This window comes from Papaver somniferum, chromosome 9 (genome assembly GCF_003573695.1).
Source record: "Papaver somniferum cultivar HN1 chromosome 9, ASM357369v1, whole genome shotgun sequence".
Taxonomy (NCBI): Eukaryota; Viridiplantae; Streptophyta; class Magnoliopsida; order Ranunculales; family Papaveraceae; genus Papaver; species Papaver somniferum.
The window spans coordinates 26,923,251-26,995,339 of record NC_039366.1 but is presented as its reverse complement, the minus strand read 5'-3'; the positions used below and the strand labels follow the sequence as shown (position 1 = coordinate 26,995,339).

At 37.1% G+C, this 72,089-nt stretch overlaps 6 protein-coding genes and 1 long non-coding RNA gene across 9 annotated transcripts; all 7 read left to right on the top strand.

Annotated features, from left to right (window-relative positions):
• The first annotated feature begins 8,448 nt into the window (after positions 1–8,448).
• LOC113314004 (E3 SUMO-protein ligase SIZ1-like) lies at positions 8,449–17,247 on the top strand. Of its 3 annotated transcripts, none has more exons than XM_026562774.1 (17): positions 8,449–8,570; positions 8,843–8,894; positions 9,228–9,308; positions 9,413–9,455; positions 9,998–10,076; positions 10,434–10,596; positions 10,869–10,999; positions 11,624–11,692; positions 12,059–12,146; positions 12,234–12,309; positions 12,669–12,742; positions 12,911–13,018; positions 13,149–13,310; positions 14,085–14,189; positions 14,326–14,406; positions 14,488–15,682; positions 16,065–17,247. In XM_026562774.1, the coding sequence occupies exons 2-17, from the start codon at positions 8,871–8,873 to the stop codon at positions 16,205–16,207; spliced, it is 2,622 nt and encodes an 873-aa protein (XP_026418559.1). In that variant the 5' UTR covers positions 8,449–8,570; positions 8,843–8,870; the 3' UTR covers positions 16,208–17,247. The 3 variants fall into 3 exon arrangements, with proteins under 3 accessions (XP_026418559.1, XP_026418558.1, XP_026418557.1); XM_026562773.1 differs by having other exon boundaries at positions 8,451–8,570; positions 8,815–8,894; XM_026562772.1 differs by having other exon boundaries at positions 8,451–8,570; positions 8,815–8,900.
• Positions 17,248–32,619: 15,372 nt separating this feature from the next.
• On the top strand, positions 32,620–33,999 carry LOC113311632. Its single transcript, XM_026560445.1, has one exon. It carries the CDS (start codon positions 32,620–32,622, stop codon positions 33,997–33,999), a length of 1,380 nt encoding a protein of 459 aa, XP_026416230.1.
• Positions 34,000–36,232: 2,233 nt separating this feature from the next.
• On the top strand, positions 36,233–37,010 carry LOC113314347 (basic form of pathogenesis-related protein 1-like). The gene has a single exon (XM_026563143.1). The coding sequence runs from the start codon at positions 36,323–36,325 to the stop codon at positions 36,785–36,787; it is 465 nt and encodes a 154-aa protein (XP_026418928.1). The 5' UTR covers positions 36,233–36,322; the 3' UTR covers positions 36,788–37,010.
• Positions 37,011–39,700: 2,690 nt separating this feature from the next.
• LOC113313431 lies at positions 39,701–41,095 on the top strand. Its single transcript, XM_026562199.1, has one exon. The coding sequence runs from the start codon at positions 39,836–39,838 to the stop codon at positions 40,766–40,768; it is 933 nt and encodes a 310-aa protein (XP_026417984.1). The 5' UTR covers positions 39,701–39,835; the 3' UTR covers positions 40,769–41,095.
• A 2,263-nt stretch (positions 41,096–43,358) lies between these two features.
• LOC113310000 lies at positions 43,359–43,866 on the top strand. The gene is made up of 2 exons (XR_003340846.1): positions 43,359–43,461; positions 43,600–43,866. It is a non-coding gene; the product is annotated as an uncharacterized LOC113310000 (long non-coding RNA).
• A 6,650-nt stretch (positions 43,867–50,516) lies between these two features.
• Positions 50,517–51,251, top strand: LOC113313281 (17.8 kDa class I heat shock protein-like). Its single transcript, XM_026562032.1, has one exon. It carries the CDS (start codon positions 50,571–50,573, stop codon positions 51,042–51,044), a length of 474 nt encoding a protein of 157 aa, XP_026417817.1. The 5' UTR covers positions 50,517–50,570; the 3' UTR covers positions 51,045–51,251.
• A 338-nt stretch (positions 51,252–51,589) lies between these two features.
• LOC113309540 (MLP-like protein 28) lies at positions 51,590–52,491 on the top strand. The gene is made up of 2 exons (XM_026557972.1): positions 51,590–51,929; positions 52,015–52,491. Exons 1-2 carry the CDS (start codon positions 51,671–51,673, stop codon positions 52,299–52,301), a joined length of 546 nt encoding a protein of 181 aa, XP_026413757.1. The 5' UTR covers positions 51,590–51,670; the 3' UTR covers positions 52,302–52,491.
• Positions 52,492–72,089: the final 19,598 nt, after the last annotated feature.

Here is a 72,089-nt window from a genome sequence, read left to right as displayed (position 1 = left end):
GCATTAGTGGGCCATTTTTTTCACATTACAGCTACACCCACAACAAATGAAATACCCCCTGAAGTACTCCCTCTTCTTGATGAGTTCAAAGATGTATTTGCAGAACCAACCCAACTTCCACCTCAAAGAAGTTTGGATCACAAAATTCAGTTAAAACCCAGTGCTCCTCCTGTCTCTTTTAGGCCATATAAATGCCCTTATGTGCACAAATCAGTGGTGGAATCACTAGTGCAGAACATGTTACAAGATGACCTCCTTCAAGACAGTCAAAGTCCATTTGCTTCCCCAATATTGCTGGTAAAGAAAAAAGACAACACATGGAGATTCTGTGTTGACTATAGGAAGCTCAATGACATCACTGTCAAAGATAAGTTCCCAATTTCCATTATTGATGAGTTATTAGATGGATTACATGGTGCTGTCATCTTTACTAAATTGGATTTAAGATCTGGTTATTACCAAACTAGAATGCACATACCAGATATTCATAAAACCGCATTCAGAACTCATCATGGACACTACGAATTCAAAGTCATGTCATTTGGGTTAACAAATGCTCCTGCAACATTTCAAGCATTGATGAATTTAGTATTTGGTCCTTATTTCAGAAAATTTGTCAAGGAGCATCTTCATCACTTATCTATGGTTTTTGCATTACTTAGACAACATAGTCTATTTGCCAAGCTCTCCAAATACACATTTGCACAACCTTCATTACAATATTTGGGTCACATTATTACTGCTCAAGGAGTTGCTGCTGATCCAGACAAGATACAATGTATGCGATATTGGCATGTCCCAACCACCTTGAAGCAATTGAGAGGGTTTTTAGGCCTTACTGGCTACTACAGAAAATTCATTAGAGGCTATGGAACCATTTGCAAGCCCATTGCTGATATGCTGAAAAGAATTCATTCATTTGGTCTGATGCAGCATTGGATGCTTTTCACAACCTCAAAACTGCAATGTGCTCTACACCAGTGCTTGCTCTTCCTGACTTTAACAAACCATTTGTGGTTGAATCTGATGCTTGTACAACTGGAGTTGGAGCAGTACTAATGCAAGAAGGGAGAGCTATAACATTTTTAGCAAGCTTCTGGGTCAAAAAGCTCTTGGCCTAATGGAGACACTACCTAATGGGTCATCATTTTTCATCAACACAGATCAACAAAGTATTAAATACTTCATGGATCAAAAGCTCACCACAATCAGACAGTATAAATGGTTAGTCAAACTTTTGGGATTTGACTATACAATACAATACAAACAAGGTGTAGAGAATACAACTGCAAATGCTCTTTCAAGAATGCCAGGTAGCTGCAACTCTTTAGCATTGTCCACACCTATGTGGGCAAAAGAAGTGATTCATAGTTATGAAGATGATTCAGTTACCACTACCATTATTCCTCAACTCTTACTTAATGCCACTGCTGCCCCTAATTATTCTTATTCAGAAGGTGTTCTCAGATACAAAGGCAGACTGTATATCGGGGAGCACAATGCACTGAGGAAAAAACTTCTAGAATTTATACATTATTCTTCAATTGGTGGTCACTCAGGTGTGCAGGGCATCTATTAAAGGTCCAAGAGGTATTTCTACTGGAAAGGGTTGAAAAAAGACACCACCCTCTTTGTTAGTCATTATGATACTTGCCAAAGGAATAAAGGAGAAACTATTCACCCAGCTGGCTTACTTCAACCTCTTCCAATTCCTGGTCAAGATTGGCAACAAATTTCAATGGATTTTACAGAGGGCGTCCCTAAATCCAATAAGAAAGATGTCATTACGGCAGTAGTTGACAAACATACTAAGTATGCACATTTCATTGCTTTAACTCATCCATATACAGCTCTCACAGTGGCTCAAGAATTCTCACATCATATCTTCAAACTTCATGGTCTGCCATCTTTTATTGTCTCAGATAGAGACAAGATTTTCACCAGCACATTCTGGCAAGAACTCTTCAGATCCTTGGGTACAAGACTTCATATGAGCACTTCATACCATCCACAGACAGATGGTCAAACTGAAAGATTAAATGCATGCTTGGAGGGGTATTTAAGATGTATCACAGGGCATAAACTAAAACTATGGAGAAAGTGGCTTTCCTTGGCTGAATGGTGGTACAATACAAACTACCACTCAAGCTTAAAAATGACTCCATTTACTGCCTTATATGGATATAAACCTCCTCACATGGCCTTCCCAGTAGAAGTTACCACCTCAGTTGTTGTTGTTAAAGACTATCTGAAGGAGAGCAATGCTATGCTAGATATAGTCAAGGAATCCCTCACCAAGTCACATGAAAGAATGAAGATTTTTGCTGACAAAATGAGAACTGACAGATCATTTGAGGTAGGTGATCAAGTATTCCTTAAACTACAGCCTTATAGACAATCTTCTTTGGCCATAAGAAGCAACATGAAACTTTCAGCAAGATATTTTTGGACCTTATCAAGTCCTTCAAAAAGTTGGAGAAGTTGCTTATAAACTGGATCTTCCCAATACCTCCAAGATACACCCTGTCTTCCATGTTTCTCAATTAAAAAAGAAGATTGGAGCTACTGCAACTATCTCTACCACCCTACCACCCACTGACTCAGATGGTGAAATTGTTCTTCAACCTGTTGGGGATCTAGCTTTCAGACAAGATTTTCGTCAGGGACACCCTATATCGCAGGTATTAATTCAATGGTCTCATACATCTCATGCTGATGCAACTTGGGAAGACGTGGCCAATGTGGAATCTCACTTTCCTAAGTTCAATCTTTGTGGGCAAAGATTGTCTGAAGAGGAGGGTATTTGTTATGACCCTTCAGCTGCCCTTAGCATGACGGCGAGTGTATTAATCAGGCAATCATTAGTGAACCGTTAATATTTATTACTGTTTCTTCACAGTTATTTCTACTTTGTAAAACACGCGTACTTGACTACACGTGTTAGTTTCTCATTAGGTAGGGTTTTGATTTAGGGTTCACTCTTCAGTATTCAAGGAAAGCTGTATTGAGATTTATTCTTATCATGAATGAAAAAGAAAACTGAGGCTGCGCTATTTGAGTGTAGAGTTACCCAAGCTATCGTCCTTCTCTGTTACTAGTGCTTCAATTAGTCTTGTCAATATCAGTAGGTACTTAACATTATTGTCACTGGATGAAGATTCAAGATATGATCCTTGTTGTAGTTGAGCTAAAGATTCAGCCGCAACAATTCTCTCTTCACAATCATCCTCCATTTTCCCCCAAAAACAGTTCCCTCTCAAATATTTTTTCCCTCCTTCTACTCTCACCTCACTCACCCAAATACAAATAAAAACACACACTAATCTTTTATCAAAAATCTAAAGATTTTTTTTAATTATAATTAAACACTAATCCTGATTAGTGAGGGGTAGATTAGATATTACTTAAAATACTTAGATAAGGGGTGACCCTGATTTGATATTTGGATCCCGTTTTTGTCCTTTTCCTATATCCCCCAATCGCGCGTTCTATCTTTATGGTATATGGTTCTTTCTCTTCGCGGTTTACCTGTAATTGATATCTTCATTTGTATTAGGGTTCTTATTATCTTGTACTAGTGTCTTGCCCGTGCGTTGCACGAGATTAAGTTCATTAGACATGCTACATTTGATGTTACACTCATTACAATTTACATATGACAAATGTAGTTCCCTACTTAGCAGTCTTTTAGCTATTTTCTTTTGAAAAGTACTGAGAGGGGAAGCCATAGATGCACTTCAAAGTGCAGCACCGTATGAGAGGGGATGGGGCCCACTCATGCCTCACCCCTATCCCAATGCAGAGAGGGTGACATTTAGGCCGTCCATCCCCCTCTCGGTGCATTCCACAGTGCTGGGTCACGGTGTGTGTATCACTGCTGTTTTTAAAATATGAGAGAATCTTATGGTTTAGTCATTAATTCATCCAGAAAATGATATTAATAGAAGAAAAATAGTAATTAAGGAGCTTGAAAACAAAATTTAATCATATTATGATAATTTCCACCTTGGTATCGCAAATATAATACATGCCAAATGGTTTGATGTTTGAAAGGCCTAAATATATACACGCTACAGGTGGCGTCCTCTCCCATTGAATTCATAATCAAATAGAATTGGACCCCCAAAAAAAATAAATTGGACCAACACTAGTCTTTAATACCTGCATTATAAGTGACTCAACAGTCTACGAATCTGGAAAATTATAGCAGCAGAAAATGGTTGCTAATCATATCGGAGGTATCAGAGGTCGCACCATATATTCTTTTGGAGTAATAAACTCAAAAGTTCACTTCGAAAGCTTGACCCGATGTTCCCCATCAGCTCTTATTCAAAAGGCCGATATGCCATAATTGGGGTAATGAAATTGCACCTTCTCCACAAATTTAAATAAAAAAACTATCATATTTAAAACTATAAAATTAGGTGTGAAGCTCGCAATGTTCCCGTGCAAATAATCAATGTCATAATGCAAGTGGACCGGAAGAAGTACAACATCACATAACATAATCGATATTATTGAGATGAAATACGAACTGAACAGTGAAATAAGGTAGCATCAAAAATCAATTGATGGAATGGAGTTGGTATGTCCTACTACGATTAGAAGATGATCTACGCGGTTCCTTCTCTCCTGGTGTACATTATTCTTTTTTCTAAAAAAAATGAAATGGAAACCTCAACTTCTTAATGACTTTCAGAGTGAGAGATCTAGTTTTCAAAATGTACTTAAAAATAGAAGGTCTTAGTTAAAAACACACCTACGAAGTTAAAAGGAAAAAAGTTTAAATCTCCAAAACTTTCATGAAGAGTTGTTTACATAGTTGTTTATACATTATTTTCACCAAGGTGCATAAAGCATAACCATAATATTTTTTGTTTAATCTAAGGCACCTCACCATATTAGAATCCTCCGGCACCACCATATCGGAGGGAACAATTTCCATCTCGAAATAAATTTCGCAGTAACATTCAAAGAAATCAAAATTGCACTACCATGAAATGTTATCGTATTTTCTTAGCATGTGCATATGCAAGATATATACATGGAAAAGCACAACCATGTACGCCATTATCCCCCCTAAAATAAAAATGTTTATTCTCACAAGTTCAACTCGAGAATTGGCGCTTACAAACTATATTCACATGAAGAGATTCTTAGCCGTTGAATCATCAAATGGTCATTTAGTGTCTTAAACTGGTAAAATGAGTATTGTGGCTGTCATATATAATATTACCTTCTTCAGTGTTTACAAAATCAAGAAGAAATTCTACCATATCTTGCCCTGTATTCCTAACCATTTGACAAATAGCAATGATTGTAGAGATTAAAAATGAAGTTCATAAATTAATCGAAATACATAATGAAAAGGTTGAATTTTAGTTTTAGAACTGGAAAATGAACTTACTCTTTCTATTTCAAAAATATATTTTGATCCACTAATCTTTCTTAATCATTTCGGTGTTGGCCAAACAATAATCTCATACTTCATAGGAAATCATTGAAATGTTAAGAAACAATCAATAAAAATTTATATGAGTTGTAGTATATGTATATGGTAGAGATTAAATGTAGTATACCTTTCTGATGAAAACAGACCACCATTAAAAGTAATTGCAAAGAATCAATGATTTCAAGATCTCTGATATTTAGTGAAGTAGAACACATATTCCTGCAAGATGCAAACACAAAAAATTTACTCTTTGCCCTATAATTAGTAAGTTACCGTGTCACTATAAGCTTAAAGAAAAAAATTATGCATAAAGTAACATAAAACCTTACGAATCATGGTTACAGAAAAATAGCCACATACAACCAAGTGGCTCAATAGATTACTACATCATCAACAGCTGCTACATGGATGCATTTTCATTATACTACATTTAATTTCTACAGCATCCCTAACAGTTTTGGCTATGTAATGATATCGAATATATTTAACGCCCATGGATGCATTGTCATTATGCGTAAACAGTTTTGGCTATCATCTGAATTTGAGTGCCCATGGATGCCTAATTCTGCTACATGGATGCATTGTCAGCGGAGAAAACATCTGAAACTTACCATTGTACTGAATTTATCCGAAGAAAACCATAACATCGCATTTTGCTCTCTGAAGAAAAAAAAACAGACGATTAATTAGTAGGTTACCGTGTCATTACAAATCATAAAGAAAAATGTGCTGGATTCATAATTCACATGTAAACCTATGGATGCTGCAAATCTTACGGATTAGTCATACAATAATTAACTCAGGTGGACAGAAGGTATATGCCTACTGGGGAAGGAGGATCATGCCCTTTCAACTGCTATGCCCCTTTTCAGTCCATGACAGTCAAAATCCGCTAAAAGATGCACGATTGATTGAGTGACCCGCTACCATTTCTGACAGTCAATATAGGCTAAAAAGTAGTGGGCACGATCCTTTATTGGGGCTATATGTTATTTAGCAGAATACTTGTACTCTTGGCAAATGGTTGAACGACAAACTGATTTAAGGAGTGAAATCTTAGGTACACACTTAACTGATAAACTCCACAAAGATCAGAAGGTATATATACTCCACAATTTATATATAAGGAACCAATTAGACCTAGTTTGATCAGTCAGCCACGAATCTGACTCTCATTTTCCGAAACAGCAGATGGAGTCTCCACTATAAAGTTACTGTATGAGAGATTTATCGTTTCGCAACACTGGCATGAGACTGTCCGATACCTTAATCAAAATCTAGTCGCACAGTGAAGACCCGATTTAGATCGACCTATTTTTAAGGGCCGATTCTGAAATAAACAGAAGGAAGTGGAAAAGTTTCTTTAGCTGTTTAGGGTTTCTGATTAGGTTAATATTTAACAATGTGAGATGATCAAAGTTTAAAAAGAAAAAACATCAGGATTTATAAATATTCGCAAAAATAATACCTTGACTGATTAAAAGCACTACCTTGATTGATACACGATGGTTGTCTTGGTAGTGGATTTGATTTCTGATTTTTTTGTACGTGAACATCGATTATGTTGTGCTTCATCTGTCGTTAGGGATGGTGTGTAGCATCATGCTCAGGATTTCGCCGTTTTCTCCACCATGGTTTTTAGAGAATTAGGAGTGAAGAGAGGAGGGATCCGAGGGAAGATGAGAGAAGAGAATCAGGGTTTGGAGATTAGCTTTTAGACAGGGGAGCACTGGGTAATCCAGGTGTCTGACGTGTATCCAAAATTGCGAAATATAATGAAACCCTCAATTTCTATTGGTAGGGGGCCAGAAGCTCTAGAATTCAAGCTTTTGGCCTAACTTTCAATGTGAGGCCAGCAATTTGTACTCAAATTATATATACAAAAATATATTTCAAAAAATATATTTTGATCCACTAATCTTTCTTAATCATTTCTGTGATGGCCAAACAATAATCTCATACTTCATAGGAAATCATTGAAATGTTAAGAAACAATCAATAAAAATTTATATGAGTTGTAGTATATGTATATGGTAGAGATTAAATGTAGTATACCTTTTTAACGAAAACAGACCACCATTAAAAGTAATTGCAAAGAATCAATGATTTCAAGATCTCTGATATTTAGTGAAATAGAACACATATTTCTGCAAGATGCAAACACAAAAAAATTACTCTTTGCCATATAATTAGTAAGTTACTGTGTCACTATAAGCTTAAACAAAAAAATTATACATAAAATAACACAAAACCTTACGAATCATGGTTACAGAAAAATAGCCACATACAACCAAGTGACTCAATAAATTACTACATCATCGCCAGCTGCTTCATGGATGCGTTGTCATTATACTGCATTTAATTTCTACAGCATCCCTAACAGTTTTGGCTACATAATGATATCGAACGCCCATGGATGCATTGTCATAGACAAAATTAGTTTTTGCTTCTCCGTCCATTATTAGCAACTGGGCATCCGAAGAGCAATAAATTTTGAAAGGTTAGCACTGATTCCCATGGGAAAATCGCTTGGTATAAATTTATGCATAATTCAGCAGTTTTTAGGTTCTACAGTTCCAGGATCTTCCAGGTTGGTTGGTGCCTTCCCCAGCGTTACATGGAATACCGACGTAGGCCCTTTAGCAAAAGTCAATATCATGTTTTTGTCGGTTATAATCAGTAGTAGGTCCACGTCATAAGCAAGCACCAAATACGTCATAATCTTTACAGCCCATAAAATCAATAATCCTCCCTTTATCGAGGAGAAACTTAAGATAAACACAACCGCAAAATAAACGGTCAAAATAATCGTCTCTAATATATTAACGAGAAGCATAGAATCAATACCCGGACGCATGTGTGTTTATTTAACCAAAATCAATTCCTCGTTATACATCCGGTCTTTATTGGTGGTGGCGGGTTTTGGGTTGGGCTAGGCCCCCACTACGCGCAGTCAAAAAAGTCAAGAATTTATAAGAAAAAAAAAAAGAAAAGAGAAAAGAGATGAGAGAAAGAAGAATTTGGGGGCGTGAGTGAGGGGTAATCCAGTCTAAAATAATCTCTCCTCCTCGAAATTTCTTCCCCATCAACAAAATCTCTTATTTGATTCTTTTTTTTGGTACGAAATTTACGTACTGATTTTACTGTATTTATTTATTTATTTGGATGATGATGATGATGATAATTAAAGAGAAATTAATTTAAGTTTCTAGGGTTTGTAATTACAGTTTTGTAATTCAGTTACGTGTTTGATTTTGCTTCTTCTTGATCTGATCCTATCCTGATTAGATCAGTAGGATTTGGTGTGTTTGTTTCTTCTTCTTCGTGGTGTCCCAATTCTGTGTGTTATTGGAACTTCACAGCTGTGGTGGTGGTGGTGTTTTTATGTAGAGAAGAGGAATTTTTGGTTCTTTGAAAGATGGATTTAGCATCCACTTGCAAGGTAAAGGTACTTACTCTTTATTTTTTTTTTGTTTCCTAATCATTCATTTTGAGGTGAATTGTTTAGTTGTTTTGGTTGTTCCTATGGATAATTATGAAATTAGTACTAAGTTGTTTGGAAGTAAGCTGAAATTGTCACCGGAATTCAAAGTTATGATTAAGAAATTTTGAAGTTGATATTGTTTTTTGTTTGTTTGTTATTAGTTGAATCCAGTGACCTATTTGGTTAGTTCATTTCAGTAATAGAATTTTCGATGAGTGTTGTTGCTTTAGTTATGTAATTCAGTATGGATTAGTGTTTTTGCTGAGGCTTGTTGTTCTTATTACTTGGCAGGACAAGTTAACATATTTTAGAATTAAAGAGCTTAAAGATGTGCTGACTAAGTTAGGTGTTGCAAAGCAAGGGAAAAAACAGGTACGATTTTGGAGAACTGCTCACCTTGTTGTCTTTTGATTTAGCTTGTCATAGTTTTTTGTAAGATTGACTCTGAAATAAATCTTTATATGCATGCGGTGCAGGACCTTATTGACAGAATTTTAGGTTTGATTGCCGATGAGCAAGGTAACCTTGCCCGACTATTGTTCTTTCATCTTGGATGGTTGAAAATTTACTGTGTTATGTCAGTGTTAGTTATGTTTTAGATTATTGAATCAGAGTTGTAATGCATCAGTCTAATAATCTTTTATTTTTGGTGGTATTTATTAAAAAGTTGAAAGTTATTGTGTTAGAGTGTCGTAGTGATTGATCATAAGTTTGACAACCTTAGTTGATGTATGATACCATAGGTGGAGCTTATCAAATTATATCTCAGACTTAGCCTTAGCCTTAGGTTAGGTAGTGGAAGGATTCGTCAAGTCCAGAGGTTTTATTTGCTAACAGGTCTTTTGTTGAATGTGTACAGCATTTCACGATACTTGGTGCACCTAGTTAGTATTTTGCTAGTTCAGTAGTTCTGTAATTTGGGCATGAATATGTTACGTTGGGGTTCTACTAGCTAGAAGAGATTGGCAGATTGATTTTCTTTGCAGGATTAATCTTGATTTTATCTGTGGAAAATTAGGTGGACCATACTGATTGTGACCATATTGAATTTTTTCCTGCAGTATCAAAGCCACATGGTTGGCCAAAGAAACATTCTATCGGGAAAGAAGGGATTATAAAAATTATTGATGATACTTACAGGTTTCTCTTTTTATTTTCTTTTCTTTCTTACACGTCTGGTATTGTTGAGTGAGGATCGAGGAGGTTGAGTTTGTTGATTCCTACTTGATATTCCCCACAATTGTCGGATATTAATGTGTGAGGATTTAGGAGAACATAGTATGTCGTTTCTTACTTGATTTTTATTTCCTCCTTATGACTTGTAATCTTGATGTCCAAGCTGGAAATGGATAGATCTAGTATGTCGAATATCTATTCTCCATCCCGCTTTAATTTCCTTTCCGGCTGAAAATTTATTTTTCCTTGACTCCTCCTTGCTGGAAATTTACCCTTCTTCTCTCTTAATACTCATTGTATATACTGTTTTTGTCCTAGCAGAAAAATGCAGATTCCTGGGGCTACTGATTTAGCTTCAAAGGGGCATAGCGATGTGGATATCAACCATACAAAACTAAAGGAGGAAGGTGAGGATTCGATTCAATTGAACATGAAGGTTCAGTGCGTGTGTGGAAGTTCCTTGCCCAATGAGTCAATGATCCAGGTACGGAGTTTGCCCACATTTTACTTCCTCACCAGCTGTTTGTTTTCCTGGTGTTCCCATGTATTTCATTTTTAGGGAGTTTCATATTGTTGACAAGTTGTTGACTTCGTGTTCAGTTTTTCAAAATTTTGAAGGCAGCCTGTGGGTTTATGTAGTAGTACATTGGGATATTGTTTGATTGTTACCCTTTGGATTGCCCTCACCGAATTATGTTCATGTTATTATTTTCTTTTTGGGAAGGGTTTTTAGTTATCTCTTACTTTTATATGCAGTGTGAGCATCCAGGATGTCGTGTGTGGCAACACATTGGTTGTGTCATCATCCCGGAGAAACCAACAGAGGGTGTTCCACCAACTCCACCTCAGTTCTATTGTCAAATTTGCCGAATCAATCGTGCTGATCCGTATGTTCATCCATTTATTGCTATATCGAGTTTACTATGAAGACAGTGTGAAACTTTCATTTCATTGTGCAAATCTAATATATCATACTATTTATGGGAATTGCCTGCCAATAACTATCACACACATGACCCAGTCTATTGAATCTAATTTTATTTGTTCTCACCCCCTTTCCCGTGGTTGGATCTCTCAGAATTTATATTTTGTGTGCTCTTGTTGAATTTAAACTAAACCTCTGGCAAAAGTCAGGAAGTAGAAGGTTCTAATTTTGTACTAGGGCTACGCATATTTTGTACTAGAGGTGTTTTTTCATATACAAATTCGGAAGCTTATTTGCAGAGAATATAAAACCTACCCGAGCTTAAAACATGTCTTAGGATCAGTGAGGACGTTATGCCTTTTCAAGCAATGGATTATTTTCCTTATAAAGTTCAGGTCACCTTGCTAGAATTAAAATGGGTTTCTGTGTTCGGACAACTACCCATTACTTTTCACTTGTGCATTTTTAGTGTTCAATAGTATCTTCTGCAGTTTTAATTGCTCAGTAATATTGTTTGTGGCACCCCCTCAATTCTTGAACTCAACTCTTATACATTTTTCTTCTTCATCTGTGTGTGTTAATACAGCTTTTGGGTGACTGTGGCACAGCCATTACTTCCTGTGAAATTGACTGTCACTAGTCTTCCAGCAGATGGGTAAGTGTGTACCTTTATCTTTATTTACTTGGTTAATTGAAAGCAAAAAGTCTCAATAATTGCAAATTTTTTATACGTGCTCAGAGTAAGGTACAGATTCATTTGGAGTAGCTTATTTGCATAGCTAATTCTTGTAGATTATTGACGTGTCCGAAACATGTTTCACACTCTTAACAGACTGCAGTTTTCTAATAATTTAGTATCTTTCTTTCATAATGTAGCACATTTCATCTGGTCGGTTTTTTTGTTGTATCATATACTGATTGACCTTATCGGGAAGATTAATGCTATTCATATCATTTATTGATGCTGTAATTTACGTGTCTTTGGTTCTATTACGTAATAACTTCAGCTATTGTTTTGTAGAACAAATCCAGTGCAGACTGTGGAGAAAACATTTCAGCTAACAAGGGTAGATAGAGAGTTAGTACAGAAAGGAGAATATGATGTACAGGTTGGTTCTCGATTGCGTAATATATGTTTGTATATTGAGGAGTTCGACTGGATTTTAATCAGCCGGTTTTGGTGACACTTTTCTCAGGTTTGGTGTATGCTTCTCAATGATAAGGTTACATTTAGGATGCAATGGCCACAATATTCAGATCTCCAGGTTAATGGTATGCAGTCTCGTTAATTACAAATTTCCTGTGAATTTGGATATCTATTATTCAGCTGTGGCACTTCTGGAAAAAAAGCTCCGCAGGTTTTAAGTGTGTTTTCATGGTCTAGAAGCCTCAACGTAGTTGATTGTTGTTAGTAGAATTGAAACAAAGAAAACATTTTTTCTTGACTAATGAATTTCTTAATAGTATGTCTGTAGTTCACTTAAACTATTGTTGGACTTGGAACAATCTGCATAGAGTGGTTTCAAGAAGACCCCTATTTTGCTTAGGCAGTCAAAATCAGAATATTTTCCTTGAAAGTTGCTTCTACTTTATCTATTGAAGAGTCATGTTATATTTTCACGTGGCTGCAGGTATGGCAGTTAGGACTATTAATAGGCCTGGTCCTCAGCTGTTAGGAGCCAATGGTCGTGATGATGGCCCAGCTGTGAGTTTCCATCTCTTTCTATTCTTTCATCCTTCATATCAGTACATTTAGCACTATAAGTATCACTACATTCCAAAACATGTGACGCCTCATTGAACAAGTGCATTTACGACCTGCCCATGTATTTTTATCGGTAGTCGCTTTTAACATAGCTTATTTTCTTATCAGATAACAACTTGCACCAGGGAGGGGATGAATAAGATATTTCTTTCAGGGTGTGATGCCCGTGTTTTTTGTTTGGGTGTTAGAATTGCAAGGAGGCGTACAGTTCAACAAGTAGGTGTCTTGTTTCTTTATTATAAATGTCATTAATCTAATGGAAGATTCTTTTGGCTCGAACACCGTGCTATTTCTCTTGAAACTTGTCGCCCTTACTGTTTATATATCTTTTTGATTTGTCCTTTAGGTTCTAAGAATGATTCCTAAGGAATCAGAAGGCGAGCCTTTTGATGATGCACTTGCTCGTGTTTGCCGTTGCATTGGGGGTGGAAATGCTGCAGAAAATGCTGATAGTGATAGTGATTTGGAAGTTGTTGCGGATTCAGTTACCGTCAATCTTCGTTGTCCCGTAAGTGAAGCATATGTTATTAAAATAACAGTTAGTTTTGGAAGAATTAAGCTGTTGCATCTCATTTGGATCAGAAGTTGTTTCGGATCATCTTACAAGCCAGTTTAGTTGATAGTTAATTGCTCATTAGTATTATTCAGAACTTTCCCCTGATAACCTGCCTTGCACATGTTAAAAGTACAAATATGCTTGTATTGTTTTCCATTTGCATGTGCTGGTGTCATTTCACGATTAGCCCCTGTTTGATACCACAAGATTGTACAAGTGGGACATTATAAAGAATGGAACCCTTGCACAACAAGGGTTTTAAACATAGTTTTAGTGGAAATTGAGATTTTGTATGGCCCTCTTACCTTGAAAGTGATTAAGTTCACAGTTTTTGTGCTGTATAAAATATTCGTGGTAGTACGATAAAATACATCGATTATGACAGGCTAGGCAGTAGTTTGGTTGATGATCAACATAAAGTTTATATAAGAGAGATATCTGCGGCTTTTTAGCGTGAATTTCTTGGTTCTTGCTTTAATAAAAACATATCTGTTTGGTCTCTGATGCCACTGCGACAATTTTTAACCAACAGGTTTAGTTGGCTATTGATTTGCTGTTTAGTCGTCACAACCTAGCATACCAAGTATCTAATCGAAGTCCCATAATAACAGTACTATAATTTGTATACGTTAAATGTGCCTTAGTTTCAACTTCTGGTACAAGTTAACCAACAGAGTATTATGTACTTCCTCTTGACTTTATGCTGATGCATGTCTTGAATTGCAGATGAGTGGTTCTAGAATGAAGGTTGCTGGAAGGTTTAAACCTTGTGCTCACATGGGTTGTTTTGATCTTCATGTTTTTGTTGAACTTAACCAGCGGTCTAGGAAGGTAACCAATTTGATTTATTGCTGAAGTAACTTTTTGCATTCAAATGAACATTGTTGCATAAGTTTATTTTATTTGTGGTTTCTCTTTCCTCCAAGAAAGAAAATGGATAAGAGCAACTGTTTCGTGTTGTCTTCAGTGGCAGTGCCCCATTTGCCTTAAAAACTACTCGTTGGAGCATGTCATCATTGACCCGTATTTCAACCGTATCGCTACTCTGGTATAGCCACTGCACTTCAGGTCTCTCCTTGGCCTTAATAAACTTTTTTTCATCTCTTACTGATTCTTCTATTATAATTAGATGCGCGATTGTGGAGAAGATGTTACTGAGATTGATGTAAATCCTGATGGTTCGTGGCGTGCAAAGAATGAACATGAACGGAAGGATCTTGCTCAATGGCACTCTCCTAGTGGTTCTCTCCGTGGTCCTGTAGATGAAGCAGGAAAATCTGAGCTGGAAAACTCCAAGATCAAGCAAGAAGTACATTCTGAAGGACATAATGGTTTGAGAATTGGAATCAAGAAGAACCCGAATGGGAAATGGGAACTTAATAGACCAGAAGGGCAGACTGTATCTTCTGAAAACCGGTTACTAGTGAAACTGGAAAACCCAAAGGTAATACCTGGGACTAGCAGTGCTACTGGAAGTTGTAGGGATGGTGAAGATCCAAGTGTTAATCAGGATGGAGGGGGGCAATTTGATTTCTCTACTAACAATGGCAACGACCTCGATGCTATTTCTCTCAACTTCGACCCGACTTGTACAGTTGGGAACAGAATGCCATTTGAACCATTAGGTGGTGTCATTGTTCTCAGTGATTCAGAGGATGAAAATGAGAATGTGACTGGAACTGCGTATGAATCTCATTCGGCGAACACCGCTGGGATACCTTATTCTGCCCCACCTCTTGCAATGCCCGATTCATATCCAAATGATGCTGAACTAGGTACGAGTGGCGGTTGTCTAGGTCTTTTCAACAGTAATTGTGATGATTTTGAGATTCCCCTCTGGCAGTTGCCGTCTGGTACTCAAGCAGGTCCTGGATTCCAACTTTTTGGAACAGAAACAAATGTTTCAGATTCTTTTGTCGATGTGCAGCAGACCTCAGTTCCCAATATGAACGGATTTGCTCTGGGTTCTGACATGGCCATGGGATCTGATACACAAGCCCTAGATTCGAATTATGAGTTGAATGGTGGGCTGGTCGACAACCCCTTGACATTTGGTAGGGATGACCCGTCATTGCAAATTTTCCTTCCCTCCCATCCAGCAGACACGTCTGTACGGACAGATTATAGAGACCAACCTGAAACACCGAATGGCGCACTTAATGATGACTGGATTTCTCTTCGGCTTGGGGGTGGAGGCGGTGGAAGCGGTGGCAGTGGAAGCGCCGGCAGCATTGGTCGTAATGAATCAAGAACTACAAATGGTTTGAGTTCAAGACATCAGGTTGCATCCAAGGAGGGTGGAATTGAAAATTTAGCCAATACAGGTTTGTCCCTTATCTTTCGAGCTGTATGATTTGCTAGACATACCACCTTCATCTGACGAGTTTCAAGTTAGTCACTTTTATTTGACGAGTATCAAATCACTCACTTCCATTTGACTCTTTGAGGTGTCTCAAGTCACTTCCATTTGACGACTAATGCTAGACTTACCACTTTATTTGACCATGTTTACCTACCACCATGTGATGTTGTAGCTTGTGGATAGATTAATTGACTGTTGCATCTGACATTGTCACCTGCTGCATCATGTGATACAAAACTGGTTTGTTTATGAGTGTTAACTGGTCTGTTTATGCTTTTTGATTATCTGGACTGAAATTTAACTCATTGCTTCGTTTTACAATCTTCTTTCTTTCTTTCCTGCAGCATCTTTGAAACTAAGCATGAACAACGACAGAACTGACAAGACTGGTACAAAGAGACAATTATCTGATAGTCTGTTTTCACATCCTCGCCAACCAAGGTCTGCTAGGCCACGGATTCTTTCCATGGATTCCCCTTCTGAATAGAGAAATAATTGTCTGCAAGTAGATGAAAACCAGTGATCCAATATGAGTTGGGCTCCATTACAGGCTATAAGCTATAAGTGTATTGCCGCGTCATATGGGATTTAATGATTTCTTGTGATAAACGAGTTCAATCCTTGGTATCATATTCCACAGTGTTGGATTTATTAAGGACAAAGTGAGAGTTTCGGATGATCTCATCGTAAAACAGAGTTCGGCGATACACTTTGTAAGTTGAGACTTGAGATGGGGGACAAAGGAAATTGGAAGTGGAAGTTCAGGGAGCTATGCTTGGTCACGGTGCGAGGGTTAAGAATCATCTGCCATTGCTGGCGCTGTTGTCCTTCGCTGTTTATCAAATCTCCTGCAAACTTGCTGAGAGCAAGGTTTATAAGATTGGCATGTAGGGAAGCTGAGGGGCTGACTATTCTAGCTGATGATGCCTTCATCAATTTCAAAATTTCGTCAATGCAGCTTCTTATTCTAAATTGTTGTGAAGCACATTGTTGTGGTTAGTAGATCAGGGTGATGAATTGGTAGTAAGTGCGGATGACACACTTTGGGCCTGGGTGGTGGTATTTTTAGGAGGAATTTGAAGAGTTCTGAATAGAATGGACTGAGACTGTATCAAACTGTTGATTTTAGCAGATTTGGTGCGAGGTGGAAGAAGCAGTGGCAGGAAAAAGAGGAAGCAAATAATTTTTGTTTGGGAGAGTGGGTGCGCTTTAGGTTGTCTGCAAGAGGAGATTCTAAAGCTAGAGGAGGGTCTTCAATAACGTCATTGATTTTTTTTTTTTTGTAACATTATGGGTGTTCGTGTCTATCTTGACAACCATAGGAATAGTTGTAAATTCCTTTTTCTTCTTTTTGTCGCCCCATTTTTTCTCCTAACAACCGAGTGCTAAATATACTAACAACAGCCAACAGCGAAGGTAAAAAAAGTTCACATGGAAATCCGACATTCTTGAGTGACTCTAAGAGTCAGATATTGTTATGAAACTAAATTCTTAAGATTATTCGTCTGCATATTACCAAACACTGCATTTCCTTGGAAGTCTTCTAGGGAGCAAGTGCATTCTGTATAAATTTGTGACAGATAAAACAAAGAAAAATCTCGAAAGATCTGCCATAGACGAAAGATTGTCGTCTCCTTCTCCTATGGAGAGATACTGGTGGTATGTTTAGCGAAGCTGCTACATGCGGGTATTTCGTTATGTTTTTACAATGGTGACACATTAGCTGGTATTTCGTTATGTTTAGGGATTGGCCTATGCAGTGATAGACTAGTAGCTAGAGATCAAGAGAATCAGTCACATTGGACGTTTTATTCGCGTTAGATAGGCAACCAGATGCTCAAGGCTCGAGCACTGTATTTGTAAAATCAACATGGCTCAGTGCCTATTGCCTACTGACTTGTTTTGCCAAACATTGTGTCCCAAGTCCTGGCCATACTAGCTAAGGACAGCTGCCCAGCCGAAAACATTGTGTCCACTATTTTTGTTTCCTACTATTCGGTTTAGGGGTGCACATACCCTACCCATACCCGCCAACCCTACCCTACCCGCCAGTTTTTTAACCGTATCCTAACCCTATCCACTATTTGGCGGGTAGGGTGGCGGGTGAAGATTTTCTTAACCGCCAATAAACGGGTAGGGTGGCGGGTAAAGCTCGAAATTATCCTACCCTACTGATCTTCGAGCAATTCCTACTAGGAGTGCACATACCCTACCCATACCCGCCAACCCTACCCTACCCGCCAGTTTTTTAACCGTATCCTACCCTATCCACTATTTGGCGGGTAGGGTGACGGGTAAAGATTTTCTTAACCGCCAATAAACGGGTAAGGTGGCGGGTATAGGCCATATCCTACACACCCTATCCGTTGTGCAACCCTAATTCGGTTCTTTAGTGACCGACTGACCGGCCTCTGCGGATTTTTCTATATTCCCTATAAAGAAACACACCGGTTTCTTTCTCAATAAACCCCAGCCTAACTTTACTCTGTCTCAACTCTCAACCACAACCAAAATTCTTCCAAACCCTAAAATTTATTCCCTCTGTAAATTACCCCCTGGTAAGTTAAATGGGGAATTTCAATCATCTCCCAATAGACATTGCACTCGACATTATCACTCGTTTACCAACTAAATTCATTCTGGACTGCAAATTGGTTTGCAAACCATGGAGAAATCTCGTTTCTCATCGCCCATCATTCTATCAAGTGTATTTATCTCATCTTAATCACTCCACTGATTCTGGTAAGATGACGTTTCTTGTCTTAACTGAGAGTAAGCATTTTTACTACTTTGAGTATAAGGATAATAATGATGATACACCTATTGATAGTACTAAAAGGATCCATTTCACCCCTCCATTTGGTTATAGAGTTTTTGGTTCGTTTAATGGTTTGGTCTGTTTATTTGGAACTGCATTCCGAGATGATTCTGTTCGTATTTGTAACCCTATGACCAGAGAATATGTCAATCTACCAAAATTTAACAGAGACTCCGATCACTCTATTCGTTGGATGAGAGGGTTTGGTTACCTTCCTTTGACTAATGAGTATAAAGTTGTTGAAATTCATAGGTTAAGTACATACCTCAATATGGTTGAGGTTTTGGTGTTTACTGTTGGCAGTGGCAGTGGATAGGGAAATGTTGGAAGGATATTCAGTTTGGCAAAGCACGTGTTGAAAAAGATGGTGTCTTTGTGAATGGAGCACTGCATTGGGTGGAATTGAGAGACGGAAGGGTTTTTGTTTTTGATTTGACTGAGGAAAAGTTTCGTGAACATGTTTCACTGACCTCCTCGGCCACCAGGTTCTTTGTGGCCTGATTGTGGTTCTATAGCGGTTGTGGGCGGGGTTTTATATTATCTTATCAAATATTACAGTCAAATTATCAGAATGCATAGTTATGACATATGGCCACTGAAAGGGAAGAACGATATTAGTGACATGAAAGAGCAGGTGGTGCAAGAGCCATTGGGTTGGAGTGAAAAGTTCACTTTTTACACTAGAACACCATTAGCCTTTACCAAGAGTGGCGTTGTTTTATATTTCAATTCTAGGTCACTCGGCATTTACGATGCAATAGCTTCAACCTCGAAAGAGCTTGTACGTTTTAGACTTAGTGCAGTTAGGCAGATATTTCCTCACGAAAACACCTTAGTTTCGTCGAAAGAATTAGGAGAAGAAGATGCGAAAATAATGGGTTCAGGCATATTAACTGAAGAAGACATAAAGCTGTTTTTTCCGACAAAGGAGCAAGAATTTGTTAACCGGTAATCTTCGCTGCACCTCTGAAGTAATATTATAGATATTTTTACGGGTTTCAACTTGAGATTTAATGTTTTTTCTTTCTTTCTTTGGGGTACTTTTTCTGTACTCAAACCATGAACATTATGTAGTGCTTATTTAAATGATACCCAAGTCCATGGTTATCATTTTTGCACAGATTTCCCATGAATCCTGATTTTAGGCATACCAAAATCTTCCTAGGCATACAAAGCACTAGTCCTAACTTGGGTGACCTTATAAGGGGTATCCTATGGGGTGATTCAATTACCTATATGACCTTAAATCCTTTAAATTACTAATCTATCCCTAACCCCAATACAAAAACCTATAATCAATGAACCTAAAATCAGTTTCATAACCCCTTCTTCTTCCTCCTCCACAACAGCCGAACCCTTCTTCTTCTTCTTCCTTTTCTTTTTCATCGTATCATCGCGGAAATTTAATCGTCGATTCGTGAAAATTTAGTCGACGATTAAACTCATCTATATAATGGGTCGTCGTAAGCCAGTATCTCGTTCAAATTGATCGATTGAACAACCTATTGACGAAGAAGAAGATTTAGAGAGTAAAGAACAAACTCAAAATCAACCACAAAATCAACCGGAAGAAGAGATTGAAGAAGAACCAACTCCGGAAATGAGAATAAGAAGGTTAGTTCTACAAACCCATCTCGTATTTGATGTTTTAGATTGGTTTGGTCGATTTAATTCGTCAAAATCATGTTTCTGCGGCGGTGACAGTGTATAGTTCGACGCAAAACAAATCTTAGATGTGCGCCGAGCTGTTCTTGAAACTGAACCCTGAAAGTGCATATGAACGGCTCGGCGTAAATATGAAATCCGTTTTGAGCCGAACTTAATGACACAGAGACTTATATTTAGGATCGGCTTATTCGATGGTGTTAGTTTTGTGCCGAATATGTTTTGTGAATTTCAGAAATTTTGCATGTGCGTAGGATCGGCTTGTATGGTAGTATTAGTTTTGTGCCGAATAATTGTTGTTTGAATTTCAGAATTTTTGCATGTGCTTAGGATCAACTTGTATGGTTGTATTAGTTTTGCGCCGATTAATGTTGTTTGAAATTCATGATTCTTCATGTGTAGGATCGACCTATTTATAGTATTAGGGTTGCGCCCATTCATGTGTAGGATCGGCTTAAATGTTTCAATTCATAAGTCTAGATTCGGATTATTCGATAGTATTAGGGTTGCGCCGAATATCATTGTTAAAATTCCATAAATTTTACAAGTGTATAGGATCGGCTTATTTACATGATATCATGTTGCCCTGAATACATGTTTGAGTTCATAATCATAGGTTCGGCTTATTCGACAGTATCGGTTGTGAGCCGAATATATAGGATCGGCTTATAATTGTTTTGTGGTATGAGCCGATCCACTCTCTGTGTGAGCTAATAAAAATTTCAAGACATGATTCAGCTCATATGTGTTATTTCGGGTAAGCCGAGCCTTCTTATTTGTTGACAAGTTTTTGGCTTTTCAAATCTATATTTCATATAGTTTGTATCCCTTTGTTGTTCAAAGCATACTTCTAACTTTCATACTTGTGTCAGGCCTAATGCATCTAATAAGAGGAAGAAGATGGAGGTAACACCTTCTACTTCTAAAACTCCCGATCCTCGAGGAGGAGGTAAGAAAAGATTGGGAGCGGGAGATATAGGAGACATTTTAGAAGAAGAAGCTGAACAAGGAAGAGTTGGAAGACAAGAAGAAGTTGATGATAATCAAGAAGAATATGAAGAAGTTCATCAAGAAACACAACCCCAAGGAAAACCCAAGAAAGACAAGAAAGGTAAGAAGGTGGCAGAACCCGAGAAAGAGAAGGACGATGATGATCGACGGATCACTGGTTTACACATTCCTGATGAAGATGACGTAATTACACCTCGATCAGATGGTTTACCTCATGGTCTTCCGGAAGATGGAGGAAATGTATTGATTGGTTATGCCGATTCTTGGGCGAAAAAAATTTATGAGACTCCTGATCACAACCGTGCAGTCCGAGTATTGATACACCAGAGGGCAGCGGAATGGAGTCTTGATGAAGAGGTTCCCGAGGTGATTGCTTACGTACAACGCAGTGCTTTATGGCCTATCATCAATTATGAACATAAGGAATATGATAGTATGTCGGCCTCTTCCTTTACTGAGAGATTCTGTCCAGAACTTACACATTTCAATTACCTTTTGGAGAGATGACAATTACTCCTGATGAGGCTAGTAAGATTACAGGCCTTAAAGCAAGGGGTAGAAGTGTGGATGCTGATTTTTATGACATGAGTTAGGATGAACTCTACAATTTGTACCGGGATTTCCTTGGTTTGGGTTCATACAAAACTGAGTTGGAGTTTTGTCGATCAGTTAAAGATGTCGATACCGTTTGCATACCAGGTGGCAGAAATAAGAAGAATAAGAAGATCAAGTTGACTAACTTGAAAAAGGAGTTTGAGAACACAAAGGAAAGAGTAACACAAGGTTTGTTGATAATGGATCCCGTCAAAGTGAAGCAAACCAGAACTGCCTACTTGCTTTATACTCTTGGTAGAGACATCTTCCCGACACTACCGGAAACAAGGTAAATGCTAATTATCTCCAATTGGTAAAGAATCTTGAAACTTGTAACAAGTTTGCTTGGGGAACGGCTACACTCGCTTACCTGCTGGACCAACTTGCCACCGCGTCTAGGTTGACAATTACAAACATCGGAGGGAACTTCACTTTGCTCCAGGTAACTTTTGGGAGTTCAGAGTATGGTTCGGCTTATAACCATAAAATCATTTAAGCCGAACTTTTTACTTACTTGGTTCGGATTATAATACTTGCTCCATATAAGCCGAACAGTTCTCTGAGTTTGCAAACTTTATTTTTACTTTGATGTTTCCAAGTAAAACTTGTTTATATCAATTCAATTCCTTTGATTTTTTAATGTGGTTCTTTGGATGTAGGTGTGGATATATGACCATTTCCCAATTTTGAACTTGGCCAAAGTATTTGAGAAAGATGTCGAATATGTTGATACAGAGCCAACTGCAGCACGGTACGCGTACGAGGACTCCAAGAAAAGGAACAAAAAGAAGTTGGTGGCAAGTTTAAGAGAGACGTTAGACCGTCTTGGTGTTGATGATGTCACTTTTCAACCATATGAGAAGGAAGATGAAGAAGATTAAGTTGTTGAAGATGAGGATATGCCGGTAGGTATGTATCATGGGCCATTGTGGTATCCCGGTGGTTATGTTATATACAATCCTAGTCGAGTACTCTGTCAATTAGGATGCGTCCAAAAGGCTCCTTTGTTTGACGAGAAATTCAGGTTGTTACCAAAGAGTGGTAAGGGAACTAAAAGCACCACTTCATCTTGGGAACCAAAGTATGATCCTGATCCCACCGTTGAGTTTTGGAATAATTTAGACAATCACACGTTAGATGCGTCCAAGTTAACACCTTTACTTGATGATCCATGTGAAGAGGATCCGGGCTATATGGATTGGTATAACCAAATTTCTCATCCCTTCATTATCAATAAAAAAAGGCAAAAAATAGCTGATAAGGGGAAGGCGAGGCCAATCAAGATCACCAACAAGTCTACTTCCGAAGATGTAGTCAAGGCTTTCAAGATTATGGTAAGAATGACTTCACTTTATACTATTTTCATATATTAGTTATGGTAAAAATGTCTTCAACCTCACGGTTATAAGTTGTTGACAAATGAAAAAATAGGTTTCCGAGGGTAGGGAGATGTTGAAGAAAATGAAGGCCAAACTTGGTTGCAAAACACTAATTACCGTGGAATAACAAAAATACCTCATCAAGAAGTGGGATGCAATCATCAACAAAGGACAAGGACCCGAGGAACCCGAACAAAAGCCTACCACTAAGAGGTCTCGACAAGTTGGTGAAGGTACAAGCCAAGGTGGTGCTACCGGCCAACCCGGTAATGATGCGTCGGAAGATGAAAACCAAGGTGGAAGAAGAGGTGGTCGTGCAACTAAGAAGAGGGGTCGTGGTTAAATGCTCTTTTATGTTTCCAAGTTCCTTTTAATTTTTTTCTTAAGTTTTAAGTACACTTTTATGGTGTTGCAAACACCTTTGCTTTTAGGTGCTGAACTTTGTTTTTAATGGTGGTGGGATTGGGTTATGGACACCTTCAATTTCATGTTTTAATGAATAGCTTAACAATTAATTATCTACTTACTACCTGCAATTTAGAAAGTTCGACTTATCTTGAAATTTGAGTTATGCGCCGAATTTATAGAGTTCGATTTATCCTATAATGTTAGTTACGCGCCGAATCATTTGTCCTTCAGGTTCGGCATTTTCTATAATTTGAGTTATAATCCGAGCCTTAAAAATCATTATTGGTGTAATCCAGTATATAGTTCGGCTTAATTCTCACCAATATGGTGAGCCGAATCTGTAAAAATTTTCAAAATTTAAAAAAAAATAGCCGTTACTTATATAGGTTCGGCTTATGTTCTAAAATTTCTATAAGCCGAACTTTTACTTTTTTTTCACGAAAATCTAGGAACGACTCTTTTTTTTTGAAAGATATAGCCGTTGTAAAACTATATTCTATATATACCTACATGTTTTTTCATATTCTTAACCACATATGCTCAAAAAATGGCACCCCCAACTTCTAAGTTTACTCTAGAAGAAGATTTATCTTTTTGCACTAATTATGTAGCATACTATCCAAAGAAGGGTGAAGAACGACGAGTAAATGGTCTGATGAGTATGTACTACTTGGTTAGAATTCATGAAGCCTTCAGCACGGAAATAAGTAATCCTCACAACCGGGATAGTGCGTCCTTGTTTTGCCGAATTAAAAGTATTACGAAAAAAGTCACAGACTTCATAGCTTTAGTTCATTGTGAGTCGATATCGACTCAAAGGTGAAACAAACTCTGAGATTGAAGTTCGATATCTAGAGGAATGGCGACGATGGAAGGGAAAGAATTTCAAATACAAAGATCACTACCACATTCTTAGAAGGTTTCTCATTACCCGTTTAGGATATTAGAAATTAATTGCAAGCCTACTATGTAGCAGGGATGTAATCCACAATTTCTATGAATTTGAAAAGTCTATTTGGAATAATATAATAATTCTTGTGTTCATGAATCATGAAAGGTTTGGATTTATTTAAAAATATACTACAAGCCGAACCTAGCAAAGTAATTCTGATTTTTTAAAGTTTTTAGGTTCGACTTGCAGTGAAATAATATTATAATCCGAACCTGACAAAAAAGCTATGGTATTTTTTGTTGTCAGGTTCGGCTTGCAGTGAATTGTTATTATAAGCTGAACGTTTTCCCGTGTTCATGGTTCCAGTTTGCAGAAAACGACACGTTCCATAACTAAAAAGCAACTCATTCAAGTATTTCGTTTTGATGGGTACGTGTAACTGAAATTCTAGTCAAAATATCATCCTCATCTTACATGAAAATCAAAAGACACAAAATAAACGGATAAATCCATGAAACATTTTTTATGGAGATCCTAAACGAATCTCATCCTCTTCACTGACCTCTTTCTCATCATCTTCACTGACCTCATTCTCATCATCTTCACTGACCTCTTGCTTATCATCTTCATCCTCATCACTTGAAAACGTAATTACTTGTCCACTTGGAGGCTGCACATGCAAAGATTTCCAAAGATCCATTTCCGTCGCATAATTTGCACACCAATCCATCGCAAAATTATTTTCAAATCTAGGCCAAAAGGATGCACTCATCAAGGGTGGTAATGGGCAACCGGGTCTAAGTTTGAGGCCGATAAAATGACAATTTTGAACAAATCCAAGAACAAGTCTTCTATCCTTTACACCATCATTGCAAGGTTTTGTTGGAGGCGCGTAAGTAAAGCTACTACCCGTCCATGCGAAACAATGTACGATGCAATTGAATGTCTCCGCTATTAAAAACCCACAAATGGGCATTTCCATCCAATGTTCTTCTTCGATAATGATATAATCCCCATGCAAACGACGTTCGAATGCAACGTACTCTGCTGCCACCCCTGCATCTTTTCTTGGACCTTTTCTCATTATTGTCTTATAAAATTCTTTGTTTTTACGTAGGGTTTGTAACAATCGTTGCCGAATATAGTTCACTTCATTTTCAGGGGGCACCAGATTATTCCCTTCCATAAAAGGACCAAGTTGTTCCGCCGTGACGTAACAACCACAATTTCCATCACCTTGCACGTCGTCCATTGCTATAATATGCTCATGAATTATTGGCGATAGATCTTCCAAGTAGTTATCGTATATAAAATTGATAGGCCTCATATACTTACCGGACTTATCTCTTTTGGGTCCTCTCATCCTACCAATTTCATGTACGGTCCTTTTCTCCTTTATCTTAGTTTGTGAAGGATACATCTTATCCTTCCCCTTGACATCCTCTTTACTATCCTTAGCTTGTGACGGACAATCATTATCATTCACCTCTTTGTTACTTGTTTCCGATTTTTGAATACTCGGACGACCTCGTTTTTTTGGAACTTTGACTTCTTCCTCCTTCATCAACTTCTCAATTTCTTTCTTTGCCTTTTCAAACCTTGCATCATGGTAGTCAACGCCGTATGGATTCCTTTTATTATCCAATAGTTCCTTGTTGGCTTGTCTAGTTTGAAAATTATTCATTTTCTTACTCTTCCTACCTTTCAAGTCACTCTTCTCCGGTTCCAAAATATTTTCTTGGGTGAAAGGATACATAACCGGCATCATGTTGTCCCATAGGAATTTCTTTTGAGGTCGGGACATATTCCTATACATCTCCGCCAATTTTTTCCCATTTGTCGTGTCCCATATCTCTAGATCATCCTCGTCGTCTTCGGTTGGGAGAGGATCTAAGCTTAATTGTTTCCAAAAATGATCAATATCCTCAAATGGTATGATACCATCCTTATACCGAAGTAGGTCGTGGCGGCATGGAAGTCCCATAGATTTCTTAATTGTACAAACACACTCTTCCTCCAAGGTGGCGTCTAATGTCTTAATTAAATCCACTTCTTTCATCAACAAGTCGATGCATAGATGAGAGACCCTATAAGTTAATTCCCGTAGCCAATTAGTACCATAATTCTTGTGTCTAAACATAAGGTCATGCTCGAACGCGGCTTTAATTCTCACAACATCACTTTTGAAATATTCATCAATTGCATCAAAAACCGTGACAAAAGTGTCAACACAACCAAAAAGGTTCTTCTTCAACCGATAATGAGCCGACTCTTCCATACTTGTGGCTTGGTTGTCGAAGTGTTTGTGCCGATTTGTGAAACAACTCACGAACCTTTCTTTATTAGGTTCCAACACATCTTTCACCAAGTAAGTAATGACATCGGGGTAGGCGGTCTTCCAATGCTTAATAGGCATTTTAAAATTTTCTTCATAGACATCCTCGGTGATTGACCATATCAAAGCTTCCCATTCGCCTTGGAAATAAGCCCACAAAATCTCATTATGTTCATATGCTTTTAAGAATTCCTTCTTTTTCTTTTCTCGTGTCTCCAACGGTTGCTTAGCAATATTCTCTAATTCTTTCAACTTAAGTGGTTGAATTATCGGTTGACATTTTTCCTCACATTGCACCATATGTGAAACGTACAAAGAAAATTGAATGCATCCGGAAATATCTTCTTAATAGCATACATCAACGATGAATCTTGATAGGAAACGAACACTTTAAGAAGAGCACCCTCCCGGAAGATTAACTTCAATTGTTCTAACCTCCAAACATAACTCTCTTTCTTCTCGTTTTTCATGAAACAAAAAGCCACGGTGAACGGTGCCTTTGTCGAAGTATGCCCCACAATGTTCATCAATGACATCTCATATTTATTAGTCTTGTACATGCAATCCAATATAATAACTTGTGGGAAGCATAGAGCCAATTGGGCGCATTCCGGGTGGGCAAGGAAAAGGTGTGTGACTTGACCGAAGTCATCCAACTTCTTTTGGAAAGAGTAGTTATTCTTCACCCCTAACCACATTACTTTTTGCATCACCATCCTACCTTGCAAATTGAGTCTTCTAATCTTTTGTATTGCATTGTAGATAGTTTGCATAGTCGACTTGTTATTCTTGTTGTCCGCCTTCAATTTGCTAAGAATCCTAGAAGGTGGCAAACGTGCTCCTGTCATTTTATCCACTTCTAGCATCTCTTCGGGTTTGAGTTGCGCTACTTTCGCATGTCCATGAAGGTCTTTGGGACGTGGGTGGTTATGACGACAATCCATATGTTTATTCATTATCCAATATTGATCTTCTTTCTTCATGGTCTTATTCTTGAGGTTGAAAACGATCTTGAAAGGGCAATTTCTTTTCTTCGTCTTCGTCCTATTCTTTCTCCCGGTCTTCCAAACATATACGGTACCCTTTTTAACCTTGCTAGCGCCGGTTCCACTACGCTCACAAATCATTTCAAACCGATCCCATCGGCTTTGTTGTCCTTTAACTAGTACACAATTTACCTTCATCGCATGTTCCTCAAGCCAATCAAGACCTTCGGGTTTAGTTTTCCATGTCCACGTTCATTCCAAAACAAATAATTTGTAAGAAAAACTTTGGAATATTCCGACAACATTAAGGTGCTCAAAAAGTTCTTACATACCAAATCATTTTGGAAGTGATCCTTGGTATCCTCGTGAATCATGTCTACTGGATCAGGTTGATTTTCCATGGGTCCAACCACGATCTACAAAGAATATCACAAGGTTAAATACTAGAAAAGAATTATAATAGCAAGGTTCGGCTCATTCGACAATCATATTATGTGCCGAATCATGAACATTTACAGGTTTCAGCTTATACGATATTCTAAATATGTGCAGAACCACACTCAATATTTTAACTCAAAAATTTAAAAATTTATGTTCGACTCATACGTTAATGAAATTATGTGCCGAACCTTAAACATTTAGAGGTTTCGGCTTATACGCTATTATCAATATAAGCCGAACCATTAATTTTCTTATTCCGGGCTATGCAGGATGTTGTTCGGCTTACTATGAAACTTTCATATAAGCCGAACTAGTATGTAACAAAAGGGTGAGAATTGAAAATTATAGGTTCGGCTCATGCTGTAAACAGATTCAGTGAGCCGAACCGTTCATCATTTGGTTGATTCGGCTCATAGATGTCAGTCGAACCTAAACCTGGTTCTCTGAACCATGAAGCGAAAATCCAAACTTTTGATAATTTGTAGCTATAGAAGTGAGATTGAGCATGAGATAGAAGTGTACCTGTGTATTAGAAGCATTGGGTTCCTCATATATGTGCTCATCATCTGGATTTGGCTCATAAAAATCATCATCTTGAGTTTGTGTTTGAGTTTGAGCTTGAGTTTGAGTTTGTGTAAAATCATTCTCATAATCTAAGAAATCAACCATTTGGGAATCATTGTTGTAGTTGATATGTATTTTTCTAGGTTTTTTATATGAATTATGATCCTCCTCATCCTCCATTGAATCAAGAATAAAATTTTCTCACTTTCTCCTTCTCTTTCTCTCCTTCTTAACCAAAACTTTGATTTTTTTTCCCACAAATTTTTTCATCTAAACGACCTTTATGATTCTGAAAATATCTTAATCACTAATCAAAATATTTAATCACTAATCCAGATTACTAACACTAATACGTAAAGGATAGATTTTCCATTTAAAAGAATTTGGGTTAAGGGGATATCTGATTTTGCTACTTCACAACCCTTTTTGTCTTTATTGAGTATGCCTTGAAAGATTTTGGTATGCCCAAAATCAGCGTTCTTTCCCATTAAACATGCAATGTATAGATGGTAGCATTTTTCTCTTATTTGAATTTTGTTTTTAGTTTGTTTCTTTATAGATGACTTGTGTGAAATGAAATCGTTTCATCTTGATTCGCTATGTTGTTCCTCTGGCCTGATTCAATCTTTTCTTGTTTCTATCTTTGGATGCTTTGTTCACTCTTATTTGTTAAAAGGGACCTATATTGTGGCAGCCCATGGCAATAATGGTCTGCAGAGAATGAGCCAACTCTACTTGTTTTAGTTTAGATTGATATGAAACCGTACTTCAATTAAATTTACTTGTCAAATTAGAATGAGCCAACTCTACTCTAGCAATCTCTGGAACATTATCATATTCTTACAACATGGCTGACGTTCTTCTACTTGAGTTGGAGCGTGACAGAATTTCGCGATTCAGATATTCAGTAGGTACACCAGAGATTCAATTCACACAACTCTAGTTCCCCAACCATTCGTGGATACTGTAAGTTCTCTGCAGCAATCATTTAGCTACGATAGAAATAAAGCTCATAGTCCCAGCATTAATTCGGAATCTACCTTCATATAACTGCCTCAAACTTAATGCGGATGTTCCGTACGTACTTAAATGCTAATATTGCAGGCATGGGTTCTTCAAAATTCTGCAGGAGAATGGCTAACAAATCTGGAAATGTTAACAAGGACCAGGTTATGACTTACAATGCCGTTGGTAATAGATGGTGTCTCTAACGTTTCTTACCTGCTTCTGATGTTGCTCATAAACTCTGTAAGTTGACAATTCCGTTGCTGTTAATTTCTTACTGGCTGGTAAGTCTTGAACTACGAATATTTGGTTGATTTCTCAACTGCTGAGTGTTTGCGATTTCTTCTTATGCACACTCATTGAAACCCACACCAAAATCGACCTGATGGCCTGACTGCAGTTTCATGACTCATCTGTACAAAAATGACTTAACATTGTCTCTATAGGATTAGATATTGAGCTACAGGGGAGTTACCAGTATCAAACAAAAACAACCCATACCTGTAGCACTTCCGGCCACACTCATAACATCCCGGTGAGACTTTTGCTTCTACGATATTATTTAGAGAGAGACACACAGTCAAAGAGTGGCCTTATCTTTTTGTGCGATGTATTGGTGGTGTCCGTAGACTGCAGTGATAGAATTCCTGACCTTCTGCAGATTTGATTGATTTTGTGTGTGCATAAATTTCTTACGAATAAAACAAATCTCGAAAGACCCTACTAAGGCTTAGTCTTATGGGTGGCCAATCTAGCAGCTAGATTGGCCATCCAGCTCACCCAGGCAGAGCTACTAAGCCTTATGGCGCTGCTAGAACCGCAGCGGAACGCTGCTTGGTTCGGCGCTTGACTTGGTCAACCAGATTGACCGCGCCGAACGGTTCGGCGTTGGGAATTCGAGTTTTAATTCAGGAACCTCTCTTCCTCTTCTTCTTCACCAAACCTTTCACCTAAATCCGAAATTAGAAATTCTAGATCATAGATTCTACCCAAATTTTTTTCAATTCCTTGCGTGGGTTTATTCTCCATCGAATCCTTGATCGTTTGAGACTAATTTTATTCAATTCCGTCCACGAAATTGATTGAGGTAATGATTTTAAACTTTAGGGTTTCTTCTCTAATTTTTGATTATGATGAAAATTTGATGAAATTGATGATTGATGTTTGTTACAATACATGATTTAGATGAAATTGATGATTCATATGTGATTAAAATTGATTTTTACAATTTTTAGGGTTTAATTTGATAATTGTAGTACAAGATAATCCGGTAGCACAACAATTTTGTGATAATTGTGGATTTTCATCTGTTTTTGAGTTTGATTTCGCCAACGGCGATAGAGCCTTAGTTGAAGCCATAGCTGAGAGATGGTGGAAAACTACCAGGAGCTTTCATTTTCGAGATTTTGAGATTGGCCTCCTTCCTTTAGATTGGTACATGTTAACGGGAATTCCAACTGGTGACCCTTGTAAACAACCTGTAGTTATGCCGCAGTTGGGTAGTGATCTAACATATCCTGCTTTGGATGATTTGTATTTTTCGGATATCAAAAACCATGGTCCATGGGACTCCAAGACTAATTCATTTTCCTTAATAGTCTTGAAGAACTACATTCAAAGTAGAAGAGGGATGGATAATATTGAATGTGCAGTGACATTGACACGAGCATTCTTTATGTGGTGTTTTGGTCATTTTCTTCTTATGCATTCTAGTGGGAAAGTAGATAAGCGTTGGATTGTAGTCCCGACAAATCCTCCAGTTTTGGAAACAATTGATCCAGATGATATTATAGTAGAGGTCAATGACTATTATACAGTCTCTGAGGTTCAATATAACATTTGGTGGACGAAGAAAAGTGTTGGACCTTATGTCACTGACTCATACCATGCACAGAACGTAGATGAGATAGCAGTGGGTAGCTCAATTGTTCCTCGGCGTTTGTTTCCTAGTCATCCTCCTCCAGACATGATGTCTGAGACATACACCTATGCAACACAGAATGAGGCGTCATCACAACTCCCAGTGATAGATTGGAATATGGCATATTCCAATGAAGCCGGCGTAGAACGTCAAGTACCAGTTCCAAGGGTTGGTTGTCCTTATAACTTCCGGGAGATGAATTTGACATTGGTTAGTACATTGACATTGTGTACTCATTTTCATTTTATAAACACGTTAATATTTCACTAAATTCTCTAATTTATATACTTGTAGGATGATTGCATTAGTTATATGGAACAATCAACCGCATTCATACAAGGTGCTCGTCAACTCGCCTGGGAAGAATCATACAAATGGGCTACAACTTCATGTTCCTCATCTGGCAGATCTACATCTTCTTCCATACCATCCACTTCCGTTCCATCTTCTTCCGTACCAGAAAACGAAGCTTTTATAACACAAGACCTCACATTAGGCGGTTCATATGATTGGGATTCCGGTCAAGGATTTTATACTCCTAGGGTCGAAGATGGAGCTACTACATCACAACAAGGAAATGCACAAGGAGGAAACGATTTAACTGATGCGTTGTTGGGTGGAAGCGATCCTAACATTGTTTATGAAACTTAGTTTAGCCAACAACCCCATAATATTTTTGGACCTTAGCCAACGATTTTAAGTGTTTATTTTTATGATTGTTTTTTATGGAGTGTTTATAAGTTTTTTCATTTTTATGGAGTGTTTATAAGTGTTTATTTTTATGATTTATTTTTTATGGAGTGTTTATAAGTTTTTTCATTTTTATGGAGTGTTATACTTTATTTATTTTGTTGTATTTAGGTACATTACGCAGGGAGCTATGAGAACAGTTTTGTTGGGCCTACCGGATGATGAAGATGATATCGAGACGAATGTTATAGCAGCGGCTACACTTTTGGAGACTCGGAGTAGGCGAGGAATATATCAACCCTTCCCGAAAGAAGTCAAGACCCGTCAGAAAGTGTACAGAAAACGGGTAGATGCGGATGCTCGTATGATGCATCAATACTTCAACTTCAACTGTATGTATGGACCAAAGAAGTTCAAAGGTCGGTTTGCTTTGCCTCGTCCACTTTTTTTGAGAATTTTAGAGAAAGTTTGTGATTATGACCATGATTTTCTCCAAAAAACGGATGCTTGCGGTATTCTTGGTCATAGTTCATATATGAAAATGGTTGCCGTCATGAAACATTTTGCCAAAGGCATTGCACCGGATTCCTTAGATGATTACACACAAATGGGAGCCAGCACTATCTACCATTATGCTCTGAAGTTTATGGATGCAATTATTTGGATTTTTAATGGTCGATACATGCGTCAACCTACCGCTGAAGATACGAAAAGAATTTTAGCAGAAAATGAAGCTCGGGGATTTCCTGGTATGCTTGGTAGTGTCGATTGTTTTCACTGGGCATGGAGAGCATATCCAATGGATCAAGCAGGTTCCCACAGCGGCTATAAGCCATATCCCTCGGTTGTTTTGCAAGCGGTAGCAACATATGATAGATGGATATGGCATTCCTATTTTGGGTTGGGTGGGCAGAACAATGATCTTAATGTCTTGCATGCTTCTGGTTTGTTCGATAGACAGCTTAATGGTGCATCACCCACTTGTCATTATCAAATCAATAACAAGAATTACGAGCAGGGATACTACCTAGGAGATGGTGCGTATCCCATGTATGGTTGCATCGTGCAAGCATACAAACCCGTTTCAAACAATAGGGAATCTCTTTTCAATCATTACCAAGAAGCTAAAAGGAAGGACATAAAACGTGCATTTGGTGGTCTTAAAGGTAAGTTTGGAATTATATTGAAACCTTGTCGTTATTACAAAAAATCTGACATGAAGGCAATTATGAGGGGGTGCTTGATAATGCACAACATGTGTGTTGAGCTGGAATATCGGAATAAGGATTGGGGGAGGATCACGGGAGATGAACCTCAACCGCCAATTCAAGGAAATGTAAGGCTAGCTCCTCATGTATTGTACAACCCAGCGGTTTGGGGACAACTTCGATTGGAACTCACTACACACATATGGAACCGACATGGAGAAGGTTTGAGAGATGGTGATATTCCGAACATGGTTATGGATGATGCCTTGCCGGAAGTTGCTGAGGGTACGACCGACTTGGATACGGATGAAGACCAATACGAATCTCAATCAGATGGTGCATTTTATGAGAATGAAGAGTAGATTTCATATTATAAGTAGACATTTTAAATAGTTTTTGTAAACTCCATAAACTCCATTTTAATTAGACTCTAATACTATTTTTATCTTAGAGAATTAGGAAGTTTTTGTAGGATTTCAATTTAAATGTAATTTTTTATGTTTTAAGTTAGTCGGATTTTAATGTCAAAAAAAAATTGTAACATTGCAAAAGACTATTTTTACTTTCATAAATTTCCTAATTTTGAAACAAAATACGATTGAAACAAACCCAATTCTTTAAACAAAATACGATTGAAATAAATTGCAATGTACAAATCGAATTCTGGAAAACATAGGCGAAATTTTCAAATTTTGAAACAAAATACGATCGTAACATAACGTAAATAGAGTTCAGAAAGAGTTGGGAAAAAAAAAAGGTCAAGTGCTGGACGGTTCGGCGTTGGCTTCCCACGCCGTTCCATTCGGCGTTGGTGTCCAACGCCGAACCATTCGGCGTTAATTTTCAGAATTTTCCTTCAGCGCCGTTCCATTCGGCGTTTGGGGAACTTTTTGAGCGCCTAATGGTTCGGCGTTTCTATCTCGCAGCTACTTCACCTGCGAGCAATCGCTAGGAGAGAGAACTATCTATATTTTCCTTCAACACTTTCCCAACAACTTTATCAGAATTTGCAACACTTTTCACTCAATCTCTCCATCCAATCTATCCCATAAGACTAAGCCTAAGGAATTGTCTTCTCTCATCGAATGATACCACCACCGTAGTATATAGATTTATAGGTCAACTTCTTTGTTTGACTTCAATGCGTAGGTCACAAATGCCCAAGGGGATCCTTGGACTGAATTCCTTGCATCATGGGAAACAGTAGTAACTAAATGAAATCTAAACAAATTAGATAGGAAACCGGTGATTATCTCTTTCAGCAAGTGTGCATCTTTAGGTTAGGAATTTTCCTTGTTGTTCTACATAAGAATACATTGAATAAGCTTTTTTCTTGAAAGATTATATATTGAACAAGACGCACAGGATGCTGACGTTCTTGGCAGTTGGTACCGTATAGCCGCCTGCCCGCCCACATGCTTATTACTAGGTAGCTAAGTCACTTATGTTTGATCAGTTTAGGAAAGTCTATCCATGAAGCAGCCTAGGTAAGTAAAGATAAAAAAGTTTAACCGTTGCGTAAGTGTTTTTTTCTTAAGGATCTACGCTCTGCTAGTATGTTGGATATATGTTGTTTGATTCGCAAGGCGCCAGGCAATCGCCCCAAAAATCTAAGGAGAGGTATATCATATACTACCTGGTTAACTCTGGGCATTGCATCCCACCCAGATCACAAGGGGATCCTTGGTATATAGAAGCTTAAGTACGTCCTTGTCCCCTTACCAGATCCACTAGAGTGGTTCTGTCAACTCTTACAGTCATAGGAACTAATGATCTTCATATTTTGACACCGATTTTGTTGCTTTTACCTGTAAAACATCTGCTTCTGATGATCGACATCTTCATTTCCTGTCTACGATAATTTATTTTGCCTGCCAACCCCCATTAGTTATGTACAGCCGGAGGATTCATTTGGAAGCAAAAGAGGGAACTTTCGAGTACTGAGAGGGGGTTTCTTTTTCTTCATATTCTCACATTTCTCAGAGAACCAAGTTCACGGTCAAGAGGAGATGCAACAAGGTGCTGGCCATGGAGGGGTGGATGCAGTCGTGGAAATAGAAATCCGAGGTGGCCGAAAAATCATTTTACATTATTTCTCCGGAAAAATTATTGAAAAAGAAAAACTTATACGTCAGTGACTTGAGCCTAGGCTGCTACGTACCCATTAATGCTTGATTCCATGGCAAACATAAGTATCTAGAAACTAAGAATTTTCTGTTCACATGCCACAAATGACAAAAATGGCAAAAGAAAGAAAATCTCCTTCTCGTACAAAAATCACATCTTCTGGTATATTCTCGTTTATGAGCCACAACTAAGTAAGACCTAGTCCAAGTTAATTAGCATGCAGTTGAAAAGTCCGGAAAGCATTTCCATATAGCTAGTATTTCCGAGCTGTAGTCACTCTCTTGAAACAAAAATGATCGATAAGGATGAATTGATCATTTATTCAACGTAAATTTACGTCATCTATGCAGATAGGCATGACATAATATATCAAACTTCATAATTGTTATAGATATATTTTCTTTTGTGTGAACCTAGATCATTAGTTATCCTCTCATCTCTCTATTATAAATAGACGCATCACCTGATTCAACTAAAAATACATCTGTTTCATCTATGCCTTAAAGATCGTCTAGCTAGAAATTTTGAATATTTGCCTTCAACTAGAAGGCAGCAGTGATGAGTTTCATAGTATTTTTAACCCTTGCCTTGTCATTCCATGTCTCCCAAGCCCAAACCCCACAACAACAATATCTAGCCGCACATAATGCAGCTCGTGCCGAGGTTAATGTGGGAGCTCTCGTATGGGATGATAACGTTGCAGCATATGCTGCCAACTACGCTAACCAGAGAGCCGGTGACTGTCAACTTATTCATTCTGGTGGCCGATATGGAGAGAACCTCGCAGGGAGTTCTGGAAATCTTGCCATAGGTCGTGCTGTAAACTTGTGGGTATCCGAGAAAACTATGTACGACTACCAATCAAATTCATGTCAAGGAGGAGACTGTCGACACTATACACAAGTAGTTTGGAGAAACTCTATCCGCCTTGGGTGTGCGAGTCGGACTTGTAATAACGGTGGTACCTTTGTCATATGCAGCTATGATCCTCCAGGAAATTGGGCAAGACAACGTCCTTATTAGACCTGAAATGTGGTTCTCTCTAATACTTAAGTACAGACTTCATATAAAACCTACCAGTAATAAAAGACCTAGCTAATACGATTAGCTTTAGGGTATTCCAGTATCAATAAGCTTTTAATGGCAATTATATGTACACTGTTCTTGTACTGTTGTTGTACTGCATGTATGTGATTTCATAGTGAAAAATGTATCTTATTTATATATATAATTGTTTTGGTTTAATTAGGAAACATTATTTGAATTAGGGGGCTGAGATATAACCCCACGTAAAGCACCATACATATTTTAAGGACGCCGTTGGAGATGAGCAACTATACATATCTCTATAGCCGGCACCCACAAAATCACGAACAAATTTGTTGGTTTGTTCATTCGTTTTTGGTGTTTATTGAGTCCATAATGGGAGCAAAACGAACAAACTTCAAGTTTCCTAATTAATGGTGTCTCTGACGTTTCTTACCCGCTATTTATGTTGCTCATAATCTCTGTAAGTTGGCAATTCTGTTGATGTTAATTTCTGACTGGCTCGTAAGTCTTGACCTACTGATATTCGGTTGATTTCTCAACTCCCGAGTGTTTGCGATTTCTTCTTATACTTATTTTCTTCTTATGCACACTCATTGAAACCCACACCACAAACGACCTGATGGCCTGACTGCAGTTTCATGCCTCATCTGTACAAAAATGACTTAACATTGTCACTATAGGATTAGATATTTGAGCTACAGGGGAGTTACCAGTATCAAACAAAAACAACCCATACCTGTAGCACTTCCGGCCACACCCATACCATTCCGGTGAGAGTTTTGCTTCTACGATTATTTAGAGAGAGACACACAGTCACAGAGTGGTCTTATCCTTTTGTACGATGTTAATTTCTGGTGGTGTCTGGAGACTGTAATGATAGAATTCCTGACGTTTTGCACAGATTTGATTGATTTTGTGTGTACATAAATTTCTTACGAATAAAACAAATCTCAAGAGACCCTACTAAGGAATTGTCTTCTCTCATCGAATGATACTACCACCGGTGGGTAGTTAGGTTTAGAGACTGTGGACTATGCAGTAGCAGTAGGTAGAATTAAAGAGTAAGACGTGATGTGAAGTGTAATTCGTAGAGTTCAGTTTGGAGTGTGGTTTTCACCTAGACTGAATTTAATTGAATGCACATCATGTGCCACATAAATATTTGTTTTGCTAGTGCGCACGTTGATTTGATTCACGCATCTCATATGGACGTTTTATAGATGGGGGCAACTGCAAATGTGTCGCATCTGGAGCAAATAGGAACCTTGCGCACCAAATGCCCAAGGGCCACGCGTTCTAAGTTTCTAAAATTTTGGATTATATCTTCAGAGCCTAACCTAACACAACACTGTGGAGCTTAAATTAAACATTTTATGGTGGTTTTAGCTCTTTATTCTTTTACTATTTATTTTTCCAAGTTATAGTACTCTTTAAACGGGTAACAAAAAATTTGGAGTCACATTTCCATCTGGATCAGCTACGATTTCAGAGACGGAAATGTTAAAACTACCGAGATTTTGTCCCGACAAAATATCCCGACTGAGATAAAAAGCTGGCCCCATTTCAGCTTTTTCTAACACAACACTGTGGAGCTTAAATTAAACATTTTATGGTGGTTTTAGCTCTTTATTCTTTTACTATTTATTTTTCCAAGTTATAGTACTCTTTAAACGGGTAACAAAAAATTTGGAGTCACATTTCCATCTGGATCAGCTACGATTTCAGAGACGGAAATGTTAAAACTACCGAGATTTTGTCCCGACAAAATATCCCGACTGAGATAAAAAGCTGGCCCCATTTCAGCTTTTTCTAATCCCAAAGTAGAGAGGCGCTCCCGAAACCGCACAATCCCCTCTCGGGATGTTTTCTTGGTAATTTTGTAAGAATGCCATAATAAACTTGTTTTGTCACAGTAAAATTATTACTAACCCGAAAAGATACATCATCAAAGTGATGAAAGTTAACAGAAAACACAGCTGCCACCAATAACAGCTTCCTAGTTACAAATTAAAGTCTCCAAAGTAAAACACACAAAAAGCTTAGAGTGCAATGACCAACTAAACATAGCACTTGACTGAGGAATATTTCTCTTCCTGTTGTTGTAAAGTCTGTTGATGCGCACCTAACAAGCCCAATAAACCCGCATTATGAGCAAAGGCTCAACTGTAGAGATGCCCAAGAGATTGATGTTGAAGACAAGGCACCATTAGAGGATGAAAATAGTGTTGTGAAATTGAAAGCTCTGAAGAGATTTCGAGGAGAAAACCAATGACAGGTGAGCAAAATGTGGAAGCACTCATGAAGTTCGGCCCTAGCTTTGGAAAAAAAAAGACACTAAACGGAGAAAGAACTCTCCAGCAGGAATTAGAATAAAAAAGTTAGCGTCTTCAATTTAGGCGTACAGACGCTTACTTAAAGCACACCATCCAAGTAAAACTAGCCCTGGTGCCGTCGTGCCCTTGGTCCTCTATTTTGTGTATATAGTGCATGGTAGGATTGGTAGTTACCCATATTTCAGGGTAACAGTTTACCAGAGAAGATATGAAACAGTTAGAACCGACAACGCTCTGCCGGAAATGAGCACACAAATCTTCTGTCCAACTATAAACAACTCTTCCGGTATGGCATTATAATTAAATACTTAACAAAGCAAATCACCACCAACGAGAGACTTCACTTACCGCTCTCTACTAGTAACACTGTAACAGTCAAATTCTCCGTTCACATTGAAGTCAACCAAAGAAGTTGACCAAAATCTTGTCAAATGCACCAATTAAGTTCCACAGAGTCTGGTGGGACCACTTTCATCTTAATTAACCACATCAATTAAGATCTCTATAAAATACTAGTAACAAGAGACAAACTTGAACATTTCACACCCTCATTTTTTTTAATAGATAAAATTTTGATTCTTTTACAGCCCCTTGTGTAATAGTCTAATAGATAGTGTGTTGATAAATGCCATCTCAGAATCACAAATTTTCATTCTCCATTTTCTGATTCTTGCATTGATTATCAAAAATGAGAACAAAACCCATCACAAGTCCAGGCAGAACGGAGAAATTCCCACCACCATTAATGAGATTTTTAAGAAGTAATGGAGGAAGTAAAAGTACTAGAAGAACATCTTCATCTTCTACTCGTTCAAGTCCACTGTTTATCAGAAAAAAGAATAGTGCTAATGTTGAAACTACTACTCAAGAACCCACTTCTCCAAAAGTTACTTGTATGGGTCAAGTTAGAGCTAAGAAAAAATCTAAAAATGGAAGCAGAAGCAAAGATTCATCACCAAATAAATGGTTTTGTTGGAGTTGGAGTTGGAAGAGTAAGAAAAAATCTCTGTTTTTCTGTAATTGTTCTTGTTCTTTTTGTTCTAAATCTGTTTTTAGAAGTTGGTTCTTGTGTTGTTCATCACAAGATAAAGTTGATGAAACTGTGCTTGAAGTTGGGAGAAATGAAGAACCAAGAGATAAACAGGAAGAGGTTGAGGATGAAGATGAAGAAGAAGAAAGCAAGGGTTTTGTGAGTACAACAGCAGCAGGATCACATTCACCACCAAAGAATGCATTGTTTCTAATGAGATGCAGGTCAGATCCATGTAAAAATTCCTCAATGTCAATGTTCAGTAGATTTAGTGATAGTAGTACAGATCAAAATTATATTACCAATACTGAAAGTAGTAAAGAAATTGAGAAACCCACATTGGAAAATCTAGTAACTGATTACGAGGAAAAGATTGAGTCATGTGAAACTTCATCAAGTAGCAGTGAGAGGAGAAGAAGTAGCAGTACAGTAATCAAAGATGAAGTAGTATCAGTAGTAGATGATGAAGAAAAGGAAGAAGGAGTACCACTGACATTAACAAGATGTAAATCAGAACCAACATTTACAAGATTAATGAAAGTTGATGATGAAACTGAGAATCAGAAGAAGAGAAATTCAGAGTCTAAATGAAGAAAAAAATGTCCATCTCATACTTTTATTATTAACTTATACATTTTGTGATATAATCTTTTTGGTTTCACTTTCCAAAGTTCTGTTTTTCTCTTTTATATGATCTTTAGTTTCTTGTTTAATGGAGATATGGGGATGGATGTACAGTGAGAGAAGAATCTCTCAACAATGGAGGAAAGAGAGAGGGAGAGTATTAAATGTGCAATGATACTATTACACAGCCTCTACCAAACAAAAGACTGACTTAAAACTGTATTTAAGTAATATTTGTTTGGTGATGAATGATATGTAGAATCAGATACGTTATATATATAGATTTATTGGATTCTATACAACAAGTTTGGTTTTTTTCTTGTTTTTCACTATTAAGAGTAATGTCAGATCAGTCAGGATTATATTATTGTTTTTCTTTTTTTATTTTGATATTGAAGTTGTGCAGGCAGTATTGAATCTCCAAATTGTTTGGTGAAATAGATCTCTACTATTTGATTATTGGAAATTTGGGTTTGGAATCAACAGTTGTGAGTAACTGAGTAGTATAAAGAAGTATTTTCATAACATGGTTGTATTTATATTGAATATGTTCCCCACTTGTGGACCTTGCAGGCGTTGCCAATAGAGATATTGAACCAAGTAGCCTTTATTTTAAGTGAGGGCTCGTAATAACTATTTTAATAGAAAATGGACTGTATAGTCAAAAAGGTGAGTTTTTTGGGCCATATAGATAGATAGGATTCGGCCTGGGTGAAATAGCCAATGAAATCTTTAAGTGAGGAGTTTACGTTATTATCCTTTTGGAAAGGATATCTTCTTCTCGTCTTCTCCGTCAATCATAAACCAGATCTAAAATAAGCCAACATCACCATCGATCTATTTCTCCCACTTCTGTTTTCTCCCCAACAATCATCTTGTTGCAACGCTGAAAATGGTTTCTCCACCGTCTTCATCATATATTTTCACCGTCTACATCAACAGTATCATCATCTTTGTCCCCCTTCTACATCAACAACATCATTACAGATGAAATTGAAGACTTCATTGTTGAAAATGGTTTCTCCGCCGTCTGCAAACACCCAACACCAACTCCAGCGTGATAATTAGGGTTAAATCGATAAATTTCACAAGATGTCTCTTAAAACTCGTAAGTTTCCAAACCCTAACTCTGTATTGATTTTATTTTCAGAATTACATGATTGATTCATCCAGTTGGTTGATTTTATTTTCATTTAATTAAACCGGATGTAATTGGGTTTCTTTATTTTAGTATAAATTTGTGGGAGTTATGTGTTTGAAGTACCTTGTGATTCTAATCCTACAATGAAATTAGGATGTTAACTAAATGGTTATCTGTATTGGATGAAACTTATTTGCATCCTGTTGTTGTAATGAAATTATTGATTATTTCTATTGTATGAAACTGGTTTTCATCCGTTGGTGGTCTTAATTTTAATGATTCTCTATTGGATGAAACTAACTGGTTTTCATCTGTTGGTGGTCCTAATTTTAATGATTACCTCTATTGGATGAAATTGGTTTTCATCTGGATAATCCCATTCTTATAGTGTCTCTAAAGGTGAGATATAAAAATTGGGTTTCATCTAGATGTAAGGTACTAAGGTAGGATGTAACTGGTTTTCATCCGATACATGCATAAATTAGCTTTCGTCTAGCTTTAAGATAGGATGTAACTGGTTTTCATCTAGGTTTAGTTTGTGGTGTATATTTTTTCAGCATGTTTATACTAGGATGAAAACCAGTTTCATCCAGGTTAAATATAATATAAACTAGGATGAAACCAGTTTCATTTAGATTTAATTTGTGTTGTATATAATTTCAGCATGTTTAAACTAGGATGAAAATGGATTCATCCAAGTTTAGTATAATACAAACTAGGGTGATATCAGTTCTATTTAGGTTTAATTTTTGGTGTATATTGTTTCAGCATGTTTAAACTAGGATGAAACTGGTGGTTATATGCTACATGCCTGAATGTTATTCCAACCAAATGGTTTTCAGGATACCTGGAATTCCTTAACATATTTCTGATATGGTGAAATTAAGAAGCTGTAATGTCTCTTTTTCTGTCTGCCAATTTCAGTGGGACTGTAAGTTGTATCTTTAACAACTTTATAGAAGATCGGGCTTTTAGCGAGGTCGTTAGAGAAGCCAAGAATGCTGGTTATACCGAGCCATATCCAAAAGACGATTTGTCTGGAATGGATGTGGCTAGAAAGGTAATTGAATTCCTTTCCCTCCCTCCCTCATGTCAGGACTCCGGAGCCTCCAATCAGGATACGGGTTGGTTTATGGATAGAAACCTTTGTGTCAACCCCATCCTTATCCTTATCCACTGACTATCAGGTTGTAGCCTGTTTTGCACGCTCTGAGTGGTAAGATTCTTATAAGGTATCTATTTGATTGCAGGTCATAATTCTAGCTAGAGAATCTGGTTTAAGACTGGATCTTTCTGATATCCAAGTGGACAACCTTGTGCCAGAACCATTGAAAGTAAGATGAGAAACTTATAGATGTATGACTACTTATTGCTGAGCTACTCAATATAAACTTTATGAACTTTTCCCATGGTATTGCTGCTCCAGTCAAGTGCATCAGCTGAGGAGTTCCTGCGGCGTCTACCAGAATTTGATCAGGAAGTCGCAAAGAAACGGCTTGATGCGGAGGCTGCTGGTGAAGTAAGTATCTTAAGACATTTTTCAATGGATTGAAACTGGCTGCATAAGTGGCCAGAATAACTGGATGAATTTAATCCGAGGAATTCTTTGTGTAGACATTTGTCTTACATTTCATGGTTTTGTTTGTGGCATCTTAAGGTTCTGAGGTATGTTGGGGTAGTAGATGCTGTCCAAAACAAGGAATGAATGCAGGGGATGACATTATAGATGTGCAGGTGATGGCAGTTGTGGTTGGCATGAGGCAGAGGTGAAGGATCTGCAATGGGTTACGTACTCTGTTTTTAATTCTGTTTCACGCACTATGTTTTGCTCTGTTTCACGCACTCTGTTTTGCTCTGTTTCAGACACTATGTTTTTTGCTCTGTTTTAATTCGTAAAACAGAGCAATTAATTCTGTGTTTTTTTTGTACTCTGTTTTTATTTGTACTCTGTTTTTATTTGTACTCTGTTTTTATTTGCTCTGTTTTTTTGTACTTTATTCTTCTCCAAAGCAGTAAAGATTTGTAAAAGATAAGGACATATTTGTCTCTTCAGGTTAATAAATAAAATATATTCTGGGTCAAATGTCCTTTTTGGATAAATGAACAATATATTTCTGTTTTTTTGGCTATATAAACAGTATCTAAAGCTAAGAATATATTTCACCCAGAAATCTTCTGTTTTGGTCTTTTTGACCAATTTTGTGTTGATTAAATTGAGGTTGTATTCATCGATTATAGAAGGGTTCTTATATTTCAGTGTGTCCAGTTTAGGACATCAACCTTATACTTATATAGTTTTATGTTAATTATTTTCACGCAATATTTTGGAGTGCCATATTGCAGTCTATTATGTAGCATATATTTAAATGGAAGCTTAATGCGCGATAAATTTCTACAGTATACCAGATCTGACATTGATTACTAAATATAAATACTTGATTATGAAAGAAATGAATCCTGGTACTCGACGAATTCTCCCTGCACAGTGATGGATGAATAGCCACAACATCTATATTTGCTCTCATTCGACTACATACGACAGTCGTGCAGATATGAATATCAATTATCCTTGTATCTTAGCTTCGTATAACTCTGAATCAAGTGATTCTTGGCTCGTTGAATTCATACACTCATTCTCTATAACATAAGGACCTTTTCATGTATAAAGTTCATTATCACTAAATTCATGGCTCAAATATCCTCGAGTCCAAACATAAATGTACGTTTACTGTCATCGGAATTGTTCCATAAAGTAAGCACTTGTTTCGATAGATTAATCCACCACGTATCTTTGTTTATGAAGTCCTCGTTGATGCCTTCGTTTGATCTTCAATCTTTGAGGGTTATTTAATGATGTCTGATACTCAACTACACACTTATAATCCTAGTCCGAGACTTTACTTTAGTAGACTAGAAATCAAATATAGTTTTGCTCATCTAATATTGACAACAAGCTTGAGATAGAAAAACTTGTGGGGTTAACCGAGCATTTCTCTAACAGTATTTAATTCATTGAAACTTTTAGCCCAATGGTTAAGCCAACAACCATTAGATTAGTTCTTTCTCTTGTAGTCTAGTATGACTGGTCTATTTCTCATATTGACATTAGTAATGTTTTCCTTTATGATGACTTGGAGAAGGAGGTATATATGGCTCAACCACCTGGATTTATTGATCCTGAAAGACCAACCTATGTATGCAAGCTTGACAAATCTATTTATGGACTCAAGCAGGCTCCAAGTGCTTGGCATGCTAAGCTCATTGAACTCTTACTTCTATGAATTTCTTGGTTTCAAAAGCTGATCCTTCTCTCTTCTTTCAAAAGCTTGGATCCAGAGTTACTATTTTTTTGGTGTTTGTTGAGGACATACTCTGTTTTTAATTCTGTTTCACGCACTATGTTTTGCTCTGTTTCACGCACTCTGTTTTGCTCTGTTTCAGACACTCTGTTTTTTGCTCTGTTTTAATTCGTAAAACATAGCAATTAATTCTGTTTTTTTGTACTCTGTTTTTGTTTGTACTCTGTTTTTATTTGCTCTGTTTTTTTGTACTTTGTTCTTCTCCAAAGCAGTAAAGATTTGTAAAAAATAAGGACATATTTGTCTCTTCAGATTAATAAATAAAATATATTCTGGGTCAAATGTCCTTTTTGGTTAAATGAACAGTATATTTCTGTTTTTTGGCTATATAAACAGTATATAAAGCTAAGAATATATTTCACCCAGAAATCTTCTGTTTTGTCTTTTTGATCAATTTTGTGTTATTTTAAGTGAGGCCTCATAAATAAGTATCATGGTTTTGGGGGTTGTGATAGGTGTCATTGAAAATACTTACATTTTGGTTTTAAGAGCTCACGATGAAGAAGACAATATGAGAGAAAAACGAGTGGGAAGGGAAGAGGATCACTTGTTGCATTTATCAAGATGATAAATTATGTGCCCTTGTCCATGGTACACGTCTAGAAGGGTACCATCTTACATTCTTACTTGACCTCTAGTCAAAGGTACCCCATTAGCAGCCAAGTAAAAAACAATTTTTTTTTTTTTTGGTTTAATTGAGTTGAAAAGTTAGAAGTTTGTTTGGGATTCGGAATCGAATTTAGCCACGTTTATGTTGGACACCCAGTTTTCACGTAAAATGCGTGTTTTGAGTTTTTTAATCGCTCATCATTTCCCAAGTTCGGAACCAAATCAAAATGACTTCTAAAGACGGAAAAATAATGCCCAATTCATCCTTTTGTTAAGATTAATTTGGAACATTTGTTAATTTATAAAATTTCTTTAAATGTGGTGTAAAAGTAATTATGCATAAGGCCAAATACTACGAAGCTCAGAATTTAGTCGAGACCATCAATGTGTTTAGTTCTGTCTCAGGGCAGATGATAAACTTCGAAAAATCTGGTTGTTTTCTAGTAAGAAAGTACACCCAGATAAATGTGTCTTTCTTATTAGAACTCTTAATGTCAAGAAAATTGACCTAAATGACAAATATTTAGGTATCCCTCTTTTCATTAATAAAAACAAATTTGAATCTTTTGCCTTTCTTGCTGATTACTTTGACAATAGTGTTTCCAAGTGGAAAGGAAAACACTTTAATCAGGCTGGTAGGTCAGTCATGGTACAAAATGTGTTGAAATCGTCCTCAGTCTACCATATGAACTCTTTCTTGATTCCTGATAATGTCATTTATCAAATGGAAAAGTCTCAAAGAGACTTCTGGTGGGGTAAACAAAATCAAGGAGGAATTTACATAAAACAGTGGAAAGGCGTTTGTTCTCATAAGCATGTAGGAGGTCTAGGTTTTCGTGATTTAAAGAAGTTCAATTTAGCTCTGTTATCCAACATTGCGTGGAGATTGATTCATGGTTCGGATGAACTTTGGTTTATAATCCTTAGATGTAAGTATTTCAACAATAATCATCCTTTACATTATAAGAAAAACCAAGACTCGTCTTGGGCGTGGAAAAGAATTTGTAGAGGTCTAGATATTGTTAAAAAGAACTCTTTATGGGAAGTTAAGAATGGTAAAAGTATAAAAGCTTTTGAAGATAACTGGATACCTGATGTTACCAGTCCCCTTTGCATTCATTATCCTAATCCTAATCTGATGGTTGCTGATTTCATTGATGACAACACTAAAACTTGGAATGAGCCTTTGTTGAATGCTTTCTTCACTAGTGAGAATATTAGTAGAATTAGGAAACTTTGTATCCCTTATTTTGGCAAAGATAGATTAATTTGGTCTAACTCTCACAATGGGACATTTTCTGTTAAATCTTCATATAGAGCTTTATCTTCTGTTAATGTTAATGGTACCATGAACCCTCCCCCTGATCCTATTTTCAAAGCTCTGTGGAAATCTCATCTAATTCCTAAAGTCCAACTATTTGTCTGGAAATGTATCACTGATGCTCTGCCAACGAAATTAAGATTGTCACAATACATGTCAAATAGTGATACTCTTTGCATTATGTGTAGTAATGGTGATACTGAAACCACTGAACATTTACTGTTACATTGCACTTTTGCAAAATCCCTTTGGTCTGCAACTCCAAATGGACATATTACTTTACATGATGCAGGTACAAATCCTTCGATTAAGGGTTGGATAAGGCAATGGTTGGAGAAAGGTAGATCTGACAAGACTCAGATAGAAATCCTTATTACTGCTTGGAGCATCTGGAGAGATAGATGCTACCGTTTCTTTGAACAGAAAATTACACATCCATCTTCCACTGCCAGACTGGTCATAAGACTTTTTAATGACACCATTGATCTGTTAAACTCTGAGCTTGATCAAAGAGTTAATAACACCAGTAGTGACTTGCATAATCATTCTGTTTCTGATACTAATACTGTATCTTATGGGAATCTCCCTGATGATTTCATTTTAATATACTGTGATGCGTCTTTCGACAAAGATACTAATATCACTGGAATTGATATCTATATGACTACAGCTGCAGGTACCTTTAAGAGATGCAAAACAATCAAAGGTTTAGCAAGGAATCCAGAGGAAGCAGAATGTCTAGCGGTGCTGGAAGCTATCAAATGGGCACATAGCAAGAACCTGTCTTCTATCAGTATTTATATTGATGCAAAAAAAGTAATTGATTACTTGAAGAATAAAAACAGTAGTTTCTGTTGGTTTAGTTGCACAATCATGGATGACTGTAATCTGTTATTGAATTACTTTTCTTTTATTAGAACTAGTCACCTTAGGAGAAATTTCAACTCTATAGCAGATAAAGCTGCTAAGCATTGTAGGCGTTTCAACATTTGTAATGTGTGGGGGGAAATTATCCCTGATTTCTTAGCACAATGGCGAATTCAATGAAAAAAATAATCAAATTTCAATACATTAATACCTATATATGAGTAATTGGAGCACTTATATGTTCAGCTTGTTTACTTTCCTGGGTTGGTTCTTATCCTAAACCATTATGATCATAAATATATTGATTTGATGTTGTTGCATCAACAAATTCAATTATAATGATTTATTCTAATGATTAGCAAACTAATCTATTAACTTAACTAAAAATATTTAACCAATAAACATGATTAGTAAGGGTGGATTAGGAATTATATAAATTATCCGGATAGGGGTGACCTTGATTTACTATTTAAATCCCGTTTTTGTCTTTTTCCTATATCCCAGTTAATAAAAGCATCCCCAAATTGCGCGTTCCATTGAAAATGCCTAAATACAACGCCACATAAGATTTCCAATGATTTATCCAAAAAATCGTCTCCAATGGGAATGTGAAGGGAGAAAATGAAGATGATGTGTCTAGTAGTTATATAAACATCCTCAAAGTGAACCTCTACTTTTAGAAGTTCTCTTAGAGGATGTGAACATCCTGCTCATCATTATATATGGTTATGATTAGACATATAATTTGGATCAGTGGTTTAAAAAATTCAAAACTAAAAATATATAATTTGTGATTGCAAATGTTTTTCTTTCATCTCCTTAAATTAATGAAAATTTGATCTTTACATCATAAAAATACTTCCACAAAAAATGCACACCAAATTAATTGGAGATGCCCTTAATTTCCATCTGGCATTTCTTAGATAGCGAGCGGAATAGATGTGTTCCCTCTCATGCTAAAAGGTAAGAGATACTGCTACATTATAGCTAAACAATAACCCATAGTGGTTGGCTTTGGTATAGTGTGGATATATCCAAGCGAAATACATCACCATAATGTTTGGCCAAACCCTGCAAGTCATTTTAGATTTGAAGAGTATCTCAACCACACCAATAGATGAGGAACTAGTGAAAGATAAAAGCCTACATGAAGCTTTCATCTTGGCAAAGAGCGAAGTGTCACAAAGATGAACCTTGAAGGCGACGTTCTAAATGTTTTGATGCATGACGTTCTAAAGTTGAACCTTGAAGACGAAACTTAAGACATTTAGTTCATCGCTTGGCCAGTTGAACCTTGAAGACGAAACTTAAGACATTTAGTTCATCGCTTGGCCTTACTCGTGGAGGTAATAAAGTCGCGGTTAAAAAAAATCCTTGGAAGCATTGTAGATACTTTCCGTTCTTCGAAGCCAATCAAGGATTTGGGTCCTACCAATGATGATTTGGGTAGAGGGAAAAGAACCCCATACCCAAGAAGAAAGTATAAGGTTCAGTTAGTTTACAGTCTAGGCTCGCTTTTATGTTAGTAAGCAGTTGTTATGCTTTTGTTTTTTTCGCAACTTGTGTGTTGAGACGACTTTTTGCCTTCTTTTCTTGCGCTGAGGCGCCTCTCATCTTGTATTTTTTTTTCCTTTTCCATGAATTTTAATTTTTTAATAGGCAAAAAAAAAATGCTGCCAACGTGAAAGAAGGGTGTGTAAAATGGACTACCACTACAAGAAAATTTAGCTATTGCTACACCATATATTGCCACACCTTTAATATAGGCGTTGCAAAAGCAAATTTCTAGCCACAGTACTTTTCAGCTGCAACTAAAATCTATAATTTACTGCTGCAAAATGAAACTTTTGCCACACAACTGTAGCAACATTATGAAAAGAGTGTGGCAAAAAAGTATAATCTCTTACTGCAGCAATACAAATTGGATGCAGCAATAGACTTCTTGCTACATAGGTTATCGCGATACCAATAGGAGTTTATGCCATAACTATTGGATGCTGCAATATTGCAATATATTAAATTTCTTGTAGTGTACCTTTTTTTTTCTCCCGATCGGCAAAGGATTACTAGTATGTGTATTTGTAATGTGGGGGTTCAGGATTAAAGATTTAGATTCTGTTGTTTTTGGAGAATAAAGATTGCTGCCTCAGGTAATAAAAGACATGAGAAATCTCTAAAACTAAAAAGATCTATACTGTTAAGTCCCAGACATTTTCCATGTACCACGATGGAGGCCCATTACTGTTGGTAGGACTTTGCTTGTAAACCCACGAAAGAAAATTCTAGATAACACTAGAAAACTGTCTACAAACGGTTACGGAGATATTGACAAAAGTTACGATAACTGGAAACTACCGGAAGTTCCTCTCTTCTATATAAATGTGAATTCTCATTGCCCTGTAAACATTGTTTATCTCAAACTGAATCCATTTAGCATTTCTGCGATATATCCAGAATCCTACTTTTCTCAATATGTCCCTCATTCCGAGCATTTTCGGTGGCCAAAGGAACAGCATTTACGACCCATTCTCATCTCTAAACGTATGGGATCCATTCGCTTCACGGTCATTTGGTATTATGCGTCCTCAATTTTCCAACGAAACAACTCAATTTGCAAATGCTCAAATTGATTGGAAGGAAACATCCGATGCTCATGTGTTCAAAGCAGATCTTCCTGGGCTGAAGAAAGAAGAAGTAAAAGTTGAAGTTGAAGAAGGGAAAATACTACAAATAAGTGGAGCAAAGAACAAAGAAAAAGAAGAAATCAATGATCAGTGGCATCGTGTAGAACGTAGTAGCGGCAAGTTTCTTCGTCGGTTTAGATTGCCAGATAATGCAGGGGTCGATCAAGTGAAAGCTACTATGGAAAATGGTGTATTGACCGTTACTATACCAAAGGTTGAAATGAAAAAGCCTCAAGTCAAGGCCATTGAAATCTCTGGATGAACAAGATCGCATTAGAATTCGGAAATGTTAGTTAAAAAGTAGGATAAATAAAACTAAGTGTTTGTCATTACAACTTAGGATAAATATGTAGTTACTATTGTGTGCAAGTGTTTGCAAGTTTATATGTCATAAATCATATGTATAAAGTTTTATTCCGATTATGTACGAAATTTTAGTATGTCATTGATAGATCAGATCATAATATCATATTGTCGACTCCTTCACCCTCATGATCTCACATCTTCCTTTCTGTTACTCGTGTATCTACGATCTGGATACCTTCTATAAAGTGATTAATTAGGCACAAAGTGCTCGATCAAAAAACAAAAGAGCCCCCACTAATACTCCAATAGTAAAGTTGGCTATAGTGGAAACAATGAACAACCACACTGAGCATAATTTTAGTTGCATGTTGGATGCATAACGCATCAAAACCTCCAAAAGAAGTATGCCCAATACTATATCGATCATTCTCCTTAATGGATGCACTTGTGTCTATATTAAATATGAGTGAAATATCTCCATTGCTTAGTATATAAACCCCTTCATCTGACTTCACTTAATCTCATTCCAAAACCATCTCCACTCCTAGCTATCTTAAAACATACCAAACAGTCTCTCATAGAATGGCTAAAATTAGCATGGTACAAACCTTTCTTCAGCTAGGGTTGCTCACACTAGTTTTGATTGGGATGAGCCAAATTGTTGGGGCTCAGGTTGAAACTGAACTCAAGTGTTCTGCAGACAAGTTTTATAATTTGTTTAGGCACAATATGATGCATTTGACTACAATTTTCCCTCAATTTTACAAGAGTGTCAAAATTGTTAAAGGTGATGGTAAAAGCAGCGTGGGAAATATTAGGGAATGGCGATATGTTACACCAGGTAAGAAATCAAAAACAAATCTTAATATTGCTTTGTTCTATTAATCTTAGTGATGATGGACTAATTAAATCATATGCATATACAGGAGCGTCAAAAGTAACGATGGTTAAGGAAATTGTTAAATCAGTGGACGAGGATAATAGGTCAATCACATTCAGTGTTGTGGGAGGAGACTTATTGACTCAGTATAAGAGTTTTGATGTCACAATGACTGTAGCTCCTAAAGATGTTGATAACATTGAAGAGTCTGGTAGCAAAGTGAAATGGTGGATACAATATGAGAAACGAACTGAAGATGTTCATAGTCCAGATGCACATATTGGCCTTGTAGCTACTGTTACTAAAGAGTTGGGTCATTACCTTCTCCAGTAGCAGGCTACTTCAAGACCGCCTGAGAAGTGGGTGCCTGGAATGGGTTTTTTTCTTTCGAGTGTGGTGTATTTCAGTTTGGAATGTGTTGATGCTTTTTCTTTTCTTTTCTTTCGAGTGTGGTTGCATGTAATTGTGTGTGTAAATTAATAATAAATGATGGGCTTTGCTATTACCATCTTCCTTTTGTTTATTCCGATATATTTTTTGATCAATAAAGAAAGAATACTATTGATCAGGAAAGGAGGTGCACAAGGCTTGAACCCCCGAGGGGAAAAGAAAAGAAGAAAAAAAATCTTAATAGAAAGGACTATCAAGCCAAAAAAAAACAACAACATGAAAACATGTTAAGGAGGAATGGAAAAAAACATTTCTCCAATTCTCTACAACGGCATTAAAAGTAACTTCCTCAAACTCTTTGAAGGCTAGAGACCATTGAATTAGGTTATATTTCACCATGAAGTGCTGCCAGATTTTCGCCACAAAATCACCTTCAAGGGAAAGATAAGATGCAATTTCATCCTTCTTGCAAAAAAAAAACAAGTGGGCGAGGTTGTAATACCTTTTCTGATGAGAGAATCTCTTGTGGGCAACCTGAAATGACTTGTGCACCACATGAAGAAAGCCATTTTAGATGGGTATTTTTGCTGCCAAAGAAAATGAAAGATATCATGAACTGGATCTTCATTGGATGCTATTAATTTGTTGTAGCAGGATTTAAACGAGAAAGAATTTTTGGCAGTTAAAGCCCATTAGAAAACATCTTCACAATCTGGATTTAAACTGAAATTTGCCAAACTTTCTTGAATAATTTCAAATTCTCCATTAGCCCAATTGTTAATGTTCTAGGCAGTTGTTTAGATTATGAAAAAGATCAGATAATGTACCCGAACAAATAGAAGCAACTGAGCTTAACTTGGATCTTGCAGCTGTATACAAATGGGGAAAAAATATTGCACAAAGCATCATCTAACAACCACTTATCGTCCCAGAATCTTTTTTTCTGACCATTGTTGACTTTGAAATTAAAATTCTGTAAGAAGAAGTTTTTCCTCTGCAATCTGTATAATTTCTTTCCATATAGAAACACCATAGGCACCTTTTGGTTGCTTTGACAGCCATTCTACCCAACTCCATATTTTTCTTCAATAATACGCCTCTACAAAGCTTCAGATTCATTAGCAAATCTCCACAACTACTTGACTAAAGGATCATTATTCATCACTCTAAGTTCTTTAACACCCAGACCACCATTTCTCTTCTTCTTGCATATTACCTACCATTTAACTAAACTGAGCTTTCTATTTCCTTTATTATCATTCCAAACAAAATTTCTCATAAGTCTTTCCAATTTGAGCTCATCAGACTCGGTCATGTCCAACAAGGACATCAAATAAACTAGAAGACTTGAAAGAACACTATTGATAAGAACAACTTTCCCGGCTCTAGTAAGAAAAGGTTTTCTTCCAACCTGCAGTTTTGCATTAATCCTGTCAATGACTTTGTCCAATTTCTGAATACATTTATATTTTTATCACCTAATGGAAGAGGAAGCATAGAATTGTAGCACCCCAGAAGAGAAGTAAACTCATTCATGTCACTATTAGAGAATATATTATACTGCTTTACTTATTTTTATTAAGGAGAATATCTCCTGTCATAATTATTGTAATGAGGAGATTATCTCCGCCATAATTTTTGTATTCCCAAAAGGGATACTATTGTTTTATATAATAAGAATCCTGGTGAATAGAAATCACTAAGGAAGTTATCATCAAATCCAAGATGGTATCAGCCCCCCTACGATCCTATTTTCTCTAAATCATTAAAAATCAATGGCGAGGGAACAACTGAAGCTCACAGACATTGCTGAGGCATATAGTTCTATGCATCTACAACAACCCGATGATGCTTTCTACATGGATACCGGTTCTACGTCGCACCTCACTGTTGATCCAGGTAATCTACACAACGTTTTCAATTCTAGCAATGTACGATCTATCTTAGTTGGCAATGACAATAGTATTCCAGTTACTGCCAGTGGTACCAAGTTCATAACCCTTCCCTCTCGTACTCTTCAACTCAAAAATACCCTTGTTGTTCCCGATATTATCAAAAACTTAGTTTCCGTTCGTACGTTCACCACTGATAATCGTGTGTCTGTTGATTTTGATCCTTCTGGTTTTTCTGCGAAAGATCTGAGTTCGAGGAAAATTATCCTTCGATGTATTAGTTCGGGGGAGCTCTACCCGATCACCAACTCTGCCGTGCTACCACAAATATCATCCCAGTCTTCCCCCATTTCTCTTGCTGTCTTTTCGCCAGATATTTGGCATAGCCGCCTTGGTCATCCCAGCAAGGCTGTTTTAGATGTTCTTCGTACAAATAATTCTATTCATTGTAATAAGAATCAACATTCTAAACTTTGTCATTCATTTCAAGTTAGTAAACATGTTAGATTACCATTTTATGAATCAAATTCCATTACTTTTGCACCATTTGATATCATTCACAGTGATTTATTGGCCTCTCCTTTATACATAGAGACCGGTTTCCGTTATTATATTATATTACTTGATGATTTTACCAACTATCTTTGGGTTTATCCACTAAAGTTTAAATCCCAAGTTTATGAAAAGTTCTTGGAATTTCGTTCATTTGTTCAAACTCAATTTGAACGTCAAATTAAATGTTTTCAATGCGACATGGGCCGCGAATTTGACAATTCATCCTTCCATACTTTTGCTCGTAACAATGGTCTTGTTTTTCGTTTCTCTTGCCCCCAAAATTCCTCCCAAAATGGCAAGGCTGAACGCATGATTCGCCGTGTCAACGACATCACTCGCACTCTTATGTCTCACGCTTCCGTTCCCCTAAATATTGGGTTTATTCTCTTCATATGGATGTCTATCTCCATAATATTCTACCCACCAAAGTCCTTCATAATCAATCACCTGTGTCTATTCTTTATCAACGCCAACCAACCGCATGATCATCTTCGTACATTCGGTTGCCTTTGCTATCCAAATCTCTCCTCCACAACTCCCCACAAACTCGCCACTCGTTCCACTAGGTGTATCTTTCTTGGTTTTCCTCTTAACCACTGTGGATACCGCTGCTTAGATCTCACCACACACAAAATAATCCTGTCCCGTCATGTGACATTTGACGAGAGTGTTTTCCCATTTTCTACCCCTCCTCAAAACAACCCCCTGATGACGACGATGTGTCCTTTTTTTTTTAACTCCTCCCACAATAATCACCTATCTTACCCATCCCCTAGTACTGCTCCTACTGTACACCAATCATCTCTTATTCAGCCTACTCCACCTGACATCTACATCCCACCTCATCGTCGCAACACATTATCTACTCCTCCCATCCAAACGTCTTTCTTCCCTCCTGCCACTTCCGTCCCCACTAAGTCAGCATGCCCCATCACCATTTCTTCTTCCCCCAATACGTCAGATCCCACTCCAACCGTTTTTGCACCATCCAATCATTGCGTACATCCTACTGACGTTAAACCCTCATCCCCACCAACCACTTCTTCCCCTACAACAACCACTGTCCCTACACCTTCTTGCATACCTCCAATCACTACTGTTCCTCCAGCTCCTTCTCGCCCCACCACTCGCGCCTCCCGTGGCATCTTCCGTTCTGTCCATCGCCTTAATCTTCATGTCCAAACCCTTCGCCATATCTCTCCTCTCCCTCGTTCTCACTTGTATGCTCTTAGAGACATAAATTAGAATGCTTCCATGAAAGATGAGTACAATGCTACGTTGAAAACTAATACTTGGGAACTGGTACCACGACCACGTGACGCTCATGTTATTCGTTCCATGTGGCTCTTTCGTCACAAATATCATGCTGATGGCTCCTTGCAGCGATACAAGGCTCGTCTAGTTGCTAATGGTAAATCTCAGAAGGTTGGGGTTGACTGTTTTGAAACGTTTAGTCCGGTTGTCAAACCAGTTACTATTCGTACCGTTCTTACTATTGCTACTTCGCGTTCTTGGCCCATACATCAGCTAGATGTCAAGAATGCGTTTCTTCATGGTGACTTGACCGAGACAGTATATATGCATCAGCCTCCGGGGTTTGTTGATCCTGATCACCCTGATTACGTATGTCGACTACGTAGGTCTCTCTATGGTCTTAAGCAGGCTCCACGGGCGTGGTTTCAGAGGTTTGCCAAATTTATCACTAATTGTGGTTTTCGTGCTAGTGTGTGTGATCCCTCCCTCTTCGTTTATCAATCAGGTTCCGAGACGGCATACCTATTATTATATGTTGATGATATTATTTTAACTGCCTCTACTGATGCTCTCCTATGTCGCTTCATTGATTTGATGAAAAGGGAATTTGTTATGTCTGACCTTGGCCCATTACATCATTTTTTGGGTATTACTGTTACTCGTTCATCCTCAGGGCTATTTTTGTCTCAGTCGTTATATGCTCAGGACATCATTGCACGTGCGTCCATGACAAAATGCAATCCAGTGGCTACTCCGGTCGACATCAATGCCAAGCTCAGTGCTACCTCTGGCCCTGCTCTCACGGACCCCACTTTGTATAGAAGCCTAGCCGGTGCTTTGCAGTACCTCACTTTCACACGGCCAGATATATCCTATGCAGTCCAGCAGGTATGTTTATTCATGCATGATCCTCGAGAGCCTCACATGCAGGCCCTTAAGAGGATTATTCGCTATCTTCAGGGCACAATTGATCACGGATTATTTCTCTCGGTCTCCGCTATCTCTGGCTTAACAAAATACTCTGATGTTGATTGGGCGGGTTGTCCTGATTCACGTCGTTCGACTTCTGGCTTTTGTATATTTCTTGGAGACAACCTCATCTCCTGGTCATCAAAACGTCAAGCAACAGTTTCTCGATCCAGTGATGAAGCAGAATACCGGGGGGTAGCAAACGCTGTTGCTGAAACAACATGGATTCGCAACCTTCTTCTAGAGCTCCATCTACCTTTACGACGTGCTACTATCGTGTATTGTGATAATGTAAGTGCGATATAAATGTCTGGAGATCCTGTTCAACATCAGCGCACTAAACATGTGGAGATTGACATACACTTTGTTCGTGAACGAGTTCGTATTGGTGATATTCATGTCTTGCACTTCCCGTCTGAAAACCAGTATGCTGACATCTTCACCAAGGGCCTTCCACGACAGCTATTTGTTCGTTTTCGTTCTAGTCTTAGCGTTTGCTCCTCTCCCGCTCAGACTAAGGGGGTGTATTAGAGAATATATTATACTTCTTTACTTATTTTTATTAAGGAGAATATCTCCTGTCATAATTATTGTAATGAGGAGATTATCTCCGCCATAAATTTTGTATTCCCAAAAGGGATACTATTGTTTTATATAATAAGAATCCTGATGAATAGAAATCACTAAAGAAGTTATCATCAAATCCAAGAGTCACAATTATAACCAACTGCATTTTAATGGTTTTCCTATTCTTTTTAAACCAATCATACGTTGCCAAGTGTTCTCACCAAAACACTTGTTTCACAAAACTAAAAAAAGACCTATTTCGTCCAATAAAAAGTGAGAATTTCCTCACCGTTCAACGTGGGAGCTTTATTTGTCTAGGCCTTAAATCTTTAGATGTAGCCTAAACCAAATAAAAAAAAAAAAAAAAAAAACGGAACACCACAATACTTGGCCTTAAGATTGATTAATTTTATATGCACCCCTTTCATAAAATTACTCCCCATGTGGCTTTGCAATCAATTATGTGGAATTCTACAAGTCATTTTAATGGAGCAAGAAAAGTATCTCAACTGCAACAACCGATTGTGATGCAGTTGTTTTTAAAGAATTAAAATTGCTGCCTAGTTAATCAAAATTCTTAGATAAAACTGCAAACATTTTCCACGTACTCCCATGGTTGGCGTAAAAATTTGACGGAATCCTGGTTGCTGAATTCTTCTCCGCTCTCTTTTCATTTTATTCCGCTTGTATTAATTGGGTTGATGTACCCTCGTTTCGATAAAAATCTCAATAATTTTTTTTTGACCGATCAAAAAGAAAATATACTCCCAAAACTTCCAAAACTCACTTTATTTACAGGCATTATTAGAGTTAGAGGCCCATTAGGACCTTAAGTATTAGTCATTACAACTTAGCTGTAGCTAAAAATGTAGTAACTATTGTGTGCAAGTGTTTTACATGCACAAAATTGGTTAAAAAGACCAAAATCAACAATTTCCGGGTGAAAAGGACATTTATATTTTGATACTGTTTAAATGGACAAAATGTAAAAATAACAAGGATGTAAACAATTTCATCCTACCCATTTTCAAATATTTTTTTTAATTTTTAATTTACATCAGGATGCATCTAGTTTCATACTTTCTATTTTTTTGATGTCCATTTCACCCATACTAATTTTTACTCGTCCATTTGAACCATATTTCAAAAATATTTGAATAAATGACCCATTTTCCGTTTTACATGTCATATGGATAAGGTTTTATTACGTTCACTAAAGAATGTACGAAATTTAAATGTCATTCATACGTGATTTAATTAAGTTCCACAAGTTCCAATAATATTTAACATTTAGCAAACGAATTCCAACAGATTTCAAATTCTCTAGATATATGCATTGATACACAAAGAACTCTTTTTCTTGATCTTATAAATTATGGTATGTATCATAATCCCTACTAAGTTTGGTTTGGGTTGTGTGAAAGATCAATCGTTGTCGCTAATTAGGTCATACACATCTGGATAACTATAAGGTCATTAAGCACGAAGTGCTCAATCAAAAAAATAAATAGCGCCCCCCTAAAGAAAACGATAATGGCAAACGTGGATCGCTGTATTCATTAGTCCCACAAACCATTCGTATTACTAACTAATTAGTGCCTAATTAAAAGGTAGCTTAATAGTATCTTAATACTCCAACAGTAAAGTTGGCTGTAGTGGAATTAATGAACAACCGCACTAGACTTAGTTTCAGTTGCATGTAAGGATACATATGATTGGGTTTATCAAAGGCTTTGGATGCGTAACGCATCTAAACTTGCAAAAAAAAAGTATGCGCATTATATCGATCATTCTCGTTAATGGATGTACTTGTGTATATATTAAATTAGTAAGATATCTCCATTGCTTAGAATATAAACTCCTCCATCTCACCTCACTTATTTTCACTCCGAACCATCTCCACTCCAGCTATCTTCACTTGAAACATATCAGATAGTCTCTCACAGAGTGGCTAAAATCAGCATGGTACGAACCAATGTAGTTAATATCGGACATCGGTTTATCTCGGCCAGGACCGATACACTGGTACGACTTTATATCAGGGATATTATCGTTCAAATATCGGTATAATATAGGTTCCAAATTTATAGACTATAATTTTATAGATACCATCAATTTTATCAAAAACACAAGAGTAACTTCAATAACTTTAAAGTTTACTACCTAAAATGATAAATAAACAAGATCAAACTAGAAATAGGAGAGTAACAACTTTAAAGTTTACTACGTAAAATGGTAATTAAACAAGTACAAAGTTCAAACTAGAAACAAAAGAGTAACTTCAACAACTTTAAAGTTTATTACCTTAAATGGTAATTAAACAAGGATATTACAATCTTATTCAAAATCATACGAGCCACTCTAGATATCATCATCTTCAGGAACTCCATTAGCTCCATCAAGTAGTCCATAATCAGTTTCTAACATCAATTAATCAGTATCATATCCATCATACTCAGAGTCGGTTGGGTAAGTAGACTTACTTCGAGTGCTACATGCACTTACAATACCAACTGGTCTACTTTCTTCACCAAGAATATCTTGCAAATCATCCAAAGTTCCGTCAAGAATATCTTGAAATATCCCCGATATATCGGCCAATACGGCCGATATTGACTACATTGGACGATATTATCGCCAAAATATCGTATCGCCGATATAATGCTTATCCTACCGCTCCAAGGACGATATCCGAAATATCCCCGATATATCGGCCGATACGGCCGATATTGACTACATTGGTACGAACCTTTCTTAGACTAGGGTTGTTCACACTAGTTTTGATAGGGATGAGCCAAATTGTTGGGGCTCAGGTTGAAACTGAACTCAAGTGTTCAGCAGACAAGTTCTATAATTTGTTTAGGCACAATATGATGCACATGACTACAATTTTTCCTCAAAATTTCAAGAGCGTCAAAATTGTTAAAGGTGATGGTAAAAGCGTGGGTTCTATCAGGGAATGGAAATATGTTTTACCAGGTAAGAAATCAGATACAAATCCTAATCTTATATTTTGTTTAATTTGTTGTTTTATATTGGGCTTATTTGATTCCATATGCACACAAACCTACAGGAACGTCTTCTAAAGTAATGATGGTCAAGGAAATTGTCAAATCTGTGGACGAGGATAATAGGTCAATCACATTCAGTGCTGTGGGTGGAGAATTATTGAGTCAATATAAGAGTTTTGATGTCACAATGACTGTAACTCCTAAAAATGTTGATAATATTGAAGAGTCTGGTAGCAAAGTGAAATGGTGGATACAGTATGAGAAACGAACCGAAGATGTTCCTAGTCCAGATGCATATATTGGCCTTGCATCTCATGTTACTAAAGAGTTGGGTCACTACCTTCTCCAGTAGTATCCTACTTCAAGACCGCCTGAAAAGCGGGTACCTGGAATCAATTTTTTTGTTTCGTGTGTCCAGGGTTGTTTTCTTTCGTGTGTTCATGGTGTCTTCCCGCTGGAATTTGCTTGGGATCCGCAGTTGAAATGTAATGTGTTGTTGCCTTTTCTTTTCTTAGGGTGCATGTAATTATGTGTGTAAAAATGTATTATGGGATTTGCTATTACCATATTCCTCTTGTTTGTTTCGAGAACTCCAAAATAGCCTGTAAAAAATATCCTCAATTTTCCTCTGTGTTCCTGGTGTGATCCATATCGATCAAACCTAACACCAATTTATTGAACGAATTCAAGAAAACTTTGCATCACACCTAATGGCATACGACCTTCCTAACTACCTAAAACAATTCATGCATCCAGAGGAAATAAGAAGTAGCTATTCATTCTAGAGTATATTATATAGGCTTTTCAAGATGCCTAGATAGAGCTGCAAATGCTAACCTCTTCAATAGCTTCTCAATGGCGGAACATTGAAAAAGAGAGGTATAACAACCTCATCCAATATTTCGATTAGCAATCTGTATGGACAACCTCCAATATACTTTCAAGAAAATCAGCTAGACTCAGTCTTAATGAAGTATATCAGAGAGTTAATATCTCTCTTTCTCGATTCAATTCTTACTCAAGCAAATAGTAATCTACGAGTCTAATTGAATACAAGAGAAATCACTTGAACGGTACCAAAAACCAATGTTCAAGTATCAATAAATTTCAATCAACAACCAAAGGTCGGATTTCCAATTGATTGATTCTAACGCACAACCTGTGATATTTCAATTATATAACAAAATATAATGCGAAATAGAAATAACACAGATACCAGAATTTTGTTAACGAGGAAACCGCAAATGCAGAAAACCCCCGGGACTTAGTCCAGATTGAACACACTGTATTAAGTCGCTACCGACACTAGCCTACTACAAACTAACTTCGATCTGGACTGTAGTTGAACCCCAATCAATCTCACACTGATCCAAGGTACAATTATGCTCCTACGTCTCTGATCCCAACATGATACTACGCACTTGATTCCCTTAGCTGATCTCACCCAAAACTAAGAGTTGCTACGACCCAAAGTCGAAGACTTTAATAAACAAATCTGTATCACACAGAAAAGTCTATGGTAATAGATAAATCTGTCTCTCACAGAAATACCTACGAGTTTTTGTACCGTCTTTTGATAAATCAAGGTGAACATGAACCAATTGATAAACCAGACTTATATTCCCGAAGAACAGCCTAGTATTATCAATCACCTCACAATATTCTTAATCGACGCAGAGAAAGAAGATATTGTGGAATCACAAACGATGAGACGAAGATGTTTGTGACTAATTTTATATCTTTCCTATCGGAGATATTAATCTCAATCCAATCGTTACGATTGTACTCAAAACGATAGAATATGCAAGATCAGATCACACAACTACGAGAAAGTAGTATCGGTCTGGCTTCACAATCCCAATGAAGTCTTTAAGTCGTTAACCTGGTTTACAAGAAGAAACCTAAGGTTAAAGGAGAATCGACTCTATCTAACACAACTAGTATCACACACGAGGTGTGGGGATTAGGTTTCCCAGTTGCCATAGTTCTCCCTTATATAGTCTTTCAAATCAGGGTTTACAATCAATGTTAGCTTGGTAACAAAGCATTCAATATTCACCGTTAGATGAAAACCATATTCAGATTCAAGCTAATATCTTTCAACTGTTGGATCAAAAACTTAGCTTGTTACACACAAATGAAATGCACGATTTAGGTTTGTGTAACCGTACCCAAACATGTACATTTGTTGGTTCAACAATAGTTAACCAAATGGTTAGCCATATGAGCACTTTCAAATCAACCATATTCTTCTTCACTATAACTAGTTCAAATGACTCAAATGAACTAGTTAGAGATTTTTTTAATCGCAAGGAAATATTATGTAACTACACAAGACACAATCGAAGAAAAAAACATTTGATTCACTCGAATCGGTTCATGAACTTTATAGCCACGGTTTGCATTTTCATTCCTTAGTTAATATAAATATAAGTTCACACAAAATAGTCTTTAGATATAACCAGCTTAAGTTCGCAGAATTAATTCGCGGACTTAAGTTCCCGGAAGGAGTTCTCAAACTCCAGCATATTTTCTCGGGTCGAGAACTTCCGCCAGTTCGCGGACTGGGTTCGCGACTGAGTTCATTGCTCTTGTTCCGGTTCTCTTGATCAACAAAGTTCGCAAACTTCAGTTCAAGGAAAAAGGACTTATACATAAATGTGTTACCACACAATGCTTATATCCATCATTGGTAATATAATCTAAACTCTCATTTCAATCATTGAAACATTCTTAGAGGACGTTATTATATAGTTGTTATTCACAAACTATTTTTCGTCAAAGTAAGCAATTTCCAAAGTGATTGAAACATAACATGACTTTCGTCACTAGGTAAAGATGAACTTGGACAAAGCAAAAGCTTATCAACACATATTTCGAGAAATAGATAGGCGATACAGTAGATAGACTTTTGAGTGATAGATAAGTTCAAGTCTCTACATACCTTGATGAAGTTCCAACAATTCCTTGAGTAGTTCTTCGTATTGTATGCTGATTGCCATGGAGTTATTGATCTCAACTACACTTTCTATCCTAGTCCGAGACTTAGCTATAGTAGACTAGAAATCAAGACTTATAGTTTTGATCATTAACATTGACAAACATGCTTGAGATAGCAACGCATGCGAGTTCGACCGAGCAATGCTCTAACAATCTCCCCCTTTGTCAATCTTAGTGACAAAACTATCAATACATATGGAATACAAAAAATAAATTAATTAACTTTTGTAGCTCCTATTCCACATGCCTAATCTTCAACATTACTCGAAATTTTCGTCACTTCCAAGTACTCCAATGATCCCAAAGGTTGTAAGTTCAGCATCATCGTTGTTGAAAATCCGTAGCTATAACAATGAGAAAACAAGAGTTCTCAATCATTGTTATACAATGTCATAGTATCATTATATAGTATCAAAGTTCAATTGTATCACAACTTCGACAACAATACTATGGTGATATGTATCACTCCCCCTTATTCCATACTCCATCTCACATGGAAACCACTCCCCCTTACATAATGATCTGAAAACCATATGTATTTGTAGTGTGAACTACATATTAACTCTCCCCCTTTTTGTCAATAAAATTGGCAAAGGTACGAAAACGGGATCCTAATGAAATTTCCAAAAGAGACATTTCATGACCAAAAGAGAGCATATATCATCTTATTTAGATGCAATCATAAAGCCGAAGCTAAATGCATTCATCAAGGAGTTTATAAAGATACAATATAACCCCTATAATATTCCACAGCCAAACTCCCCACAAAGATTTGGCAATTAAGCACAAGTTCAATTAAGAACTCTCCCCCATAATATGTCATTCCCGAAAGAACAACAAGAGCGACCTTAAATTCAAAAGAAAAGAAGGATTTCTTTGGAGATAACAAATTACATACAAGTATGAATTTGAATCCAAAATACTCAATTAAATTAATCATGATTAATCTAATCGGAAATGCTCAACATAAGTGAACTTATGGCGACTCAAAAATACTCAATTAGATTAATCATAAGAGAACCCATAATTAATTAATCAGAATACACAACCAAATTAATCACAAAAAGTAATCAATTTAATTGGTCATGTTCAACATAAGTGAACTTACGGAGCAACAACTAAATAACCAAACGAGGATGATTAATTTAGTTGATCATGCTCGACATAAAGTACCTCACGGAGCAACAACTAAGCTAACCATAAGCGAATGAATAACTCAGTAGATTGTGCTCAACATAAGACACCTTATGGAACAACACAGTATATGCACAAATATTGTAGACTGGAGGTCGACCAAATACTGTGGAATAAGCAAGTATTCATTCTATTTTCCATCACCATTTGCACAATGACATACAATAGACTTAATCCTTGTAAACAAAAGATGTTAACTTATTTTCCATCAATAATTGACATAATAGGCTTAACTTTTGTATTGTCAAAAGTTCATTCCTTCTTTTATCAATACATGCATATCGACATATAAAAGACTTAACTTTTGACAAAGTATGGGACAATCACAGTTCACGGACGCAACACATATCCCATAACAAATTGCAATATATAAAACCATAAATATTAATACTGCAAAAATCATCTTCCAAACAATTTTAGAATTTAAACCAATAAATCTAAAAACATGAAGATGAAAACGTTGGACATAGCTATGTGTAATCACAATAATGGCTATACCAACTCTAGTTATTCTTCTAAATAAAATTATCATCCGAATACTTACTAGTCGTTTTAGATCTTTCTCAGAGCATCTACAGAGAATTCTTCTCATTGTTGAAAAACTCATTGATTATGGGATCGTTCAATTCCTCCAAATCTTCAGAAATGTCTGTCAACTCACTAAGTTCTCTTTTTAGTTCACGCACGGTGTTCGTTATTAGAGACAACATTCGTTCATAGTGAATTAACTCTTCTAAAGGCGAAACAATTTGAGATTTTAAATGGTTTCTTTTGTTGATGAATTCTTTCACCAAGCCCCGGAAATTATCATCAAGCTGATAAAAAGACAAGAACCAATTAGAGGAAGAACCTTCTCCATTATTTGTAGCCTTCACTTTCTTCACCTTTGAGGAAGAAATTCCTTTACACAGATACACGTTAGCTGCTTCTACTGCATCCCTGTTTGTGGTGCCTCTAGTTACAGGAGCCATGAAACTGTATCTTTTTAGAGAAAGAGGAAGTCTACAAAAGATTTTAAAAATAGACTTATGAACGTCTAAACCCTAGAAGAACAAGTCTTCAGTTAGTTCAATGATCCATTATCTATATTGTTAGGAGAATATTTTCTTAACAAAATAAGTACAAAACTTGAGCCACAAAGACACAAAACCCCATTTTCTCAAGTTAAAGATGAGGATGTGAACGTTTCTGGTATTAGACAGAGACGTCATGAGCCAAACGCTCCCTCTGTTTACCACATAGTGGTTTACCAAGGTTTGTTGTATAAACATATTTCCTACCTTTTCTGATTCTGGAAACATTAATTTTAGGGGAACAATGTTGATTATCCAGATTCAACTTTTGCATGTTCTTCTGCAGTTTGGCAATTCTTTTGAATCTCCAGCACGTGCTTTGAACATGATTTGCATTTCCACAAAATGAACAAATCAAGGATTCTTTGTCTTGTTGAATTGCCTTCTGTCTATCATAACTATCAACCTTCAATTTTCTATGATCAATAGAAACAAGAGGGTTGATTATGTCAGTAGTTTTGCTTTGAAATCCTAAACCATTGTGTTTCCAAAGGATTTCTGACCAAATAGCATTGATAAGATTTTGTCAGAACTTCCAGATAATCTTTGTAGATCATCCTTAAGAGTATTAATCTCTTTTTCCTTTAGAGCAATGGTTCTGGTGAGGTTATCATTAAGACAGTCTATCTCAAGATTTTCCTTCAAGCACGTGATTTTCAATCATGGGTATATGTTGAAGAAAAGCTCGCAGAACAATTTTCCACCATAAGTAATTGGAGCCATCAAAGACTGGTGGTACGTTAATAGAGATAACACCTCTGTCCATAGAGTCAGATTGCTACAAACACAGACTTGTAAGGTCTTTAACGTGTTTGCCTGCTCTGATACCAATTGAAAAAGCGGGGGTACAACAACCTCACCCAATATTTCGATTAGCAATCTGTATGGACAACCTCCAATATACTTTCAAGAGAATCAACTAGACTCAATCTTAATGAAGTATATCAAAGAGTTAATATCTCTCTTTCTCGATTCAATTCTTACTCAAGCAAATAGTAATCTGCGAGTCTAACTGAATATAAGAGAAATCACTTGAACGGTACCAAAGATCAATTTTCAAGTATCAATCAATTTCAATCAACAACCAAAGGTCGCATTTCCAAATGATTGATTCTAACGCACAACCTGTGATATTTCAATTATATAACAAAATATAATGCGGAATAGAAATAACACAGACACCGGAATTTTGTTAACGAGGAAACCGCAAATGCAGAAAACCCCCGGGACCTAGTCATATTGAACACACACTGTATTAAACCGCTACAGACACTAGCCTATTACAAACTAACTTCGGTCTGGACTGTAGTTGAACCCCAATCAATCTCATACGTCTCTGATCCCAGCAGGATACTAGGCACTTGATTCCTGTAGTTGCAGGAAATCCTACACTACACCCCTCACAAGATTTCATTAACATTCAACTCATTTTAGATTAACAATTTTAATTTTATTGATCAATCTTTGAACAATCTTACAAGAAAAGATAAATGAATCAAAAATAACCACTGCTCTAGATTTTCTCTCTCCTATTTACTTGCTTCTCACTCAGACAAAGATCCCTCCCTTTCCTTTACAACTGAGCGGCTATTTATAAGGAATTACATAGTGATGACAACTACTATGTCATTTATTTTCGGATATGTCTTGCGACATTCTCGCGACCTTACAAATGCTAATCTCGCAAACTCTATAATTTTCGCAAGACCATCACATTTTTATCATGATTTAGCTGACGTCGTTTATTATTTCGTTTCTGAAGTTATTCTGCGACGCTGCCGTGTTGTGTTGTTAATAATTTCGCTGAGGAATTATTGCTGCGAGATTTTGATCCTACATCTTGCCTCTTCTCATATCTTCTATGCAAAGTAGAGAATGATGTGAGAAATGCCGCAACTGTTCATCTCTTCATATTATGCATTTATCACACGTATTCTTTCTTCCATCTATTTCTTGACACGTCTTCTGTAACCGCTGCTTTTCAACCGCTTACGTATTTTCTCATCAATGGTGTTTATTTCTTCGAGTAAAAAAAAATTTCTTTATATATTCTTCTTACTCTTCTTTCCATTTTCTTTTTACTCTCTCTTCTCTTTTTATTCTCTCATCTCTGCAACTCTATTGTTCTTCCGTAAGTTCTGCTACTATAATTCTTCCCTCTTCAATCTTCTTACTTTTTATCCATTCCCATACTTTATATTCAGATATGCCTCCAAGTGGCCATAAACATGAGAAAAATTTAAAAGACGTCCCAAAAGATCTTATTGAGAAAGGTTTCACACTTTCTACCATTCCTGGTGAAAGTGCCAAGTCAATTCTTTCTATCAAACTTTTCTCTGATCAACATTGTGATGATCAATCAATCATAATTTCGCTAGGTCAAATTCTCGCAGGTCTCCCCGTTCCTCTTTATGACCCAGATATTCCTCTGTTCTATGAAATTCTCGCTTACTCAGGATTTTCGCGAGCTATCTTCCAATTGAGTGGGGATTGCATCCGTCTGATGCTAGAGTTCGCTAACTGTGGTGCTGGTAAAGGATCTCTTTACTCCAAAGAACTTAGGGATCCTAAATTCGCAGACTTGGAGATAATTGATGAAAAATACACAGTAGCGAGTTTCTTTGAAAATTATAAATTGATCTCCATGAAGAAAGAGAATACTCGCCGGGGTATTCGCTTGAAAAGGAAAGATAATATTGATGAAGCTAAAATACTCATGCAAGACATTGGTTGGCATTCTGGTAAGAACACAACTCCTCGCCAATCCAAAGATGATAAATGGTGTGTTTTTACCTTGATGCTGAAAGGAACTTACATTGCTGGGTCAAACGTTCTTCCTGAGAATCTCGCTACTTATCAACCTTGGGTATTCTCTTGGCCCGAGAAGGAGAAAGAGGTATGTTTCTTCCAGTTTCTCTCATTTTACATTTCTTTATTTATCTTCATCCTTTTGTTCGCTGATTCTTGCGAAATTCTACAGATCCAGAAACTGAAAGATAACTATCACAGGACTGGGAAGGCTAGTACCTTGTTAGCTCTTCGCTCATACACAGATGAGGTAAGAAATATTCTCTTATGATTTTAAACAGTATACTGTTGCCTCTATTTCTTATTTCTATCTGTGTGTGAAGATTATTGCTAAAATAGAAGAGCCTGCCAATATCGCGAAGACTGGTGATAAAGTCAAAGGTGCTCTTCGCAGGGATAAACCAACTGCTTCTCCTTCAAAGAAGAGAAAAAATCGTTCTTCCTCTCCTTCAAATATTCCTTCTCATGAAAATTACGAGAGTGATGAGGATGATGAGGATAATGATGACCTTGCTGCAAATGAAGATTCTCCATCTGAATCTTCTATGGCTAAGCTCTCTGGCCTCTTTTCTGATTCTTTGCAAGGAATGGGAGATAGTCAATTCGCTAATACCTGCAAAGCTCTCGCTACAATTTGCGACGTTCCTTTATTGGATGGTGATAATTCTCTTCGCGAAGTTTCTAGATCGATTACTCCCAACTTCCTGCATTCTCTCAATATCTGGTATGCTTTCGTCTTTTTACTTCTTCATTACTGTAACTCAAAATATCTCTCTATCTTAATACTTTTTACATTTTCTCGCAGGCTGGAAAAGCTTATTTCGCTGTTACCTCAGATCTGGAGAGAAGACGCGAAATTCTTGAAAAGAAGAATCTTCAATTTCGTGCAAAGAATGAGGAATTAGAAATTGAAGTCAAAGATCTTCGCGAGAAGAATAAACAACTAGAAATTGATTCTTCTTCGTACACGAATAAAATCTCTAGTATTCAGCAAGCTAATAATCAACTCTATGGTATGTTACTTTTCTCCTTTCCCTTCATTCATTCATCCTGTTATTTTATCTTATTTAATTGATCCTTTTTGCAGACATTTATGGTCTTTCTGATGAAGCTACCATTCTTCGTTCATTTCCTAACGCCTTGGATAATGATACTCTTCTTGAGCGTCTTAATAAATCTTTAAATAGTTTCTCAAATGATACAATTTCATCTCTTTCTCTGAATGAACTGAGATCCAAATTTCTCCTCTTAGAGATTGACCATAGATCTAGTTTAGCTTTATCCAATCGATTTAGGCGTCTCTTTCTTAATTCTAAAGAGAAAATCAATGAGCTAAGAACCAAAATTAGCGGTCTCATAGATGATAAGGACCGCATCTCTGATCAAGGTGCTAAGGCTCTGGCGAAATTCCAAGAGACCCTTCTTGAAGTTCAACTTGAACGAGATGAAGCTAACCGCAAGAATACCGAGCTATGCGAAAGATAAAACCAAATTCGTTTTCGTCTCCTTATAAATAATGAGGATGAATTCGCTTGGGCTGCGAAAATCTTAGACGATGCCAGAAAAGATTTAGGTGTAAATGTTAGTCTCCAAGTTGAGCATACAGCCTTGATTAGAGATATGATTTATGATAGAGAAGGTTATTAACTTTTCTTCTTCACTAATCTTTTGTTTCTTATGACTTTTCATCAAGTTATTAATTGATTGCCTTTTGCACGCAGATTTTGAAAGTAGATATCGCGAAAAAATTGAGGAACTTGAAGCTGAAAAAGAGGAACTCGCAAAGAATCTTTCTTCTCGCAACGATAAGTATTCTAAATTAAAGAATCAAATCAAGATCACTGTTCCGAACTTTAAGAACGATGCTATGCATTTTCGCAATCAAACTATGCAAATGGTTTGTGATGACCATAGTATTCCTCATTATGATTATCCTTGTCTCTTGGAGGAGATCCCAAAGAACATTCCTAGTCTGACTATTTCTGATAGCGAAGCTGATGATGAAGAATCTGATGGTGATGAAGGTTCTGATGGAGATAAAAGTTCTGATGCAGATGAAGAAGGGGACAAGTCTGATGAAGATGATGAAGGATCAACTAAGAAGTAGTCTTTGTTTCTTTCTTTAATATTCTGTAATATTTGTACATTTATTTCTCCTTTCTGTATATTTGCGAATTCTTTTGGTTCTTCATATTCCTTAATATATGAGTTTCTTTCATTTTGACCTGCATTCATTAAAACAATTCTTCCTTGCAATATGGTTACTCAATATAATCATCAATTTTTAAATTCTTGCGTAAATCTATAATGTGGAGACAAATAAAATTTTCTAATTTCATTCATTCGCATACTTTCCTCTGTTATTTGTATCCAAATGAGAGATTTTGCAGATTTTTCTTATTTTGTGCCTCAACTTCGCAGTTGTTTATGTATAATTTCGCAATCATATGCAAAGTGAATTTTGATTCTTTTCAAAATCTCATCCCTGTGTGGTCTTATTTTTCCTTCCTAGTTAAAGGTCTTATTATGCCACCTCTTGTCATTGCGACAAAATCGCAGGACGTCCTTGCACTTTCATGCAAAAACCCATTGATCTTGCCTTAACTTTTTTCTTTTGTATTATGGCCTCTTCAGGAATGTTATGACAATATAAAATGCCTAAATATTCCTGCGAAAATAAAGCCCCATTACATTGCCGGCTTGCGACGAAATCGCAGGACGTCTTCGCACTTTCATGCGAAAACCCATTGATCTCGTCTTATCTTTTTCTTTAGTATTATTGCCTCTTCAGGATTGTTGCACAAATATGACAAGCCTTAATACCCTTGCGAGTAAAACGCCTCATGACATTTGCGTCTTAAGACACTTAGCAACTCCCTAATGGAGGGTGCCGCCATTATCTCCCCCTGGTTGCCCCTTCAAGAAGGCGTACTTCTACCATACAAGGTTAGCTCCTCCCATCCAGTCGTAACAACAACCAGTTGTTTTCGCAGCCTCTTATCCCTTTTACCTATAGGGTTTATGGTTACGATACTGCACCCTAAGTGGGGTTTTCTTCAGGCTGAGTGCAGTATAAGTCAAGACTTGTCAAGAATGGCAAGGTACGCTCCAGACGCCCCTGGCACTCTTGACTCAACGGTGTACCTTGATCAGATTTTGAACTCCTTGGGAGAATCCTTATTACCTTAGTCGCCCAACCTAAGTCATATGCTTAAGCTGAGAATCCAAGGTGCCTCTCCCGGATGGGTTTATTGACCCCAAATCTCCATGACTCAGGTTCCGGTGGCGGTGTAGCCTTTCCCTGAGCCATGCAACAAGTACCCCCTTATATGACGTACTTTAGGTCTTATATTTTCCTCTTGCGAAATTATATTCGCGAACTAGGGTGTACGCCATAAAGGTTCGCCC

Coding starts and splice junctions, on each gene's coding strand:
- LOC113314347 (XM_026563143.1), top strand. CDS start 36,323: ATGAGTTTCATAGTATTTTTAACCCTTGCCTTGTCATTCCATGTCTCC.
- LOC113313431 (XM_026562199.1), top strand. CDS start 39,836: ATGAGAACAAAACCCATCACAAGTCCAGGCAGAACGGAGAAATTCCCA.
- LOC113309540 (XM_026557972.1), top strand. CDS start 51,671: ATGGCTAAAATTAGCATGGTACAAACCTTTCTTCAGCTAGGGTTGCTC. Junction 51,930..52,014: donor ATGGCGATATGTTACACCAG/GTAAGAAATCAA, acceptor ATGCATATACAG/GAGCGTCAAAAGTAACGATG.
- LOC113313281 (XM_026562032.1), top strand. CDS start 50,571: ATGTCCCTCATTCCGAGCATTTTCGGTGGCCAAAGGAACAGCATTTAC.
- LOC113311632 (XM_026560445.1), top strand. CDS start 32,620: ATGAGAACAGTTTTGTTGGGCCTACCGGATGATGAAGATGATATCGAG.
- LOC113314004 (XM_026562772.1), top strand. CDS start 8,871: ATGGATTTAGCATCCACTTGCAAGGTAAAG. Junction 11,693..12,058: donor ACTAGTCTTCCAGCAGATGG/GTAAGTGTGTAC, acceptor ATTGTTTTGTAG/AACAAATCCAGTGCAGACTG. Junction 15,683..16,064: donor TGAAAATTTAGCCAATACAG/GTTTGTCCCTTA, acceptor TCTTTCCTGCAG/CATCTTTGAAACTAAGCATG.